The sequence below is a fragment of the Lygodium microphyllum genome, chromosome 20 (genome assembly GCF_053477565.2).
Source record: "Lygodium microphyllum isolate KBCC chromosome 20, Lygodium_microphyllum_v1.1.10, whole genome shotgun sequence".
NCBI classification, from domain to species: Eukaryota; Viridiplantae; Streptophyta; class Polypodiopsida; order Schizaeales; family Lygodiaceae; genus Lygodium; species Lygodium microphyllum.
In genome coordinates, this window is record NC_141154.1 from 126,815,219 (window position 1) to 126,887,307 (window position 72,089).

Genomic DNA, 72,089 nt, shown 5'->3' on the forward strand with positions numbered 1-72,089 from the left:
AATGATTTGCTAATCACAAGTGATGATGACTTAGGGATACAACATGTTATGCAGATGCTGAAATCTAAATTTGATATAAAAGACTTAGGTGAACTGAAGTATTTCTTGGGTATTGAGGTGATCAAGTCTGAAAATGGTTTATGACTAATGTAGAAACACTATGCTATGTAAATGCTAAAGAAATATGGCATAGCTAAAATGTAAACCACTGGATACACCTCTTGATCAGAATGTCAAGTTGGACATTAGCATTGGAGGTGAAATTGATGATGTGACTATGTACATGCAGATGGTTGGAAGTTTGATCTACTTGACCATCACCATGCCTAACTTGAGTTATGTTGTTGGGCTCATAAGTCAATTCATGTAGAAGCCCAGAGAGCCACACTTGGATGATGTTATGCAGATTATGAGATATGTAAAGTTCATTGTAGATTATGGCCATTTTATGTGAAAGCTAAGTCATTGACACTAATTGGATACATGGATGCAGATTGGGAAGGATGCTCATATGATCGTAGATCTACAAGTGGTTATGCCTTTGGATTTGGAAGTGGAATGATCAGCTGGAGTAGCAAGAAGCAAACTATAGTTGCATTGTCTAGCACTGAGGTAGAGTATAGGGGTGCTACATTGGCAGCATGTGAGATTGCATGGCTGCTCAAGCTTATGGCTGATTTGGACATACAGATGGATCGTGTAGTGACTTTGAATCTCAGTACTGTGCTACTCGCAAAAAATCTAGTTTATCATGCCAGGACTAAACACATTGAGGTACACTACCATTTTATCAGAGAGATGGTTCTTGCAGAGAAAGTAGATCTTATGCATGTGAAGACTAATGAACATGTTGCAGATATCTTTACCAAGTCTTTGGGTAAAGATAAGTTCAATTGATTCTGACAGCTACTTGGTGTATAGGTTTTATCTTGAGCTTCAAGCTCTTCTGTGTGATCATCTGTTTCCATCAACAAATGTGGGACATTAAATAAGTTGGTGACTTTAGGCTATGTGTGAATGGTCTGTTGACCATAGAGTGTTGTATTTACTTTAGATATATGTGATATGGAATAATGAAGAAAAATATATGAGAGCATACAGCTCCTCTTTGTTATCTCCAACCCTTCTCTATGTCTCTCTCTTAACAAGAGGATTATGTTTACTAATCAGATAAGGTACTGGATCCTAGATGTGATGATGAGAATCAAAAGTGATTTTGACTAAGAAAGCCCCTTGTTTTCAATTTAAAAATGAAAAATAGGAGTATTATAAGGGTTTATATCCTTTATATCTAGGTGGCATAACACAAGTGACTCATACCTTAGTGATAGGGCCTTGGGACTATTATTGAGGTGCCAAGGTTCAAGTCCCCATGCCTTCAAATGCCAACATATCAATGATAGCATGGATTGCACATCATTATCAATCATAACAACTTGGATTTTTGCAATAGAGATGCATTGATGATTTGGAAATATCATTTTCATTCGAGCGTAAATTTCAAATTTGAAAATTGAGATTCTCTCTTTCCACGTGCCTTTAAAATATTCAAATTGTAATATCCTTTTTTAACCAAACCACTATACTTTTTGGCAAAACTAGAAAAGGTGAGCCAAAGTGTTGAGATATCAAGCTCTACCTTAGCTAGCATCCAATATGCACCTTGGTGATGTGTCAATATATTATTTTGTGATATATTGGCCGGTGATCAATATGAGAATACACAAGCAATTCTATAGCTAGACTATATTACCATGTAGTCCATTCTTAATTATGGCATATTTATTGAGCCACCTCTTCTGTACCTTAGTGGGTTCACACTTAGTGACCACATGTACATACATTGTGGTATGTTCTTATTAGTCTTTTTGTCATGTTATAGACTTAGTTCATTTGTGGAAAATAAGAAGAAAGAAGAAGAAGAAGATTTCAGCCCTATCTCTATATGTTCTTAAGTCTCCATTACTTTTGTATGTATGTTCTTGGGTTCTTCAACTCTCTTTCCTCTTGTTTGTTTTTATGGTATCAACGTCGTCCCATAACTACACAAAGCTCGATTTAAGGCTGAGTTAAAGGTGTTGGAGCATGAAAGTAAGCAAGCAAGTGATGGATAAGAAGCTCTTCTATCTTGCTCAATTTGCCTTGAGTTATAGCCACAACATGCTCTTGAGGCTAGAAGGGCTACTATCTCCTATTGTAGTGAAACTTAGTGAGCAAGAAAAGTAGTGTATGTATTAAAGATACACTCTTTAGGGATTTCTTGTTGCTATGATTTTTTGTATTTGAGGTTATTTTATGAATCCATTCTAGGCTTGCAAGTGGTCGTGACATCAATTTTTGGGTATACTATAATTTTGGTTGTATCGGCTATTTACATGTACACAAGTTATAGATCTCAAATTTGTAAGGTTTCAAGTATTTTTTGGGTTGCAAACATAGAAGGCATCCACATACATATTACAGATTACAGTTATTGTTGCATAATTAGTGATAAATGCTACATGTTTAGTTGTGCTGCATCTAGTAATGGTTTACTTGTAAATTGCAGTTTTTTGCAAGTTGTTTGTTTTTTCAAAATGTCTAACAACTTTAATCAAATTGTAAATGAGAAGATTGATGAGAAAAATTATATTGCATGAAAATTTGGGATGATAATTTCTTGAAGAGCGTATTTGGAATTATATTGAAGAAAACATGGCAGTAGCACTTGAAGTTCTTATGCGAAATGCTACTATAGAACATGTAAAGACTAATGAAGATTGAGAGCAAACACAGAGTAAAGTCATGTTTTGCTTGTCTATTAGTGTAACATATAGCATAATGGACTATTTGCAGGAATCTAATAACCCCACTATTGCATGAAAGAATTTGGCAAGGTTGTTTGAAGTAAACACAAAGGCTAGAAAGGTATAGCTCAAGTCAGAGATGAAGCACGTGAAAAGAGGAAACTTGTCCATTAATGATTATGCCTTGAAGATCAAGATTATTGTGGAAGCTCTTGGATCTATTAATGTGATAGTTGATGATGATGATGGTATGCATGCATGCTTAGTTAGATGAATACAAGAGCTTTAGGTCGTCTATAAATATGATGAAAGATATCCCTTATTTTGTAGACTTAATTTCTATGTTAATACTTGAGGAGAAGAATCTTGGGTTGGATTCATCTTCTTCTCAAAGCAAGAAGTCAGAACATGTCTTTTATCCTACTAGCAGGGATAGAGCTTGTGATAGAGGCCAAGATGGTGGGCGTGGTCAAAGTTATGATGCACAACAAAATAGGGGAGGATACTCCCGATGAAGAGGGGGGATCAAAGTGGTAGCAAGGAGTGATAGCGAGGGTACTAGTATTGTGTTCAAAAATGCTAAATTTCTAAAAACTTTTTCAAAAAGAGGACTGGAATTAGAAATAAAAAAAAGAAACAAGATAATTATATATCTACTAGCAGAAATAATGATGACAAAAGTAAATAGTTATTCATTATGCAATTCTCTATAAATACTATGATTGCTAATGGTTCATCAAAGAATGATGTATGGTATGTAGACTTAGGTACCTCTAACCATATGACCTCTCATAAAGAGCAGTTTAGAGAGATGCACAGTCCAGAGTCTCTAGGCAATGTGGAGATAGGGGATGATACAAGTCACCCCATTATTCATGTTGGAAATATTCCTTTGAGTATGCAGGATGGTAAAACTAAGTACTTGATTGATGTGTTGTAGATACCAAATATTACAAAATACTTGGTTTCTATAGATTATATTGTAGAACAAGGATTGTATGTTTGATTTACATCAAATGGTTGTTATGAAAAAGATGTAAAAAATGTTGAGATGGCAAGCTCAACACGTGTGGATATTGATAATGGACCGCCTGGCTAGATGGGTCTGCACATCTACACTTAGCACGTTGGTGGTCGTTATGATACTCACATGGCCACTAACTTATCACTTATTATATTTAGTTTGTTACACCTACCTACAACTAGCAAAGACATAGCACCAGTCAATTAGTGTAGTCAATTATGCACTGTTTAACTTTGTAGGCCACTTTCCTTTATGTTGTATCTTATCTATACTTTGTGTACATTGTATAGTGTGCGGAGGAAGAAGAAGAAACCAGAAAGAAAATGTTTCGGCCTACATCTCTCTTCTTGTGTTCTTGAGTGAGCTTCCTCTTGTATATATAGTGTGTGTTTGGTGCAACAGCTCAAGCAAATCCCCCCACCACACGATTCTTGACATGGTATCAGAGCTGCGCCATTGAGAGACGTTGATTTTGAAGGATCAAGTGAAGGAGAAGAAGCTAGGTTCGAGCAAGTAAGTAACGGGTAAGAAGCTCTCCATTCTTCCTCTCTCTCTCTTGGATAATGCCTGTGGAGGCACCGGAAGCAGGGTCGAGCAAAAATATCAGATTGCTCAGAGATTTGGTGTGCGAGCAGATCACTATACATTCTACATATATGTCCTTTACATCTTATCTGCAATTATTTTGGGCATCTGAGGCCGTTTCAGGCCCCGTTTTAGAGCCGCAAGGTTGCGGACAGCAGTTTCAGGGTACATTGTGATTTCGGCTGTATTGACCGAAAGTGGGTACGCAGGTTACAGATTGTGAATCTGTAATTTTTGAGGTGTTTGCAGGAAGAAAACATAAGGTTTATCTGCAAACAGGTTGCAGATTACATGTACTATTGAGCAATCAGTGAAAAAGGTTGCTCAGTGTATTGATGTGCATGTGTTGTGAAAGATTGCAGAAGACTAGCTTGTTGTGTTATATCCTTGTTTGTGATAATGGCAAACAAGAGTGGAAATCCCATTATTGAGAAGCTCGACAAAAACAACTACCTTTCATGGAAGTTCCGTGTGACAAACTTCATCATTGGAAAGGGCCTTTATGAATTTGTTTCAGGTGAAGAAAAGGAGCCAGAGCTGGGTATCCCTCCGACTGCAGATGAGTTAAAAGCATGGAAAGAGTGGAATGCAAAAGACAAAAAGGTGATGTACTATCTATCTACAGTCATTGATAATACTATGCTGGGACATATCAGGAATGCAGAAACTTCACATGCAGCTTGGACAATTTTTGAGAGCATGTTTTCAGTAAATAGAAAGGCATAAAAGATTCAACTCAAGCAAGATTTGAATGCCTTGAAGAAAGGGAAAATGTCTGTCAATGAGTATGTGTTGAAGGTGAGGAATATTCCAGATGCTTTAGTAGTGATTGATGCAATGCCGGATGATGATGATTTGGTTTCATCCACTCTGAGTGGCCTTAACAATGAGAAGGCATGGAAATCATTTGCTACTTCAGTATATGTATGGAAGCCATTTCCAGAGTTTGATGAACTGTGCTCTCTCATGAGTACTGAAGAGATCAATATGCAAGGTGATTCGACTGAAAAAAATTGTGAATAGGTCCAAGCATTTTACTCGAGTTTAGAAAGGGGACGTGGTAGATCCTCTTCAAGAGGCCGTGGTATGGGACGTGCTGGCAATAACTAGCAAAACAGGTTCAATCAACAATTTGGTGAAATGTAAGTTTCTGGAGGCAGAGGAAACTTTAGAGGTAGGGGGAGCTCTAGAGGAAGAGGTGGATGGCAGAATAGAGGTTGTGAAAATTCTACTATTGTTTGCCATTATTGTGGCAAAACACACCATATTGCAGCCCATTGCTATGCAAAGAAGTATGATATTCGCAGTGGTAAATTGCAGCAATGAAACTATGCATCATCTTCACGATAAAATGAAGACAAAAATGAGTATTTGCTTGTTATGCAGCATATGATCAATGCGGTTACAAAAAGGGGGACACATGATGATGTATGGTATGTCGATTTAGGTACATCTAATCATATGACTAGTCATGTTGAATGGTTTGGAGAGATGCAGGACTTACAAAACCCAAGTTATGTGCAGACAGGTGATGATTCATGCCACCCAATTTCACACATTGGAAAGGTTCCCTTGTCCTTGTATGATGGCTAGACAAAGAGTCTAACAGATGTATCACATGTGCCATCAATTACAAAGAATCTAGTATCTGTTGGCCAAATGATAGAGCAGGGGTTGCAGGTCCGATTCAATGCAAAAGGTTGTTTTGTAGAAGACTTTAATGATAAGTGCAGGTTGGTTGCAAAAGGAAGTAGAGTTGGCCGAATGTTCACTTTAGATGTTGGAATTCCTACAATGGATGTTGTTATGTATGCTAAAGGAAAAGGAGTAGTTGCAGATATTGAAATATGGCATAAATGTATTGGACATGCAAATGTGCAAAGGCTGAAATTAATGCGGTCCAAAGGATTGGTTACAGGGCTGCCTTCTTTTAGAGTTGCAGAATTGCATAAAGTCTACGAAGCATGTCAGTTTGGTAAGCAGGCGAGACAACCCTTCTCGCATGATAGAGAAGTGAGCATAAATATACTTGATGTGGTACATATAGATGTTTAGGGGCCTACATAGAATGTATCTCTTGGTGGTAGCAAATACTTTGCCACATTTATGGATGAATGTTCAAGGAAGCTATGGGTATACTTCATGAAGGAAAAAAGTGATGTGTTTGAGCACTTCAAATCTTTTAAGGCAGCTGTTGAAATAGAAACAGGCTTAAAAGTAAAGTGCTTGAGATCAAGTGGAGGGGGAGAGTACCTCTCTAATGAGTTCAATGGCTTCTTGAGGACTCATGGGATAAAGAGGCAATTTACGTGCAGGTATACCCCACAACAAAATGGTGTTGTAGAAAGAAAAAACATGCATATTGCAGAAGTTGCATGGGCATTAATGGCTGAAAAGAATATGCCCAAACATTTTTGGTCTGAGGCTATCCATACTATTGTTTACATTATGAACAGAACTCCCACAGCTGCAGTTCATGGGATGACTCCTGAAGAATGCTTTACTGGCAAGAAGCCTGATGTATCGCACTTTAAGGTATTTGGCTGTGTTGCATACGTTCATGTGCCAGATGAGCTATGGAAGAAGCTTGATCCAAAGGCTAAAAAATGTATTTTTATTGGGTACTCTTTAGAGCAGAAAGGGTATCACTGTTATAACCCTGTCTCAGAGGTGAGTTCAGAGTGAGCAGGGATGTTATCTTTGATGAGATGGGCAGCTGGTATGCACCTACTGGTGATGTATTAGATGATGATAATGATCAAGACAACTATGTGCAAAAAGAAAAACAAGAATCACAGAGTCTTAGTGGACCAAAAACATCATCTGGTACTATACCGATAGTGAGCCCTTGGTCTGCGAGACTAAGGAGTAGTCCCACATCTTCAGGTGGATCTATAAGTGTACAGGGAAGGACAAAGGAAAGAAGAAAGTGCTGGATGGTAATGATGCATCTACTAGTCATTTGGGATTTGATGGAGATTCTAGTGGTTCGGAGAGTTTGGATGATGAGCTTGGCATTCCTTTAGTCAGGACACCAGGTGTACAAAGAGCTCATAGTAATGTAAAGGCTCCATTGAGTGATCTGGTGGTATGCAGATCTAGCAATGTCAGATACCTTGTTAAAAGATTTGATTTTGAAGGTTATGCAGCTCACTATTATGCTTATATAGTGAAACTAGTTGAGGATGTTGAGCCCACTTATTTTGAGGATGTTGTTAGTCATGCTCATTGGGATACAACAATTTAAGAGGAGATGGCTACATTAGAAGCCAATAGGACTTGGGATTTGGTACCCTTATGGTACGCAGATCGGTTGCTATATGCTCACGTAGTAAATCCCGGAAGGTCCCCAAGAACAATGAACTCTACTTTTTGCACAAGTTACAAGGTAAAAATCATGAACGACAAGAGCAAGAGACCAATTGGGTGCAATCTCCTCCCATGCCTTGTGTGAGCGCTTCACAAAGCATGTATTTTATGTATATTCCATCTTCATGCTCAATAATAGCCCAATTTACAAAAATATATCAAGCTTTTAGCTTTTGAGTTTGCTTTTACAAAAATAGGAATAAAGCTAATGGACGGTGCCCAAAGAGTCTGGCACGCCCAATACAATGTCCAAATAGAAATAACATATCCGTGCGCATAGGCGCATACAAAATAATAATAAATAATCGATGCCTCAATAGACATGAAAAAATATAGGTGTGGCGCCTTAACATATCCGTGCGCATAGGTGCATACAAAATAATAATAAATAATCGATGCCTCAATAGATATGAAAAAATATAGGCGTGGTGCCTATCAAAATGTTGAAAGGTGAGAAGGATCAAAGCTTGCACGCGAGCTATGGCAGGAGAGCAAGAGCAAGAAAAGAGAGAGACAAGAAATGGGAACTCCAACAGTCACAATGTGTGACCGGGCCTTCCTTTATTCAAACTCTCACTAAAAGAATAAAGAATAAAGTGATGTGACGGGCGCCCGCCACCTGCAGTGTGCAGTGGCGGGTACTGTCAGTGTAGTAATACACGGGGCGGCACGGCAGAGGCGCCTTTACCCCCAACAACCTCCCACTTAAAGGCGAATCTGCCCTAGTGAGAGAGAAAAGAAAAAAAGAAAAGACAGTACAAATGTACATAGGTACAAGGGATGAGGAAAGGCGACGTCTCATCCAACGCCCATCAGCCTCCTAAGGAAGGCAAAGCGCTCAGTAGTGAGGCTCTTCGTGAGTAGATCTGTAGGATTCTCGTCAGTGGAGATCTTGACAAGGTCAACAAACTTGTCCTCCACGACACCACGTATGAAGTGATACCTCACCTCAATGTGTTTCGTCTTCGCATGGAAGACCGAATTCTTAGCCAACTGAATGGCACTCATAGAATCCGAATGCAGTGTAGGTGTAGCATCAATCCCAAGGTCAACAACTAGACGGCCTAACCATATGGCCTCCTTGCAAGCCTCAGTGGCTGCAACATACTCGGCCTCAGTGGTAGACAAAGCCGTACACTTCTAAACCTTGGACATCCAAGAGACAGCCCCTCCAGCATAGGTGAATACATAGCCAGAAGTGGACTTCCTACTATCTGCATGTCCTGCATAATCGGAGTCAGTGTACCCCACGACCCCTGTATCCTGGCTGCCATAGCAAATACACATATCTGTTGTGCCCTTCAGGTACCTCATGATACCCTTCACGGCATCCCAATGTCTGCTACCAGGTGTAGCCATATAGCATGCCACAACACCAACTGCATGCGCAATATCTGGACGAGTGGCTATCATGGCATACATCAAACTGCCCACGGCTGAAGCATAAGGGATCTTGGCCATCTCGGCCCTCTGCTCATCTGTCTGTGGACAATCGGCCTGTGATACCTTCACATAAGAAGGTAATGGACAGCCAATAGGCTTTATGTCCTGCATGCGGAAGCGCTCAAGGACTTTATGAATGTACTCCCGCTGTGAGAGATACAAAAGCCCCTGATGCCTATCGTGCTTAATGTGCATCCCAAGTATATGTGAGGCCTGTCCCAAATCCTTCATCTCAAAGCTCTTCTTCAGTTGAGATTTAAGAGCATCTAGCTCATCATGAGCTTTCCCTGCTATCAGCATATCATCAACATAGAGTACCAAGATAAGCAAACTGCCATCACGGGCTTTCTTCGTGTAAAGACACGGATCCATAGCACTCCTGCTGTAGCCCTGTGACTGTATAAAGGCATCAAACTTATGATACCATTCCCTAGGTGCCTGCTTCAAGCCATACAAGCTCTTCTTCAACTTGCACACTAGGTGCTCCCTACCAGGTTCTGCAAAGCCCTTAGGCTGATCCATATAGATCTCATCATGCAAGTCCCCATGTAGAAAAGCCGTCTTGACATCCATCTGATATAGATCTAAGTCAAGCTGTGCAGCCAAAGCCAAGACTAAGCGCAGGGTGGTCATCTTAACCACAGGAGAGAAGACCTCATCAAAATCCACACCATGTTCCTGCTTAAAACCCTTTGCTACCAATCTAGCCTTGTATGCCGGCTTGGGGTATCCAGGGGTACTTTTCAGCTTGTACACCCACTTGCATGGCAAAGCCTTCTTGCCCTTAGGCAAAGCAACCAAATCCCAAGTCTCATTCTTATACAGGGAGTCTATCTCAGACTGCATAGCCCTCTCCCAGGAGTGACTGTCACCCCTGCGCATAGCCTCATCATAAGTGAAAGGCTCTCCTACATCTGTAACCAAAACATAATGCATAGAGGGCTGAAATCTGTCAGGTGGGCGTCTGTCTCTAGCAGACCGTCTCACCGCACGCTCTACTGCCTGTCTAACTGCCTGTCCAACACCCTGGCCCTGTGGAGGAACTGCTGCAGGCTGTACTACTGGCTGTGCTGGAGCTCTATGCTCCTCCTGAAAGATCACTCTGTGGATCTCAACCACCTTCTCAGGCTGCCTGTGCATCTTGTCTTCATGGAAGACGACAACATGGCTACGTACTATTTTCCGCGCCTGCGGATCCCATAGGCGATAGCCCATCTCTCCTGACTCACCATAGCCAAGGAATATGCATTTAATGCTCTTTGGATCCAATTTGCTCCTCTTGTCCTTGGGCACATGGCAGAATGCCTCACATCCAAAGACACGGAGATGCGCATAAGAGGGTGGCTTACCAGCCCAAACTTCCTCTGCAACCTGGAAATCCAATCCACTGGAAGGTGATCGGTTTATGACATGCACTGCCGTACTAACTGCCTCAGCCCAAAAACTCTGGGGTAGGCCTGCATGGCTAAGCATAGAGCGCACACGCTCCTAAATAGTCCTGTTCATGCGCTCAGCCAAACCATTCTGGGGTGGGGTGTAAGGGGCGGTCAACTGACGCTTAATACCCCTGTCATCACAAAACTGCTCAAAAGCACGTGAGACATATTCTCCCCCATTGTCAGTCCTAAGGCATTTCAGCCTATACCCAGTCTGGTTCTCAACAAGAGCAAGCCATCTCTGAAAAACTGCCAAGACATCGGACTTCTGCTTTATGGGATAAGCCCACACTTTCCTAGAAAAATCATCAATGAAGGTAACGAAGTACTTCGCGCCACCCATAGACATGCAAGGCATAGGCCCACAAACATCGGAATGCACCAATGCCAACGGCTCACTCATGCGTGGCCTACCCGATTTCTTATGCGTAGACCTATTCTGCTTACCATAAAGACAATGATCACACGAGTCAAAACATGCATAATCCAAAGGCGGAAGATACTGCAAACCAGATAACATTTTCATTCCCTTTAAAGACATATGCCCCAAACGGGCATGCCAAAGTGATACATGTGGGATAGAGCCCACTGCCAAAACATGGTCTACAGAAGACCCAGATACAACAAGAGCATAGAGGCTGCCAGCCTTGGCGCCTCTAGCAAGCACAAGTCTGCCTTTGGTGATCTTCCAGGCAGAATCCCCAAAACAGACATGAAACCTTGCATCATCCAACTGTCCTGCAGACATAAGACTGCGCGTAAGCGCAGGTACATGACGTATATCCCTTAGCAAAAAGGAACTGCCAGTGGAAAACTACAACTGAATATCTCCACAGCCCACAATATCAAGAGACCTGTCATCTCCAAGTCTGACTGATCCAGATACAGTACGGTAAGAGTGAAACCACTCACGGTAAGGCGTCACATGGAAGGACTCACCTGAATCCAATAATCAGCACTGTGCATACATACTAGGTGTCTCAGTCAAGTGTGAAGCATCAGAAGAACTAGCTGCAAGTATAAACTCATCACCACCATCGGACGCCTCAGTCTGCGTGACATTAATTTCCTCAATCTTGACGCTGGACTTCGTAGGTACTATGCTGCGATCAGAGGACTTCTCCTGCACTTTATCTTTCCCCTTATCCTTGCACTTCTCATTGCGCAACTCATGACACTATGGTCTAATATGGCCCTTTTTCCCACAATGATGACAAGTGACATTTGCATTGCGCCCACGCGACTTACTACGCGACTTGCCACCACGAGATTTAGACCGACCCTTCTGCGAGTCACGGCCTCGGCCATTACCACGGTCATACCTCTCATTCCTGCCTCTAACTGTCAAAGCATGACTACCACGAGAGGCATCCAAGTTTTTGTGATTCACCTCTTCCTGAAGAAGAGCACTCTCAACATCTGCCAATTTTAGAGTCGCACTAGAGGCATAAAGAGCAGTGCGGAATACATCCCATGACTCATTCAGAGTCCCAAGCAAGAAAAGAGGAGTTACTTCCTCTCCAAAGGTGATATCTTGCGAAGTCAGGTTCTTCAGTATAGCATGGAACTGGCTCAAGTGAGCAGACATAGTCGCATTATCCTTCATGTGCAGATCCATAAGCTGCTTCAACCAGTACATCTGACTCGCCGGACTTTTCTTATCATAAAGATTCTTGATCTTATTCCATAGATCCCATGCACTCTGTGCTTCCTCAAATACATTATAATGTACCTGTTCAGTGAGAGACAATACAATCGTGGACTTGCATAGCTCATCAAGTTCAAGCTAGTCGTCATTGTCCATAGTTTCAGGCTGCTCCCCACTCAACCGAAGTGGCTTAATCTGAGATTTCTGCACCAAGACCTGCCAAATTTGACTCTTCCAATAAGAGTAGTTGGTACCATCCAACTTTGTAATGTTAAAGATGGCACTATCATGCGAAGATGACGCCATTATGCAAGCTGGAAATGCCCAAACAGTCCAAAACTGCTTGTTGTTTTACTGCAGAAACTGCCCAAAAATGACCAAAACGGGGTCCAAAGGGCGAGCAAAGTGTGCCAAAAGTTGCTGCCCACTTAGTACTAGGTGCGGTACACCAAATCAAGATATTTCAGCATGAAAAGTACACCTCAGTCCACCAATAACTACTTGCTGTAATAAATTGCAGGTATGTAGTCTAGAGAGCAAACTGTCCCAAAATAGGATTCAATGTCAAGCAAACAATGCTAGGTCCAAAGTCGGCATGAAACGGACATAAGCAAGGCCAATGACAGTGAAAAGAACATGAGCTCAACACCGAAGCATGTCAAAATAACATCTGCCAGTGAAAGGCACACCCCCAAACACTCTAGGCAAAGTGTTCCTGTAACTGCCAAAACCTGACACAAATAGATGTCTGCTCAAAGAGAAAGATCCAAATATGAGACTCAGCTCATAAGCATCCTCTGAACCAAGAGTACATCAATGCATATCCATAAAGATCGGAGTATGATCCCAAAGTCTCAATGCGTATGTAGCTGCTCAAGACATAAACTGCTCCAAATACATGTAAGTGCTCCAATAGCATGCAACTGTCAAAGGTCAAGCAAGCATGTAAAATGCTCCCACTGGCACAAAAGGCGTACAAAGCGAGCTCAGAAGCTCAAATAACCCAAGAGAAAGCACCAGTGATAAGTGACCCTGTCAATGCATCAAGCGCATCCAAGAGAGCATGACATACATGAAGCACCGATCGTATTAACCATGAAGTAATACATAAGCCCAAATAAGCTCTCAGTCAACTCAATGACATCCAAATAGCAACCAAGATCAGTGATCAAGTAAGCCGGGAATGCTCAAATACATCCAAATCCAAGCTCCAAATGTCGGTATGGCATACACGAACCAAATAGCATATGTCACGAACCAAAGCATGTAATGCAAAAGCCTAACTGTCAAGCAGAGACATGAGGCATAGGCGGTCCACGAGCATGCCAAGTCGGTCCAAATGCCAATGAAGACGGAGCTAATACGAAGCTCAAAAGCATCCCATAATCTCATACATATGCTCCAAGCCGTCCCCAAATGTCAGAGACATCATGCCAAAGCTCAAAGCATACATCCGGTATCGGTAGGTAAGTGCCAAAGCCTGTAAAGTACCTTCAGCCCACTGTTATTCCAGCATGTATTTACTGTTCTAAACAGTAGATTTCAGCCCCAAATTCAAGCCAAAATCATGGTCAAACCAAATGCATACATCCCCAATACATCCGGGTAGAAAGTAGACCGCATACGGGCATCAAATAGGGTAACCAGAGTAGAGTATAAGCATCAAATGCCAATGCCAAGTGTGGCTGCCATGTTTCCAGCACTGTATAACAGTAAATAACAGTTCCAAATCAGCCAATATTTCAAGCCAAAATCATGGCATAATCATGTGTATACATTCCCAAGGCACTAGGCATCATGTAGACCGCATATGGGCATCAAATAGCACAACCGGAATGGAGTATAAGCAACAAATGCTAATGCCAATGGTGCTACCCTGTTTTCAGCCTGTTATGACAATTTATGACAGTCCCAAATCTGAAGAAATCAGCCCCGAATGATCAAGACCAATGCCCAAAGCTTGAATGACATCAAACATGAAGTCTGTAGCCCTCTTGATCAAGGTAGAGAGCACGAAGCAATGGCCAAGTGTGGAGCTGAAGTAGATGAGTGCTCACAGCCTGGAAAAAAATGATGCAATCTGCCCTGTTGGTGTTGAACTTGCTGCTGCTCCACATGGGCTGAAAAGGGGGTAATGGGGGGCTCAAGAAGGGCCTATCAAAGGCCTATGACAAGCCTCTTTGAGCCTTGATAGGTGTAAGGCACAATATGAGGGGAATAAGCTTCAAGGGTTTGAAGCCATGGCTGCCCTTGCTGTTTGCAACTTGTAGACTGAAATAAAACCCTGAAAGAATGATCAAATACCTCAGTATCAATGCCTTGAAGGTGCCTCAATAGGCTGGGAGGTGCTCGGGAAGCCGGGGAGTGACAGGAGCTCGGGGAGATCGGATATGGCTGTCGGGATGGAGATCCAATGCGTGAAGCGAGTCGATGCGAAGGTCGGGAAGCACCGAGTCGAGCTCGAGCAAGAGAATGCCAAGCTCTGATACGAGTTGAAAGGTGAGAAGGATCGAAGCTTGCACGCAAGCTATGGCGGGAGAGCAAGAGCAAGAAAAGAGAGAGACAAGAAATGGGAACTCCAACAGTCACAATGTGTGACCGGGCCTTCCTTTATTCAAACTGTCACTAAAAGAATAAAGAATAAAGTGACATGACGGGCGCCCGCCACCTGCAGTGTGCAGTGGCGGGTACTGTCAGTGTAGTAATACACGGGGCGGCACGGCGGAGGCGCCTTTACCCCCAACAAATATAATCCATAGATCGAATACTCGCTAGACTCCAATGCTTTCCTCCGCCACTGCTGCTATCTCTACACATCAACTGAAGCATTCATAATCGTTAGTAAAATAATACAATTAAACCGAAAAAAGTGAATACCTAGCAGTCTTCAGCTACATAAATAAATCAACTGGTTAGAAATAAATCCTAACCTTAATTTATTACGAGTGCACACTCTAAACTCATAAACGTTTATTAATTTAATATGCATTTTGCGGAATCACCCGCTATGGAATTACCCATGTACACACCAAATTAATGAAACGCCCAAAAAGGACAGGCGTCCCCATCAACTTCTCGCACAAAGAATCCACTTTGTGTATGAGCCCCAGTCATCAAAGTTTACGGAATCCACCGTAAAACCTCATGGAATCCACCGTGGCACGGAATCCACTGTGAAATATGCCTCCTGGCATCATACCCCCGGGGTGGGATAGCAATTGACCTCAATTGCTATTAGCTCAATGTGGAGCTAACAGAGTGGGGAAAGCATTTAAGTCTCTAGCGTGCATCCATTGTGCTTCCTCTATAGGATGGTTCTTAAATTTAACTAGATATCTAGAATACCTTCGGCCAGTTCTAGTGGTCATAAAGTCAATGTCTATGATAGCTTCTGGTTCAAGTATTTCAGTCTCTTCCTCTAATAAAGGTGGGTTTTCATAAACAGGGTGTACAGGTAATTGGCCTCTAAATGGTCTCAATAAACTAATGTGAAATGTATTGTGAATTTTCCAATGAGATGGTAATTCTAACTTGAATGCATTATCATTAATTTTATGAATGATCCTAAATGGTCCATAGAATCTGGGGGCTAATTTGACAACTAGATGTCTATCTACACTTTGTAGTCTACGTTTTTCTATTCTTAGCCAAACATAATCATCAACTTTGAAATTCATTACTTGTCTTTTCTTGTTGGCTTGTTTGGTATATGATTGCTGGGCTTTAGCAATCATATCTTTAACCTCATCAAAAATACTGTTATGCATACTAGCAATATCATCAGCACTCTGAATTCTATTAGACAAAGATGCAACAGGTTGACTTCAAACGGTGCTTTCTTTGTAGATGTGTGTGGTGTATTGTTATATGCAAACTGTAATAAATGCAAATGAGTGTCCCATGTCTGAGGTTTAGAGATAGTACATGCACGGAAAAGATCTAGAATGGTGCTGTTTGTGGCTTCTGTTTGTCCATTAGTTTCTGGATGAAATTCAGATGAGAAATCAATCTTTGTGCCTAGGTTAGCAAATAGAGTAATCCAAAAGTTGTTACAAAATCTAGAATCACGATCTGAAATAATAAATTTTGGCAATCCATGGTTAGTAAAAACAGTTTTCAAAAATAATTGTGCTGCTTGTGATGCTGTTAAAGTTTTCTTACATGGAATGAAATATGCTTGTTTACTAAATCTATCTACAACTGTCCAAATCATATCATGGTTAGATTTAGTATTTGGTAAACCAGTAATGAAATCCATAGAAATTTGTTCCCAAGGTTTAGATGGAATAGACAAAGGCATAAGTAATCCATACTGTTTACCATGATGTCTCTTAACTCTTTGACAAATCAAACATTCAGAAACAAAGTTAGATACATCAGCATCCATATGCGGCCAATAAAAATCTTCAGTTAATATACGTAAGGTAGATATGATACCTCTATGACCTTGGTATGGGGGACAATGAATTTCATTCAAAACAAAAGATCGGAATGGAATTGTAATACACAATCTCTTTTTATAAAACATAAATCCATCATTATATGACAATGAATCAATAGGAATAAAATTATTTTGAACTAATTTATTCCAATCAGAATGAAAAGTAATATCTTGATGATATGTATCTTTCATAACAATCAAAGAATCAAAAGATATGACATAAATATTATGAATGGTAGGTCTTCTACTCAATGCATCAGCCACTACATTTTCTTTTCCAAGTTGGTATTGAATGATAGGATGAAAACTTTGAATAAAGGAAGCCCATTTGATATGACAGTCAGAGATTTGAGGTTGGCTAAGTAAATGCCTAATACTTTGCTGATCGGTCTTTATCATAAATTCTGAACCCATTAAGTAGTGTTTCCACTGTCTTAATGCTTGTACAACTGCTAATAATTATTTGTCATATGTGGAATATTTCAGCTCAGAGAGTTTCAGCTTACAACTAGAATATGCTATAGGATGATTGTCTTGCATAAGTACGGCTCCTATTCTTGATCCACTAGCATCGGTCACTACTAGAAAGAATGGTCTATTAAAGTCAGGCAATTGTAGAACAGGGGCATGGGTTAATGCATGTTTCAATAAGTCAAAGGATTTCTGTTGATTTTCGGACCAATGATAGACAATACCTTTCTTCAGAAGTTTGGTTAATGGTAAAGCAAGTAATGAAAAATTACGTACAAACTTCCTATAGAAACTAGCAAGACCAAGGAATGAGCGTAACTCATGCATATTTTTAGGTACATGCCAATTCAATATTGCATCAATTTTCTTAGGATCAACTTTAATTCCATCAGATGATACAATATGACCTAAATACTCAATTTTTGTTTTAAAGAATTCACTCTTTTCAGGATTTGCATACAGTTGATTTTCTTTCAATAACTGAAAAACCAATGACAAATGCTCATAATGTTCTTTCTCATTTTGACTAAACACCAAAATATCATCAAAGAAAACAATTACACAATACTGATATTTCAAAAAGATACGGTTCATCATTCTACTAAAGGTAGCAGGTGCATTAGTCAATCCAAATGGCATGACTAAAAATTTGTAATGACCAAACTGTGTTCTAAATGCAGTCTTGAATATGTTAGACTTATCTAGTCTCACCTGATGATAACCACACTTAAGATCAATTTTACTAAATATAGCAGATCCTTGCAGTTTATCCATAAGGTCATCAACTCTAGGAATAGGGTACCTATTCTTTACAGTGATCTTATTTAAAGCTCGATAGTCAATGCATATACGATAGGTATTATTCTTTTTCTTGACTAACAATACAGGTGCACCGAATGAAGAACTGCTAGGTCTAATCAATCCTCTATTTAGTAATTCCTCAACTTGACTCTGGATTTCTTTTTGCTCTATCTGGTTGTGCCTATATGGTGCTTTGCAAGGTGGTTGTGTGCCAGGGATCAAATCTATCTTATGGTCTTCTAGACGTGAAGGAGGTAAACCAGGTGGTAGGTCTTCTGCAAAATAGTCCTTAAAATATGCAAGAAATTCTTTATGCCTAGGGTGCATATGACTTTCTTTTACTTGCAGTTCATTCACCCAAATGAGATAGGATTTACTACTCTTGCGTAATGCACGTTTAGCTTGAGTATGCGAAAGCAGTGGAAAAACATTAGATGCATGCATACCATATAATGTAATAGATTTTCCTTGAAAATTAATATTCATTGTGTGTGTGGAATAGTCTATATCTGGGTTATGTTGGTGACGCCAAGGCATACCTAAAATAATGTCACTCGACTGTAATGGAACAACTAGAAAATTTCTTCTTTTAGTGTATTGACCAATTTGAATCTCTAAGTCTTGCACTTCCTGTATACCATTATGCCTAGTGCCTAAAAATGCAGCTTTGATGCGATAATGCATAGGTACAGTCTGTAATTTCAATTCTTTTACCAATTTTGCTGAAATAAAGTCATGAGTACTACCGTCATCATGCAAAATAGTCTTTTCCTTTCCATGCACCAAACATTTCATAGTCAATAATAAATGTGGAGTAGGCATACCTGGTAAAGTATCGGAAGTAGTAGTAGTGTCGTCCTCATCTTCAGTGAAATCAGGCATATCTTCATGTTCGTCTTCATCCATTGCTCCAAGGTAGTTGATATGAGCTGGTGGCTTCTTTGAATGACAATTTGCTGCTAAATGTCCAGGCTGGTGGCATTTATAGCATACTATTGGCTTGGCTTTGGTTACATTGTTTGCAATGGCGCGAAGTCTAGGTACATTTGGATTTGGTTGTGGAATAAGCTTAGGATTTTGATTGACATTGGATGGTAATGCAGGTGGTTTTGCTTAATTCTTGCGGAAAGATGATGAAGAGAAACGACCTGGATTAAATCTTCTAAAATTGGAATTGAATTGTTTAGATCCATAATTACCATTGGCTTGGAATTGCTGTGGTTGTCTGTCTCTACCTCGTAGCTATCTTCAGTGTCATGAGCTAGTGAAATGGCGTCTTTAAAAGTAGCAAGCTTGAACATGTTAACTTCAGCGTAGTAATGCCCAAGGAGTCCAGACATATACTTGCGCTTATGTGTCGCCTCTGGTACGTCTTCAAGCAAGCGTAGCTGGAGTAGTACATTCCAAAAACGCTCTGTATACTGAGGAATAGGCTCACGATCTCGTTGCTGGAGAAGATCCCATTGCTTGATAGCTTTCTCATGAAATTGTGGTGGAAGGAAATTCTGCATGAACTTCTTCTTGAAATCTTCCCAAGTAGCAGGACATTCTATGCTCTTGCGTACTACAATCCACCAAAGTGATGCTCTGTCTACCAAATGATTAGTAACACACTTGATTTTATCTTTTTCTTCATAGGTTTCCTCATGGAAATAGTCATCAAACTGACTAATGAATGCTAGAACAGTCTTTCCTTCTCGTATGCCATTGAAAGTACGGAATTTGAAACTTCATTTACTTATCTTTGATTCCTTGCGAATGGTTTGAGCTTCAAGAGTGGCGTCGATGGTACATCGAATCAGATCTTCAGCTTGAGGTTCTTCTTTGTCGGTAGATGCTCTTTGTAATTTTTCCAGTTGCGCTTGCAATGCTTGCCTAGCCCTTCGTTCTTCTTCCAATTGCATTATGATTAAGTCCAGCTTTTGCTCCATCGTAGGTTCAGGTAGGTCGCCTTCAGCCATAAGATCATCCATATGTGGTTCCGTCATCCTGTAAAACTCAAAAGACCTTTCTCACTCAAAATCAGGTTAGCGGGATGAGCGTAGCTCAAATTCGGGGTTACAAGGCTTATGTGTTTTTGGGTATATCTTTCTCAATCTTCAGAAATTCTGCGATTTTTTCTTCTTCGTATGCTGAAAATGCTTCAGCAAACCTGTGTATGGGTAGAGTACCTTCCAATGAACAACTTTGCAGTTCGGAGTTTCTGCACAGGAACAGTCCTTCTAGGAGTTTTGAGCACAAATCAATTCTGACTCCAGTTGACTAGTCTGACTTGCAGAGTTGCAGACTTATGTGACTTGCAGAGTTGCAGACTTGCAGAACTTAGTCGACTTAATGAACTTGCAAAACTTGATCAGAATTTACTTGCAGAACTTGACCTTTGTGGTGTGTGGCCTGAAGTTTAATGATTTGCAGGGTTTGAGACTTGCTTAGAAGACTAAGCTTAATTGTTTAAGCTTAGAGGGGGGGGCTTATAGAAAAAATGGCACAGATTCAAGGGGGGGGGGGGGGGGCATTTTTTCCCGTCGCGAGATTTTCGGGCATCCTCTCATAGCTCGATGACGAATTTTGAAGCTTTTTTTAAGCTTCCTAAAGCTTTTAAGCTTCAACACTAAGCTTTTGAAAAGAATTAGATATGGAGGTTATGAGCTTAACTCTGGTTGTCCACGACTTGTTGAAGGAGATGTAGGAGTGGTCCTCCGCCTGGATAGCCCGGTCCTTCGCGATCTAATGACAGAAACAGGGGTTCTTGATCGCCAGAAGTCTGCCTGTATCGACGGTTCGCGACGAGATTAACCGTAGAGCCCGATCGTTCCAAGAGCTCCACCTTCGCACGAGATTGATAGCCATTGGAAGCTCTTGATCTCAGCTCCGCTCTGATACCACTGGTGCGCAGATCGGTCACTGTATGCTCACGTAGTGAATCCCGGAAAGTCCCCAAGAACAATGAACTCTACTTTTTGACAGCGCGTCGGCTAGGTGAGAGATAGCCATTAGAGCTCACTTGGAATGCTTGAAGTAATAAGTGGTCCGTGGGTCTTGGTTGTTGAGCAAAAGATCCCACAATGCTTTAGTTGCTTTAATAATTGACATTATGGGTTTGAAGACTTACTTGAGTTTCATGCTTTCAAATGTATCTTGGATTCTAGATGGTCATGCACTTGATGTCTTGAGCTTATACTGCTTATTTTGCATTTAGATTTGCTTCAATGGGAGATAATTACTATTGGCATTAGAGCTTTGGATTCTTTATGTAGTTGAGCTTGGTTGGAACTTTTGGTGCTCTCTTGTATGCTATTGGACATAGTTACCTTCTCTTGTGGACTAATTTGATTCTATATGAGTGGCATTTTGCACAACCATGAAACCTCAATCAATGCCTTTTGACAATTCATATCCCTATTTTGTTTTGCCTTGGGACCATTTTTCAACCCCCACAAAATTGGCATAGAGCTCCATCAATGACCTCCTTCCCTCGGCACACCCTAGCATGCCCTTTTTGGCTATTGTAACAAGGATGCATAGAAGAGGCAAATGTTTTTAGACTCTAAGGAGAAGGTTGAAAGACAAGAAGGGATTCCAAAGTTGCATAAAGAAGTAGGTGACTTTAGTATGGCCTTACTTAAAAAGTGAAAAAACCTCTCAATAAGCAATGTTGCTCTACATATAGGACCTAATTTGTCCATAGCAAAAGCTCCTCTTTGATCAAAAACCTTTAGAAGGCCTAGAAAATTTACAAAGAGAATATCTAGCTTTCCGAAAATGGAAACTTCAATCTATCTTGAGGTTGGTAGGACGTTTGTTGGTTTAGTTTCCACATCCACCTTTGGACCTTTCCATACTCGTAAACTAGGTGCTCCGTGCCTAGACTCGCCCTAGCGCCTTCGCACCGGGGCGGGCGCGATTTTTGCGAGGGGGGGTGCTGGACGCGTGGCACCCGCCCCCGCATTCTCCTTTTTTTTGTGGGGGAGGTGGGGGGCTGCCATGTGGCACCCGCCCCCCACCTCTCCTTAACTAATAGTATAGATGCTCACAAAAAGAATTAAGAAAGACATTAGGGTGTGTGAATATCTTTGGGGACTTTTGGGAAAGGGGATGTCTTTCCCAATTAAAATTAAAAACAATTTTTTACTAAAAGATGCCGAGATCAAATTAGTTATGGATAGAATCAAACTCTAGAATGGTTCCAAGTGGAAACTAACCTAGCTTAGGGGCCTTTTCAACCAAATGGCTTTTGGCTAGGAGAAAAACAAAAGCCCCTTCTCTCCTTACGTAACCCTCCCTTCATTGTGAATCTTCCCAAAAACCTAAATAAAAGGTGGCACATGAATTGGAATCAAACCCAATGGCATTTTAGATTTTACTCAGTCTAAGCTCCAACTATTCAAGCTAAACACTCGACATTCCTATGCTTAATACTATATAAAATAGTCGAGACTAGGGAGAGGGTTGCTAAACTAAGACTTGCAAAATAAATTGAAACATTACCTCATCTTTTTTTGAATTGTAGAGATAATGCAAAAGTTTTATCTTTGCTACACAATATCATCCAATATTTCCTCCCTTCAAAGTTAGTTGGAAGGAATCTATTTTGGGTGAAGTTATTGGCCTATCAACAACTCTCTAGAACTAGTTGAGAGCCAAGTCTCTCTTATATGTTTGTTCCAAGAGAATGCAACTACAGTTAACAAAAATAAGGCATCCAAACTTCATGATCTCACTATCTCTTTGCCCATGTGTAGTAGGGACCTCTCATTAAAGATTGCTTTCAAATAAGGAGACCAAAGCTCTCTAGGGGGTGGAAGAAGTATCAAAAGCCTCCCCACCCAATAGACCTCAAATGAAGGTACTACAGTTGACAAACATCAGACCTCACTTGTTTTAGCCTAAAATGTCCAGGCCTACCACTCTTCCACGATCAAAAACTGATGTGCAATTCTATTTAGTTTCTTCTTTAACATATTATTACCTATTCCTTAGGAAAAACGGTTGTCAATGGGGTCATAGCTCAATGCTTTGAGTGCGGGTTGAGTTCATCGGGTGCATGAGTTCAAGCCCTGCTCTATGTTTCTCTTCATAAACCTTGCACAAGATGTATTGTGTCAAAAAGTTTGATGTATTATGTCAAAAAGTTTGAAAGTATAATCACAATTAGCAATCTAGACGCGCATGAAGCTCGTAGTTTTTGCCTAAAAACAAATTACCTACTTAGAAAAGATAGATGAGGTTAGGCCATGTCTCGAGTCTTACAATGGTAAGACCCTTTAACAAACATTGGAGCTAGCTACTCTTGGGCTTAGCATGCTGACATGGCAAGGGACCAAAATATAAACTAAAAGTTCGGGAAGGAAATACAAAATTGTGCGTGCCCAAAGGAAGAAGGAACTTGGAAGATCAAGAGGACAAGGGAAGATGGAAGCTTGAGAGAGAGAGAGAGAGAGCATCGTGATGGAGAAGCATTCATTCCTTTCCTTCGAGTACATACCTGACACACAATCATTTGATGATCATGCAAACAACACCATAGCTGCTATCACAGTATCGCTCAGTACCCCATGCAGAGCCTTGTTTTTCTATTTGTCCTGTTCTTCAGCTCATTCCCCCCTATCATGTCACTTGTGTCTACTCAGCAGCCTGCCATGGATTCCCTCTCTGTTGCTCCCCCTCTTGCTTTCAATAGCTCCCCTGTTCCCCATTCCCATCCTCCTCCTCCCCCCCCTCCCCCTCCGCCTCCTCCCCCCCCTCCCTTTGCATTCGCATCTGATTCCTGCCCCAATGGCGTCGCCATCATCTACAGCCTGCAGTCCCTCACTCGATCCTTCCCTGTCGTCGAGAACCCGTCCGACCAGCCCTATGCCTTCACTGCAAACCTCCAGATATTCAATGCAGGGGAGCAGGACCTCAAAGGCTGGCAGGTCTTCATTGGCTATGTCAACAGAGAGATCCTGGTTCATGCGGGGGGCTCTTTTGTTGCTGACAGGTTGGAGCTGCCCGCAAATGCGAGCTGCGGCATCACTCTGACCAGCCCGTCTGCAGTCTTGAAAACAGGCATTGGTACTGCAATGGATTACCCACAGATGGGAGTCAGCCTCACATTGAAAGGCACTGAGTTTGGAGTGGATGGGATATCCATGCCTGCAAGCATCAGACTCTCTAATCCTGGATACAATTGCAGCATGCCAAAGATAACTGGTGTGTGATGATGGCATATCAATCACTTCTTTCAGCTCTCTATCAGCGCTTTTATCTCAACAATGCATTGAATTTGAACCAAAAATTACAAGTTAACCTGCTAGCTTTTGGTCATGAGAGTACTTAAGACTACTGACAGGCCTTCTTCAAACTTCAAGCCAAACCACTGGCAAAATGTGACACTCTGGGCTTTACTATTTCCAAATACCACTCATCAGACTTGCTTAATAACCTTCAAACTTTAAACCTTGGTCTGTCAAACAACTAGCCACAGTTGGGGAGTCGAGTCACCTGCCTACTTCTTTTAATGGTATTGGTTGTTGTGAGAAGGATATACTGAGCAAAGAGTCACTATAGGCAAGAGAAAAAGAAACAGCCACCTTGTGGCATCATATGATCCTCAACTCTGTCTATTTCTGAAAACTTTGCAAACCAATAGTTCCAACTTATGGGAAGGAAAAACCACAAATGCTGTCTAAAACTGTCAGCAACTCAATGACATTCTCTGATCTAAACCCTTTCAGTTTCTCACATACCTTTCCAAACCAACACCTTTGCAACATTGGCATTAAAATTTTCACAATATAAGTGTATCTGGAGTACGGTAGGACAGGTTCGGTCCCTGTAACTGGTCGTGTTAAATCTGCTGTGTGTGTTGCTATTTTGTCTTGTCCAAAATCATGGCCTAATTGTTTAGCTCACTAAGTTACCCACCTGTTGGCAGTGAATACTATGGAAACCTGCTGCACTGCAAAACATTCCGGTCTCAAATTGGGTAGCAAAACCTTCTTGCCACACTACAAAGGAGACATTACTGTTTCATATGATGTCCTTCAGAGCTATCCTGAAAAGTACATAGCACAAGTCACAATATCCAATGATAGTCCTTCATCAAGGCTGGACTTTTGGAACCTGCAATGGACATGGCAAAGTGGGGAGTTCATCTATTCAATGCGGGGTGCTGAGACCACAGAACAAGATCAGAGTGATTGTATAACTGGGCCAGCAGGAGCTTATTATAAAGGCACTGATTTTTCTCAGGTCATGAATTGCCAAGCCACACCAACGATCATTGATCACGATGGGTACAAGGCTAATGACACCCACATTGGCAGGATTGAGCACTGCTGCCGCAATGGGACGCTACTTCCTGCGATTCAAGATCCAAGCCAATCGAAATCGGTATTCCGTCTGCAAGTGTTCAAAATCCCCCCTCAAACTCTCAACAGGGGACTCATCCATCCTCCTATTAACTGGAAGATCAGTGGATCCTTCAATTCAGAGTATGCCTGTGACGAGCCCCGGATGGTGGAACCAACAGAGTTTGCAGATCCTGTGAGTGCCCAAAGGACCGAAGCTGCTATCATGACCTGGCAAGTGACATGCAACATCACTGCAAGGGCAGAGACCAAGCCCAAGTGCTGTGTCTCCTTCTCTGCATTTGACAGTGACTCAGTTGTGCCATGTAAGACATGTGCATGCGGTTGCCCTCTAACATCATCATGGCGATGCAACAGTACGGCAAGGGCGATGCCGATCCCGTTCGAGCTTGCGACGGTGCCTGCAGCCGATCGGGCAAACCAGACACTAGCATGGGCCAGGCTCAAGCACTGGCCTGTCGCATCGGTGCTTCCGTGCCCAGACAACTGTGGTGTAAGCGTCAATTGGCATCTCCTATCAGATTACGCCCACGGCTGGACCGCCCGCGTGACGCTGTTCAACTGGCAAGGGCTGCAGTTTGCAGACTGGTCGGCTGCTGCCCAGCTTGGACCGGCAGCCTTTGCTGGCTTTGAGAAGGCATACAGCTTCATGTACTCCCCTTCACTCAACAGTACCATCTTCATGCATGGCCTGGAAGGACTGAATCACCTGAACGGGATGCATGCCAACAATTATCCTGGCATTCAGCAGTCTGTGTTGTCCTTCACCAAGCATGCTGTTGAGGGCAGTCTTACCACAAGTGATTATTACCCCACCAAGATTTTCTTTGATGGTATGGAGTGTGCCCTCCCTGATACATACCCCTCTTGCAGTGCACACCTGGTTCCCCCATTAATCCTGCTTGTTTTCTCAGTGATCTTACACATATTAAGGCCATCATCATGGGTTTTATAACAGGTTCTAGAAAACAGACTCTGGCAGCATATTTTTCCCCCCCTTTTAAATGAAATGAAAGAGGGGGAATTGTGTTAAAATAGAAATAAAAGAAAAAGGTGATCACATACTAAGCTGAGGTCTGAGAATCTATCAGACTAATGAGGATTGTAAGCCTGTAAGTTTAGGCTTATTTCCAAAGAAGTTTTGGCCTTGCAAATGAGTTCTTATTGGGATATCTAATCCTCTCACCTAAACTCACAAAAGAGTCTTTATTGGGATATCTAATCCCCTATCTAAGTTGGGATGCTTAGGGGAGCATCAAGCTTTATATCATTTCGTCACGAGGATAGTTTCATTGTTGCTATACCTTTGCCCTTCCATTAGCATAATATATGATGCCATAATGTAAGAAGTTGGGAATAGTTAGAATGTTGATAATATGCCATGTCACACTTTCTTCCTGCAGTCTTTCTCTCTCCTCCGCAGTCTTTCTCTCTCTTCTTTCTCACTCCCTGGTTCTCTCTCTGACAAGTGGTATCAGAGCCTTGGTTCTTGGTCCTAGTTAGTCCCTCATTTTTACCTAGTTACAACTTTCTAGTTACATGGAATTTTGAGTCACAGGTACACAAGTACGGGAGCAGTAGGGGAGTTTCCAAAGTATCTCTGGACCACAAGGACTGCATGCAGAAGCATTAATGGCAGCTTTCTTGGGAGTTTACACCTCCAGACCACAAGGACTACATGCAGGAGCATTAATGGCAGTTTTTTTTGGGATTTTACACAACTATGGCTGGAGGTATTTTGGTGAAGAGAGAGCAAAATCGTTGTCCTGTCTCATCTTCCTCCATTTCTTCACTGACTCAAAGTTCTGCTTCTTCTGCTGTGCCAAATGTGCCTAGCCAAACTATTGATCCTTTCTATGGATCTCAAAGCATTCCGTACTCCTCCTCCTCCTTCCTTCGCTTGGGGAAAGGGTTCGTCGGCGAGCATTTCAGCAATGTCCACAGCCCCGTCGTCCTCCACTTCACAAATTTGAGGTCGGAATGTTGTTTGCTGTTATGCTCATCTGCAGCAAATTTGGCGAGCTCTTCCAACTCCATGTCGTTCTGAAGCTCGACTGGCTCTTTCGCTCCTGCAACGTGTGCCATGGCTGCTAGTTGTGGGATCAGAAGAACGAGGGCGAGGGTATATGATAACGAGGAAGTCGCCGACATTGCGAATGTCTGAAAGTGTCACTAAATCAGCCGTTTAAGGCTCACCACCTGACAGAACTCCATGCGGTCGTTGCGCACAGAGAAGGATTGTTGTTCCTGGCAAGCCAGATGAAAAACTCGAACAGGATGGCATCACAGTTCAAGCAAATCGGATGATGCCGCCTGTCTGCCAAGCGAAGAGCCACATCCTTCATTTGCAATCTAGCAACCTTACGCAAGTGTGAGGGGGTCAAAGGCTCGAAAACCATAATCTCGTCCAATCTGTTCAACAACTCTGGACGGAAATGTCTTCGCACCTCAGACAACCTTTTCCTTTGCATCTTCAGCTTCAGCTTTAATCTGCTACAACAGTTCTATTGATATCTTTTTGTCCCATGCTTTCCCTCCAACCAATGTCACCATAGCTTAGGGCAACATTGTCTTCAGCATACTTTCCTAGCTGAGAATCACTCGTACCAAGCCTGCCAGACTCTTGATACCTGCTTTCTCCATACTGTTCTCTCCTGTCCTGAAACATCTCTTGTTCAGCATCAAAGCTTCTCAAAGGTTCAGAGTAACCAGCTCTACCATATTCATTATAACCACTTCTTGTGCCATCACCATACACTGCAGGACTTAATTCTGCTGAATATCTAACATGAGCAGTGTCACTAGTTAAATCTCCCCCTACATTTCCCCCTCGTCCTCCATAAGAATGTCCTTGAAGTTGGGAATACTTACTCATCTGTTCCTGTGGCTGGTCAATCGGAGAATATGGAACGCAAGAGTTCCATCTTCCTGATGAGACTTTTTCCAATGCACTTGCTTGTGCAATCCTTGAGGCCACAGTCGAAACTCGTCCACTCCCCATTGCATCATTACCACCGAAGTCTAAAGAAACTATTATGTTCAAATCCCCATCTCTGCGAGCTGTCCATACATTCTGTACACCTGATCCTGAGCCAACCACTGATCTTGTGCCACCTGCAAAGTTTGTAATAGGATTCCAAGCAGCGAGAGGCAATGGTCAGAGTAGGAGCCATGTATCTGTTCTTCCTGACGAGCCCATGCTCTTGTTGAACATGAAGTATGGGCCATCCTCTGCTGTTCTTCATCATGAAACCGAACAGAACCACACAGCTGCAACCCTGAAATTGCCAAGGTGCTTGAAAATGCACTCGAGCTGAAAGCTGCAAGGAGAAAGCTCACGGAGATTCTTGGGCAAGAACCATCTGATGAACTTTGGGCTATGAGTGTGAAGCTCCCTCTCAGGAAAATTCAGGATAAAATACGTGAGGCAGATAGAGGTTTTAGCAATATTTGCTTGCTTCTGCAAGTCTGTGACCTCTGACTTAGCTTGCTGAAGATTGGCAAATGCTTCAGAGAGAATGCTGCGCCATTTGAGGCTCATCCATGGAGACAACCTTGGCAACTGTTTCTATTTCTGAACCAGAAGGCAAATCTCTGTCAGGAAACTCAGCATGCATTTGTACTCCATTTGAGGCTCATCCATGGAGACAACCTTGGCAACTGTTTCTATTTCTGAACCAAAAGGCAAATCTCTGTCAGGAAACTCAGCATGCATTTGTTTGTTGATGTGTTCATCACCTGCAAATCTATTCTGTAGGGATCCCTTGTAGAGCTATGTGGGAATTCTGTAACAGCCCTACGACTGCTTCCAAGATATGATCCTACAGCATTCAATCTTGTTTCAGATTCAGCAAAGCAGTGGAGACAAAGGATGATGTAGAATTCTCCCAACAATCCAGCCAAGCCATGATGAGTATTTCTCATCATTAGGAGAGCAAACTGCTTTTGCTTCATGATAGATTTAGCAAAGCTTTGCAGCATCTCACTGAAGCAGCAAAGAAGGCCAAAGTGGAACTGTCCACTCTGACACAGACTACTATAAGTTTGCCATTCATTACTGCCACAGCCTATTTGGTATCGGCAGTTCACTAGCAGTTTACTGTGTATAGTTCTGGAAATTCTTAAACAGAGAGGGGTATTGCTACTCCTAAATTCAAACCAAGATTTCTAATTGATACTAGACATCCTAACCTTCGAGCCAAGCTATCATACACCTTATTTGGACTTATATTTTTCAAGGAACAACATATCTCTTCAACTTGACTGCAATGGCAGTTGAGAACAATAGCTCCAGCTCTAGTGAACAAGGTTGGCTTCAAACACAAGCTAATATTGACAAACTTGTAGTTTCTACTGAATAGTGTATTGCTCTTATAAAGGCATATATGGAAAAAATAGCAAGACCTGAATCAAATGCTTATGCTCATGGCCAGCATCAATATGCTGATGGTACACTTGAATCAAATGCTTATGCTTATGGACAACATGTATATGCTGATGGTACACACTATGATCTACATGCATCTTATGAATATGAACAGCAACAACATGCAAATGAATATGAGCAGTATGCAAGTACAACTGGACAACATGTTAATGCTTATAAATATGATGTACCATATCATAATGCAGAGTATCATTCCATTGAACCTTGGCAGTAGAATGGTTATTATGGTCAATATGCTTATGCTTATGAGCATCCATCTCTTCAGCAAAATAGTCATGATTATACTTGTGAAGCTCTCTTGGTTGACCAGCCCAGTTCTTATGGATGTGACAGAAATGGTTATGCTTATTAGTACACTTCTAGCTTTGATCAACAGCAAGCAAGTGATTATGACCAATACAGTGGGATTAATGATCAAAGGCAACATGCTTATGTATGTGAGCAGCAAACATCAGTGGAAGCAAATGCATATGCTCAACCAAACTGTCCCTCTGATGTGCAGCAGGGCTATTATCACCATATGCAGTATGGACAGCATTAGCAATATGGTTATGAGTATGGACAGCCATCTGTTGTACATGATGAGCATGGACAGCTATCTGTTATGCATGAGCAGCAAGATGACTATGAGCAACATGTCAAAACTATCATAGAGCTGACCAATGGTGATGAACAGGTGTGTAAATTGCTATCTAAAGCTAAACGTGTTAGACACCTTACTAGTGATACAATACGGGAACTGCATGCTGCGGGTTTATGCTATCGTTGTGCTAAGTCACTATCTTGTAATCACCAAGCCACATGTAGGGCAAAGTCTGCCAAAATAATCTTGCTATTTGAATATTATGATGTAAATGATGGAGAACATCTTGTTGAAGACCATTTTGGTATGAGTCCACAACAAGAAGTTCAACAACAAGAAGTTCAGTTCAAGAAGGCAGATTATGGACAGCATGTGGATTTGGAGGACCATCATGCAATGGAGACTTCGTTAGTGAGTACCATCATGATGATCGTGCTTCCAGCAGTATTTGATTTTGATCTTATGAAAGTTGATCCAATGCATGGCAAAGATACAACTTTTCCTTTTGATCCGAGAGGCTACAGGTTGATTTTGACCTCTTGTATAGATTAGTACTACTATTGAGTATTAGGTAATCTTTTCCTTTACCCCTTGTAATGCTGTACAGAGTAGTACTCTGTTCTATCCATCTCCTCTTTAGCTTGTTTCTAGGTTTGTTTTTGAGGACAAAAACTTTTGGGAAGGGATGGATTGTAAGAAGTTGGGAATAGTTAGAATGTTGATAATATGCCATGTCACACAAACACTGGTATATAAGGAGAGAAGTTGTAAATTTTCACATCTTTTTGACATATCAATACAATTACAATCTTTCTCTCCCTTCCTGTTCACAGCTTCTATGGCTTCTTCATCTTTCCTGTCTTTCTCTCTCTAAATCTAGTCTTTCTCTCTCCTCATCACTCTTATTCTTTCTCTTCCTGCAGCCTTTCTCTCTCCTCTGCAGTCTTTCTCTCTCTTCTTTCTCACTCCCTGGTTCTCTCTCTGACACATAATTTGAGGGGTTGTATTCAAGTAGTTTCAAGATGCATATCCAAACTTCCACTATCAAAATAGATCAATTTTTTGTTTTATTTTTAATTTAACAAACCCTTCAAACTTTAGAGATTAGGATTTGAGACCTTGAATTGTTTTTGTTTTATCTTTTTTCTTGTTTTTTCGTTTCCTTCCTTATTTGAAATCTTTTTTTCTTAGAAAATTTTATTTTCTTTTTTATCGAAAAGCAAACGATGCCTACACTTCCAAATTCAAAAAGAAAAGCAAGTGCACAAAGGTGAAAATAAATGGCATCCGATTGATTGAGAGAGAGAGAGAGAGAGAGAGAGAGAGAGAGAGAGAGAGAGAGAGAGAGAGAGAGAGAGAGAGAGAGAGAGAGAATGGGAGGGCAAAGACGCTTAGAGAACTTAGAGTGTTGATTAGCTTCAAGGCATAGTGATTATCAAATTGTAGTATTATGGTTTGCATTGTACTTATTTGTGTGTTGTCAGTAATGATATGATGTGTTGTCGATTAGTATGTCCTCAACATAGATTATTACTATTTAGTCTCATAGTTTTCTAACCAATTAATGTCATTGAAGTGGTTCGTTAATCATTTAGTCTCCTAGTCATCTCATCAATTAATTAGTTGGTTGTTGATAGTAATTAATTCATCATGTGTTGATTAATCTATTGTGTGTCGTGTGTTGTTGATATAGTGTCATCAATTTTCATTGATTAATTATTAGTTACTTAGGTGTCGATAACTGGTCATGTGTTATCAATATGTTTGTCTCGTGTGTCAAAATAAGTTGTCGATAGTTAGTCATGTGTTGTGTGTCATTGATATGTCTATGTCATGTGTCATCAATTATCATTAATTAATTAATTAATCACTTAGTAATTATAGTCTCAATCGATAAATTTAGTAATGATACTATCATCAATTAATTAATTAGAAATTATATAGTGTTGTTGATTAATTTACTAATTACATATATAGCTTAAGTTTGTTTTTCCTTTATTTTTTTGTCCTTTATTTGAAATTTCTTTTTGTCTTTACTTTTTTTGTATTGTCCTTCATTTCAAAATTAAAAGAAAAGGAAAAGTGGCACGTAACATAAGGGTTAAAGAAAAGCAAGCACATTACATGTGCATGTAATGATATTTTGTTTGATATTTTTCTCATCTTTTTCCTTTTCTTTTTTATCAAAGTCTTTCTTTTCTTCTGAAATATTTATTTTCTTTTAAAATATCAAAAAGTAAAGGGTACCTATGCTTCTGAATTTGAAAAGAAAAGCAAACATGCAAATATGAAAAAAGAAATGGCATCCAATATATATATATATATGTGTGTGTGTGTGTGTGTGTAGAGAGAGAGAGAGAGAGAGAGAGAGAGAGAGAGAGAGAGAGAGAGAGAGAGAGAGAGAGAGAGAGAGAGAACCAAGAAGCTTTGAGGTAATGGGAGGACGAAGATGCTTCGAGAGCTTAGAGTGTCAATTAGCCTCGAGGTATGCTGATTATCGATGCTATTGTATTATGATCTTTGTTATTGATTATGATTTGTATGTCATCGAAAATGATTTGATGTGTCAATTAGCCTCGAGGTATGCTGATTATCGATGCTATTGTATTATGATGTTGAGTGTTGAAATGACTTGTTTTTTGGCTGATTTTTGTTGTTTTTGAGAGCTGAATGGTTGATTTTATGGGATGATTGATTGATTTGGAAGTGGTTTGAGAGTGTTTTAGATGATAATGATTGTGTTTTGGAAGTTCATGATGTTTGTTGATGGTTCTGTGATGTTCTAATAGGTTCTGAATGGTTCTGTATACCTTCTGTTTTGTTCTGTTTTGGTCTGTTTTGTTCTGATTGTCTTCTGTAAGGAGGGATGAAGTATTCATTGATGAAGATTGAGATCTTGTGAAAGTTTATTGAATGGTTTGTGAGAGTTTGGAATGATTTGAGAGTGAGTTATGAAGTTTTGATAACCTTCTGTAACCTTCTGTAGGTCTTCTGTAGAGCTTCTGCTTCTGTTCTGTCTCTGTTCTGTTCTGTACTGTAGCTGTTCTGGTAGTGTTCTGTAGACTGTTCTGTATGCTTCTGTATGTGTTCTGTGGAATGTATGTGTGACTTTGGAAAAGTTTTCTAGCCTTGGAAAGAGGTGAATACAAGTGCAAAAGAGCTGAAGGAAGTGAAAGAAGTAGTTGCTGAAGACTCAAGAGAAGACTAGAGTGAAGTGACAGTAGTGAGCTATGAAAGGACACTGTAGTGGCTCTGGTGACTCTTCATATCAGACATACCTCTTGGGAGGGGTATCCACGACCTAAGAGTGATTATTGAGAGTGATTTTGAGAGATTGTAGTGAGGATATGATGTATTATTGATGGAGTGTGAGAGAGAGAGTCAGAGATAGCCAATTCTACTGAAACAGAGTGATTGTATATGAGAGATTGAGAGAGAAGACTATGAAGATATTGAAGATGAATACTATGTGATGTTTTTCCATTCAAAGATGGTGTATTTCTTTGCTTTCTTTGTTCTATTGATGGATTTTGTGAAGATGTTGAAGAATATGGTTGATTCTATTAAAAACCGTGGGAGATCTACATGATGCTGCATGAAGATTTGTTGTGCCTGGTGTTCTTTTCTTCATTGTGATCATATGAAACATGGTAAACAAGCTTGTTGATGTTACAATATAGATTTTCTTGCAAGAGAATTCCCTTTTCCTTGGTGTTCCTCTTGGGGCTCCATGTTTTTGGTGCGCAGCCGGGGAAGCTTGCCATCAACAAGCACCAAAAGAGGCTGAAAATGAAGGAAATGGCATTGCCAAGAAGAGAAGAATTCAATGGATGTTTGTAAAGTTCCTTATTTCACTGAAGAGTTGGAATTTCTCATAATCAAAGCCACTTTCCACAAGAAGTTCATCCCACAATGGCGGAAACACATCACCATCATGATGCGTGCTCTATGTGGTGGACAGTTTCCTCTTCCTGTTGAAGCAGCAGAAACTTGCATCTTAGTGGCAAACTGTTTGGGAACAAACTGAAGAACAGAAACAGAGAGAATGACCATCCATGGAAGATTTGGCATTCATTGAAAAGTTTCCAGACAACATCAAGTGGGAGATTGTGAAGAAGCTTCAGGAGTCTTGGTCTGTAGAGGTTCACAAAGACAAGAAGGAAAAGAGTTGGAATTTGTTCGTGGACGCTCAACAGCAAGATACATGGGATGCTTGGTGTACTGATAATCTTCTGTTTGTTCAATTAGCAACCCACTGGAAGTTGGTAGACAGAGTGTTTTTCACAACATACACTATTGAAACCATCAGAAGCTGGCATTACTATGATGATGGTACCACCACAATGCTCAGACGTATGCATTTTGACACCTTCAGAACCGAATACCTTCCTCTGTGTAGTGGCATGAAAGCAGAATTCAGGGACGTTGAAAAGAAAGAAGTAGAAGAAATGTTGGCAAGAGAGTCCTACAGAGACTGAGGCCTTCTGTTAACCCTCTGTGGAGCACTAACAACATAGTGGAGCCAACCCCCTGATGAATGACGCAATAAAAAGGCAAGCGTTAGAACGAGTCCAGAGGTACGTGAGAAGAGAGAAAGCAAAAATCAGAGCCGAGAGCGAGCTCGCAGCAGAAGCCGCCTTTGACGCCCTTGCGGAACTCCTTACAAAAGTCCCAATGGCACATCAAGCCCTTCCTCCTCCTGCTGGAGGTCCACTTCCAAGCCAGATCCGTCCTGGAAATATTGATGACAGGCCAACGAATGTAGTCCCATTGCCAGTTTTTAAGGGAGAGTACAATGAAGACCCCAATCTTCATGTAGCAGAGTTTATGGTAGTGTGTGTGGCTAACAATGCCAGAACCCCTGAGCATTGGTTGGCAATATTCCCCGCCACTTTCAAGGGCGCGGCGTTTCAGTGGTATGAGAGACAAGCAGCAGGAAATTTTGGCACATGGGACGACCTGAAGTTGGCCTTCCTCACTAAATTCAGGCGTGAAGGTTTTGAAGAGCGGATGCGAGAGGAATTTATGAACCTAAGTCAATCCTCTGGAGAAAGAGTAGAAGCTTATGTCTCAAGAATGGAATCCATCCTGAAGAGATGGACTAACCATAATCTAGATGATAGCATTCAGAAGGGAGTGTTTCTCAGAGGATTACAACCAGAAGTCCGTAAGTTTGTGGAGCTACAAAGACCAGCCACACTGCAAACTGCAACAGAAGGTGTAAGACTGTACGATGAAGTGGAAGCTAGACTAGCAATGAATACAGAAAGAGGAGTCCTACCCCCTCTGATGCCAGGAATGATGTACCCACCAAATGCAGTTCCAGGGACTGTTCCCTATCCCTACCAACAGATGTCCCCGGTATCACAGTACAGTGCACCAAATCCACAGTGGCCACAATCCATGCCTCAAATGATGGCTCAACCACAACAACAATGGTCCCAACCAATTTCCTCAATGACAAATCAGCAGCAACAGTGGAATCCTACCAATTGGAGCCAACAGCCAACAGTTCAAACAGGAGCACTGAATCAGAACCAGAACAGAGACCCCTCTGTACCAGCCCAACCCGTTTATGCAGTGATTACAGAGACTCCTCAAAACCCTCCTGCCAGTACGTCCGGAGGAGAAAGCTTGAAGGATTACTTATCCAACTCAGTTGCCAACATCAAAAAGGAGTTGATGGATGTGATTACAGAACAACTACAGACGTTGAAAGTGAATACCGCTAGCATATCCAACGTTGCAGGAGCAGGAAGAGATGTGATGCGGTCAAATACTTGGTGTGGTAAGTGTCATCAAGCAGGCAATTTAGCCACTGAATGTACACGAAAACCAACCATCCCTGGAGCCTTCTGTTCCCACTGTTTGCGGAAGAACCATACAGAGGACATTTGCTCTCTGAAGGAGATGCATGATAGGAGAAGAAAGGAAGAAGATGCAAGATTTAACTTGCTGGAATCCTAAATGACAACACAAGATATTGGACCCAAGCCTAGAGAGTTTGGTCCTAATTTCGGACCCAGAAGATTTCCCTCTCAAAGTTACAGAGGAAGACAGTCTGGCGGTGGTCAGAGATCAGAAGTGGAGTGTTACAGATGCGGAGAAAAGGGACACATCTCACCAAATTGTCCAAATCCTCGAAGGTCAGTGAATTACAAGCCCTTATGCAGTCGATGCAAAGGAGAAGGCCACACTGCAAAAGACTGTCCAAGCCTAGCCCCAGTGAAAAACAGTGCTACTGATAGTCCGTCCAAGGCCCAAGAGCCTACCTCCAATTTAGTGGATTTGGAAGTTGCTGCCATCACGCGTGCAAAGCAGAAGGAACCACCTATCCAGAAAGAAAATAACCCTCATGCCAGAACAGTGAAGTTCAATCTTCCATCAGAAGAACAGAACAGAACAGAGCCTAACAGTGCCGTATAGAGCCCTACAGTGCCACAGAAAGTTACAGAGACAGTTACAGAGACAAGACCAGAGGTCCAGGATACAGAAGAGGAGGAAGTGCCACAAGTGGCAGAAGAAGCTCATGTAATTCCTCTGTTGGAAGAAAGAGGGAAAATGAAAATGGGTGTTGCCCCATTCCCTAATCGGTTAGAGAAGCCAGTGGATCCTATTAAGGAATACGATCTGGTCAGAGATCTAGATACCTTTAAACCAAACCTCACATTCCGACAATTATTGATGTTGTCCCCCAGTTGTCGGAAAAGGTTCAAAAGTATACTGACAAAAAGACGTGGTTTAAGGATTGCTCCTTCAACAGTGACAAAGTCCAATAAGGCTCCAGAGCCTGTAAAAGAAGTGGATGTTGCTAATGCTTTTCTAGATCCGGGTACTCCAGAGACTGGCGTGTGGATAGAAGGCTGCTTCATTGCAAATGCACTGATTGATGGAGGTTCATCAGTAAACATTATGACGGATGTGACGATGAAGGATCTAGGCTTACAAGGTGTGCAACCAACCCAATGGCTCATCAGACTGGCGGATCAGAGTAGAATCAAGCCTTTGGGCATTCTTCCATATGTGAAGACTACAGTGGCTGGAAAAGATTATTGGCTGACCTATTTGGTGGTGAAGCCAAACTCTTATGGTACATCATATCCTCTGTTACTGGGTAGACCATGGCTTTTTGAAGCCAGAGCAAGGACGGATTGGTTTAAAGGAACTTTGACCTTGGGTAGAGGACCCAATAAAGTGGTGCTGAAACTGTATGGTTCTCAAAAAGGACATGGATCCACCTCCTTGGAATTATCTTCTGATTCCCCTAACGAGGCTACAGATGGAACATCAGCAGACGAAGATGCTGTCAAACAGATCCTTCCCAAGAAAATAATGGCACATTCCTTAACAGTTGATACTGTAAGCCGACTTCCAAAAGATGCAAAGCCATTATCAATGGGTGAATATTTCCTGCCTGAATCAGGAATGCCTTCTGAAATCACTTCTGACAGTGAGATAGAAGCATGGATGTACTGCTCTCCCTGTTACATGGCCACAGCAGAAGCAGAAGCAGAAGCAGAGACAGAGGCAGGACAGGAACCAGAGAATCTATTCTTCTGTTACAGAGCTCCTACAGAAACAGAAGCAGAAGCAGAAGCAGATGCAGAGACAGAGATAGAGACAGAAGAGGATGGATATGATATGGACGAAGAAGATTATGAAAGTGAAATGGAAGAGTCTATCCCACCTAAAGAGGATACATTTGAAGAAGAAGTTCCAGAAGCTTCAGAAACAGACGAGCTCATGCTATGGGACAGAATGGCGATGGTACCATTTGGTCTGGTAAATGGATCTTCTCATATGCAAAACCTTTATAAGACGTGGATTAAGAAGAGCAAGCCGTCTTTTAAGTGTGGCTCCTGCCGTCCTAACCCATCCTTGCCAAAGAAAGATGATGATGATGCACCGTGCCAACAAGCACCAGTCCCACCAACCCAACAGGCATCAAAGGGTCCCTGTTATGTGACGTTCTTGGATGTGTCATCTTCAGAAGATGAGTCCTCAAGCCAAGAGGTAATTAATTTTGACACCAAACCCGAAACAGCTCTTATCCCATTTCAACATCTTAAGGAGCAACCTAAGTTTCCACCAAAAGAAGAAATTGGTTCTAATGGGACATCAGAAGAGGACACCACTCCCTTGAAGGAGTCGGATCTCTACCCAGAAGCAGTCTGCGGGACCTTCATCCGTGAAGTAGAAGGTGAAAGGCAGTTAACCTTTGTGGATGCTGAAGGCACTGAATGCCACTTGAAGGTGGGTAGCAGTCTCCCAGAAGAGGAGTTGTCAACCTTATACAACTTGTTGAAAGAAAATTTGGACGTGTTTGCATGGTCTTACAAAGACCTAAAGGGGATTGATCCCACAATATGTCAACATCATATTGACTTGGAGCCTGATGCCAAGCCAGTACGGCAACGACAGAGGCGAATGAACCCGAATTATTCCACATTGGTGAAAGCGGAGCTGCTGAAGCTTCTGGAAGCCGAGTTCATCTATCCGGTGGCAAATAGTGAATGGGTTTCACCCATCGTGGTTGTACCCAAGAAGAATGGCAAATTGCGAATATGTGTGGATTTCCGGAAGCTTAATTCCAAGACAAAGAAGGATCACTTTCCTATCCCTTTCACAGACCAACTGTTGGACACAGTGGCAGGACATGAACTTTATTCTCTTCTGGATGGATTCAGTGGATACAACCAAGTCCAAATCGCAGAAGAAGACCAATCCAAAACAACCTTCACCACAGAATGGGGGACCTACGCTTATCGAGTGATGCCATTTGGGCTCTGCAATGCCCCTGCTACTTTCCAACGAGTCATGATGGCTGCATTTCAAAATCATCTGCACGACTTTATTGAGGTATATTTGGATGACTTTTGTGTCTATAGTTTGATTCGTGAACATTGGGAACACCTGGAACAATGCTTTGACCGATGCCGGGAGTATGGGATTTCCCTCAACCCCGAAAAATGCATCTTTGGGGTTTCTTCTGGAGTTCTGTTGGGCCACATTGTCTCTGCACAAGGGATATCAACAGACCCTGCAAAGATTGAAAAGATTGCAGCTCTGGCAGCACCCACCAACCTCAAACAGTTGAGGGGATTCCTAGGCCATGTGGGTTACTACAGAAGGTTCATAGCCCATAGGGAATAGAACTACACAGTGATAGAGCTTGAGTGCTTGGCAATGGTGTTTGCACTAGAGAAGTTTAGACACTATCTACTATCAACGCATTTCAAGTTCTACGTGGATCATGAAGCCCTACCCTTCCTGATGAACAAAGAAGATGTCAAAGGACGACTGATGAGATGGTTGCTCCTATTCCAAGAGTTCGACTTTGAAGTGGTTACTAAGCTTGGCCATTCCCATATCCTAGCTGATCATCTATCACGGATCCCTCAAACTACAGAAGAGGAACAGGATGATCCAGACCTTCCTGATGCTTCTTTGTTTCTAGTTGAAACAGTTACTCCCTGGTATGTAGACATAGCCAACCTCCTAGCAACTCAACAGTATCCTCCTGGCATCTCAAGCCATGAGAAGAAGAAGCTTCTGTTAGAATCAGCCCCCTACACCTTGCTAGGCTGTGCACTGTACAACAAAGATGAAGTGCTGCGAAGATGTGTTGCAAGGGATGAAATCGGCATAGTATTGAAAGCATGCCATGACGAACCATGTGGTGGATACTTCACAGGAGAAAGCAATAGCTAGGAAGGCTTTGCTAGCAGGATACTGGTGGCCGACCCTCCACAAGGATGTATATGACTAATGCAAGAGATGTGATGCTTGTCAACAAATGGAAAAACCCACCAAAATAAGTGCCATGCCACTGCAACCCATTCTTCCCCTAAAGCCATTCGAGAAGTGGGGGATTGATTTTGTGGGTCCCATTGATCCACCCACCAGACGGAAGTAGAACAGATACATCTTAGTATGTATGGATTATGTCACAAAGTGGTGTAAAGCTAAAGCTCTGAAGCGGGACGATGGTAACAACGTAGCCCTGTTCATGTACGAAAATATTATCACCCATTTTGACAGTCCCCTCGAACTGATAAGTGACAGAGGTACTCATTTCCTTAACAAAATCATGGAGGAGCTGACAGAGTTGTATAAGATCCGCCATCGCAAGTCCACTCCCTATTACCCCAGAGCCAATGGCCAAGTTGAACTCACCAATCGTATCCTTTGCTCGATCCTAATAAGAACGATTGTCATACATCGTCGCGACTAGGACGATCGACTTACAGAGGCCCTCTGGGCATACCGAACCTCCCATAAGGTAGCTACAGAACAGACCCCTTTCCAGTTAGTGTATGGTATAGAAGTCGTCTTCCCTGTTGAACTGAAATTGTTCTCTTTGCAAGTGACAGTTAAAGAATGCTTGGGAGATGATGAGTCACTGCAACATCACCTCCTGTACTTGGAATGCTTGGATGAGATACGGCGGATGGCCCTACAGTGTATGGAGACCACTCAAGCGCGACGCAAGGCCTGTCATGAATGTTTTGTCAAGCACACGGAGTTCAAAGAAGGTGATCTTGTCTTAGCCTATGATTCGAGATTTGGCAAGTTTCCTTGCAAGCTTCAACAACGCTGAATGGGCCCATACAAGGTACTTGCTGTCAATCCTAATGGCTCTGTTCAAGTGCAAGCTGTCGACGCTTTTGAGGACCCCTTTTTTATCAATGGCTATCGTTTGAAGAAGTACTTTCCTCCCTGGGGATCTGGACAATCATAGTTGATCTACCCTCTCCTTTTGGGGCATCGCACTGTCATTCTCTTCATGCTTCTGATAGCCCTTATGATTCTCCTCATGAGGCGGTCTCATTCTACTAGCCCTTATAGATACATCTCAACCCTACCTTGGTCTCTTCTCGTCTAATCCAACCATGGTGGTGAGGTTGGTCCTGACACATGGTATTTCTACCATTCTCTTTCTTAACGAAAAAAAACAAAACAAAAAAAAAAATTTGTTATGGGAGAAAAGGAAGAAATTCCCTGTCATAATAGGCATCATTCCTAGAAAAGGTGGCAATACCCTTGGGCGTGGGAAGCTGACTATGGAAAAGGTAGTAACACCCCGCAGTTCAGGATAGTTGATTCATCAGCAGCGCACCATTTCAGCAAGTAATTTGAAGCCACCTCCCTTGGCACGCTATCTCTGCAATATCAGTCTGTTTGCCCTTCTTAACAGACGACCTTTCTTACAAATCTTTGAAGTACGAGACTTGTTGGCTACCTCCCTGGGTACGTCTTGTCTTCAAGATCCTGATGACAACAACTGCCGACATGATCTTCATCACTAACCCCTTGAGTGATGTGAGCTTTCATCCTAACAGGATAGGGACGCGAGTATGGGCTGCCCTCTGTATCTATCAGCGAGTGAGATAGAGGGTGGGGTGAGTGACCAGTCTTTCCCTTCAATTGAGAGGCAAGATGTGTGAACAGAGTGTTGCATGCACGTGATGGGCCTCTCAATGCACAACGCACGATATGTTCTTGTGCACTGCACCATAAGGCTCCCTAGCCTTCCTTCTTGCACTATATGCTAGCAAAAGGCGGGATGCACTGTTGCACCATCAAAAGCACACAAGGCATACAAGCTCTGCACAAGTAACAGTGAGGATGACATCAATGGGTTTGAGGAATGGGCTACCCTCTGTATCTTTCAACAGAGCATGAGACATAGGGTGGGATGAGTGTGACGGATGGTTCTTCAATCAATTATTAAGAGGTGAGGATTGAGGGACGTTACGACCATTAGAGTCAGGTACATTTTTGTTTCCCTTTGCACCCACAGGATGGGTCTCTGCCATCAGTATATGACACGTCACTCTATTCTATACACTGCACTGCAAGTCTCCCTAGCCTTCCTGCTTGCACCTATGCCAGACGAGTTGGACGCACTAATGCACCATCAATTGTGCATCTTGGCATACTCCTGCACCACCCTCTTTTCGATTCCCACACTAGGTGTGAGATCTAGGTTTCTATCAATATTAGCTCGAGTGATGTAAGTTATGGGGCGAGTGACTGTTCTCTCATCCCATCTGAGTGCTAGTGAGCTAAGCAACTATCCTTCGTCAACAACACCTCCCCCGATGGGCTTCATAAAACAGCTACCTCCCTGGGTGCTGGCACATGGTCCCTGCCATGCTAGAGCGAGCCGTGGTACCTCTCCTGCAGCCGACTCTAGCCCTTCTATAGCCGTGACAGTTCCTTCAACCATACGCGAAACGGGCCAAGTGTTCCTAACCCTAATTTTATGTTTGCAAGTGTATGTGATGTCTTAAGTGTGGGGACGCCAGCGTCCAGTCGGTTGACAAGTCTGTGGCCGTGCCAATTAATCTACTCTATCTATTAAGGTCTTAAGTGTGGGGACATGTCCCTACGCGTCTGATGTGCATACCCCCTGCATATGCCTCAAGTTGATCATGCATGTATGCTATGACCTCTTTTTGTCCTCATGGGGTCCCTTTCCCACCCCCCATCTAACTTTACCCCACCCTTTTGGCCATTCCTTCCCTACTTCCCTTTATTCTTTCTTTTGACATTTTGCATGTGAACGCATCCTATGTTCACCGGAATCGAAATCATCCAACCTTATAGCCCTGTTTGTCCCTTCAAACTAGCTGTTTTTCCTTTTTACCAACCCTGTTCCGACCGATGGTTCTTGAGTTATTAATTTTTGACGCATTTCCCGTACATTGGACGGTTTTCCATGTGAACACGCCCTACATTCATTGCGATTCACATCCAACCTTATAGCCATGTTCGTCCCTTCAAACTGGTTGTTTTTCCTTTTTATACACCCTTGTTTTGACTTACGATTCATCCGCTATCCCATTTTGACCAATTTTATGTTTTTCCATGTGCACGCATTCTACGTTCACTGGACCTGATATCTAATGTCATAACCTAGTTCGTACCTTTGACTGCCACACTTTTCCTTTTTAATCCCCTTGTTCCAGCTTACCATTTTTGAGCTGTTAATTTTTGAAGCCATTCGTGCTCATTGGATATATTTCCATGTAAACGCGTACTTTTTGCTTCAAAACAATAATCTAACGTACCAGCCCTATCCTACGCCTTCACGTGGACACATTTCCTTTTTACATCTTATCCTTTCACTGTACGGGTTGTCCGTTATTAATTTTTGCGAGTTTTTGTGTCTTTTTCGTGTGTTGTTTTGCCCTTTTTTCCATGTGAACGCGTCCTATTAATTTCCAAATCCCTTTTCGAGTACGATTTTTAGGTTTTTTCCATGTTAACGCGTCCTCTCTCGGTCGAAACCATGTGTTGACGTGATAAGTTTATTGAGCACATCATTTGGCCCATTTTGCCTTCTTTTCACCTTGTATTTCGGCGAGCGGATTTTTTCATATTAATCCTAGAATGTATTTTTGGAGCCATTTTTCGTGTTTTTTCCATGTAAACACCCTGATTTTGCCTCGGAACCCATGTCACATTTTTCAATCATATTTCTCTCGTCTCCGACAGATTTTTTCTTTTTACGATCTTTTGATCTGGTGTATGGTTTGGGTTTTATTAAATTTTCTTCCTCTTGATGTGTGGCCGCCTCTCTTGTGTTGCGAGTGAACGCGCGTGTTTTTGGTTTTAAGCGTCTCGGGACGCCCCCGTGGCCTCTGTGTCTCGCGTGTCGCCGTCCCCGCCCCATCTGATCCCACCAATGCAAATTTTTTTACTCCTGCCCCGCTCATGCGTGTAGGACGGGGGTGAGCTCACTTTTTAATGGATTTCACAAAAAAAAGAGGACAAAAACGGAAAAAAAACACATATACAAAACACAACAAAAAAAAAACAAAAACACCAAAAAAAAACAACCAACACACACCAAACAAACAATATTTACATAACAATTATAAAAAACAAAAAAAAAAACAGAACAAAAAAAAACAAAAAAAAAACCAAATAAAAAAAACAACAACCCAACTTACCTGTTTGGCCGCATCTCCCTTCATCGTCCCCTGCTTCCTCCCTCCAACCTCCTCTCCCTTCCTCTTCCCTCTTCATCATCATCACCCTTTCCCTTCACCATCGCCTTCTTCCCTCTTCACCCTCGCCCTCTCCCTCCCATCGTTCCTTCTCCTCGCCATTGCCTCCCCTCCCTTCTCCTCGCCATCGCCTCCTTCTTCTTCTTTTGCATCGACTCCCCTCCCTTCTCCTCCATTGCTTCCCTCCCTTCTTCTTCATCGACCTCCTCCCCTCCCTTTTACCCTCGCCTCCCCTCCCACCATCGCCTTCTCATCGCCCTTCCTCCTTTGGCTGCCCCCCTCTGTCGCGCCGCCTCTTCCCTCGCCCTTCCTCCTCTCGCTGCCTCCCTTTTGCCTTCCGCCTCCCTCCCTCCTCGTCGCCATCTCCTCGCCCTCCTCCCCTCGCTGCCTCCCTTCCGCCTTCCACCTCCCTCCTTCTCCTCCTTTTGCGGCCCCTCCTTCCTTTTCCCACCCCTTCCTTTAACTAACTTAATTAACTTAGCCAACTAACCTAATTAACTTAGTTAACTCCCCTAACTAGTTACCTCATTAACTTAGTTAACTCCTCTAACTAGTCACCTCATTAACTTAGTTAACTCCCCTAACTAGTTACCTCATTCACTTAGTTGACTCCCCTAACTAGTCACCTAACTGACTTAGCTAGCCTCACTAACCTAGTTGACTATCCTCCCCCTCAGTCACCTAACCTACCCTGGTCACCCTAACTTAACCCCTTTAACCTAACCCTAGTTTCCCCCCCTCCTAGCCCCCTTTCCTACCCCTACCCCACTCTACCTCCACCCTCCACACGCAGCGCGGGTGTCCAGGTGCGCCTGCGCGTCTGGGAGCTGCCCGCAAGTGTTCACGTGCGACGACGCACGTTTGGTTTTCTCCGTGCGGTGGTGCGTGTCGTCCCCAAGCACACACAACTGTTCACACGTAGCCTGAGTATCTCTTTTGATTTTTCACAAACCCGAGAAAAATACCTAAAAACACTTAAAAACATTAAAAATTCATGTAAAAATAATAAAAAACAAAAAAAAAATACTGAAAAATTCATTACTAAATTGGGTAATTTTTTGGTTAATCTTTTATATTATAATATAAAGAATTAATTGTAAAGAATAATAATATTTAAAATCCTTTTAAATTTCACTAAAATTTGAGAAAAACTCATTAAAAATCTCTAAAAATCAAAATTAAATTCAAAAAATTCACAAAAAATTTCATCAATGCATTTGACTATTTTTGGAATATTTTTTAAGCTGAAAACACCTTGGCACATGATCATTCTATTATTTTTGGACCCAAATGATAAAATTTTAATCTAAATTCATAAAAAATTTATTTTAAGTTTTAAAATAAGCTACAAAATTACAAAATAATTAAAAAATTTACAAATCCATTATTGAAGCCTGATGGTTTCATTTCCAATTAGGTTTGATTGATACTCTAATAAATCAAATAATTTTAAAATAAAAAATATACCCAAAAAAGACAAAATACAAAATCAAAACACGCCTAAATTATAATTTAAAAAATCAAATAAAAAATAAAATAATCCCAAATACTAATCAACATTGCATATACCAAATGTGATCCCACTAACATTGCCTTGATATTTATTTTGTTTTTGTTATTTTTTACAAATACTAAGGTGTTTTATTTTTTCCAGTCAATGGTTTTTGATTTTTTGTTGGATTCCTTGCATTTGGGACTATTTAGTGCGCCCCCAGTCTCTTGCATACACACCCCTACCAAGTATCTATTTTTTGTGCTTTATGTATCTTGGTCATCCCTTAACCACAGTTAATTATTAAAATGAACTTTATTCACCCACTTTTCCACGCGTGCTCACGCTAAACACACATTTTTCTAATAATTTAAAAATCAACCCACCATTCACTTTGCATGCACTATGTGCGTTTCAGAGGCACTTTAATTTTTATATAAAAATGAACCAGCCGTCACACAAAAATGCACACGCTGAAAAAGAAGAGTGCTTCAGACACATTAATTTTTTAATCAATGAATATGCATTTAGAGACCTGATTATGGGGATCACAATCTGGGTTTCGTTAAAAGCACCGTTTCATATTAATAAATTGTAACTAACAATTTAAAAATGAACCGTCGCTTTTTTATTAAGGTTTACAACCTAATAAAATTTCAACCATTGTTAATAATTTCTTAAAATGAACCCTTCACTAAAATCATTCCCCTCACTGCACTTTTTTCCCTTTTTAATAAATACGCATCGTGGGATGGATACGTATAGTCCTTTAAGCTGATATTGTTTATCCAAGTTCTGGTTATGTCTTGATTAGGTTTTTGAAGTATTATGGTTTGATTGTGTGATACAATTACGGGTGTAGTCTGTAGTTTTCTCTTTTTTGCCTAATACGGGGTCTTGGGTGCCTGCTTGTTGCATAACATGAAGCTTTCGGTTGCATATGTGTAGGGGTCATGCCAAATTTTTTCTAGGATGTGGGTTGTTTGTGGGTTGTTTGGGGTGGTCAGTTAGTTAGTTACGCCTATGTGTGCTTATTTTGATCGATTTCTTTTTTATAGCTATTTTGTTATTTTACAAGCATTCTTTGATTGTCTATGTTTGTGGTGTGCGTATATTCCATCTGAATGGCACCTTAAGCTCCTCCTGCTATTTAGTATGTCCCATTGATTAGTAGGGATTATTCTTCCCTACTGACTTTTGAGCCTATTGCGAAAGCAAGCCTTGCAACTTTTGTGACTGCTTCATTTCCTTTGATTCTAGACGATCCATCCCTATGTGATGAGTTTCTTGCATCATACAATAAGAAATCGGGCTTGGTTCGTGGTACTTCCATGGTCCTGACACCTAGAGGGTTAGGGAAAGCTTTGTCTCTTCCCTACAAAGAAGAACCCTTTGTTACAGCTAGATAGTTATTCTCAAATGACGAGATTCTCAAGCTATTATAGAAGCAGACCAAAGAGGTCCTTGATGTCAAGAAGGTGATTAACACTTCAGGAGTGTCTTTCTCAATGATTACTAATCCTCTTTGGAAGCTAGTCTGCTAATTTCTCCAAGACAGGTTTATGCCTGCAAAAACACCATCTCACTATTTGTCTGAGAAGCTCTTCACAACTTCCAGGATGGTGTTAAAAGGGGTTTCCATTGATTAGAGTACTTACCTTCTTACGAAGATGGACTAGCATTTTGTCAAGGTTACTAGAGGGAATGTTACCAATGTAACTTATGATTCATATTTATCTGCTTTCTTGACATATTCAGGCCTTAAGAAGGGTGTGCTACCCCCTCCATCTGATTAAGTCCCTCCCCCTCCACCTTCAAGAGATTCAGAACCCATTGACATAGAGGATCTTGATTCCCCTCCTCCATTGGTCATTCAGTGGAAGCGCTTGAGGCGTGCAACAAAGAAAGTTCCACCATTCATTCCTTCAGTAACAGTTCCTGCTACCTCTAGAAGTGACCTCCCTGCCTACCTCACATGCAATAACTTATTCAAGGCACATCGAGAGGGTTCTTTGAAAATATCAATTCCTTCGCTGAATAGTTTAGTGTCAGGGGATGCCATTCCTTTCCTTTGTAACGACATCTTGAGTTCTATTGAACTCTCAGTGATAGCTTGTGTTCAATAGTTATATGCTTCTTTCTATGAAGAATTGATGCAATCCAAAGACCAGATGCATAAGGCAACCACAGAGTTAGCCTCTGCTAAAGACACTCTTGCCGATCTGTTTAAGCAGATGGAGCAGCAGACACAAATGATTGAGACCCAGAGAGAAGAAATATCTTCTTTGAAAATTCAATTAACAGAGGCTCAGTCAGAGGTCACTAGAGTTTCAAAAGAGAAAGAGAAAATGTCTAAAGAAGCTCAAGAGTTTAAGACTCTTTTAGATACAAAACTATCAGCTTTGCAAACTGCTCACAATACATTGGAATCCCAAGCTTCCCAGATTAAGCAGTTGCAGGACCAACTGGCGCAGTCATGGTCCATTCCTCCAAGTCCCAGTGTTCTTATGATTCCTTCTATATCTCAGCAGGACTTGGTAGTTCTCTAGAGACATGCCACATTATGCCCGTTGTTTCAAGATAAAGTGGAAAGATTGCAGTCCAGGATGGATTTATTATGGTCTACATTTGAGCACTTTCAGGAGTATGTTCCTCCCAACCATTCCTTTTTTGTCCACTATCAATTGCAGAAGTTAGCCTTCTATATTAAGCTCTCAACGATGGATCTCCCTCTTCTAGAGAATGGTTGGAGTGGGGCTTGGTCTTCTGATTTGTTGACAGAAGTTGTCCATATGGTCTTTGAAAATTCAGTGACAACGGATACCATGTTGCTGTCTTATATGTATCTACAAGGTGATCTGTTAATTTCAGATGATGTAGATCTGGCTTGGTATGTGGAAAATGTGGTCTTACAAGCTGCCTTATATGTCAATCATTTGGAGTTAAGGATAGATGACATGTTCCAGTGCTATTCTTCTAAAGTGGCTACTTGCCCTAACACTTTATGGCATTCAATGATTGATTCTATAGCCCTGAACCAACGCCATAATACAGCTTCTACTTATGTGTAGAGCACTAACCAATTGAGGGTGGATCTCCTAGCTTATCTTTCCAAGAACCATCCATTTGATTCATCCTTCTTTGATGCCTACTATCAATGATCTGTTTTAGGTCCCTCTGTTCCTAGCTTATTGTACTATCAACAAATGGCCCATCACTATGATACTTATTTTTCCCTTTATCAATCCAACTTAGAAGCTATCTTACCTCTCCTTTTCCAACCTCAGGGTTTTCCTCAAATTCCAATCTTTACCTATTGTTCTTTCATTGAAGATCGAGTCTTTTCCCCTTCTCCGCCATGTCCTTCTCCATCTATCCATATACCTTCTACTTTTCTTGCTTATCAATTGACACATTTCTTAACTGATTCGCTTAAATTTTCAGCCACTCCTTCTTTAGCTTATTCCTCATTTTATAATTTTGTCTACCCATCTCTTCATCCTCTTTTACTTATTCCACTTTCATCTCCTACCACTTCTATTTCTCAACCCCCTCAGTTGGTTAGTGGGTACAAAGGATTTGATCAGTAGACTCCGAGAAGAAGAGAATGGAGCTCAACTGATTCTCTCACGGGACCACAGATTAATTGGCCATTAATTCCAGGGGATTGGACAACTGCTAGTCAAGCATACCAAAATTACCTCCATTTTTCTCAACAATATTCACAATCTCTAGATCCTTCAATGAGATTGACAGCCCATTTTGCTTGGTACTTAGGATATATGCATAGGCATTCCCATAACAATCAAAAGGCCATTCCAAAGCTTTGTATGAATGTCAATGTGAACATTGATTCCCAACAGTTGGATGTCCTATATTTTCATGCTCTTTGTCTACCTAGCAGATACCTTGTTTTGCTAGAAAGGATGTGCTGCTTTCAATTCTGTCCATACGTATTTCATCTTTTACTCATTTTTCCATTCGTAAAGCTGAAAACAGAGTACTCTATTCTATCCATCCTTTTCCAGTCTTTGTAAGTTTGTTTTTTAGGGAAAAAACCTTTGGGACAGGATGGATTGTAAGAAGTTGGGAAGAATAAGGATTTAGTGTGTAAATAGTATTGATGCCATGTCACACTAACATTGGTATAAAAGGAGGGGACATGTAATTTTTCTCATCTTTTAACACATTAACATATTATTGTCCTTCTCCTCTTCACCTTGCTCTCAGCTTCAATGGCTTCTTTCTCTTTCATGTCTTTCTCTCACCTATTCTAACCTTTCTCTCTCCTCGTCACTCTCTTTCTCTCTCTTTTGCACTTCTTCTCTCTCTTCTGCAATCTTCTCTCTCCTCTTTCTCTCTCTCCATTTCATGTCTTGACAATATTAACTGGGCTTCCTTTATCCAGAACTTCACACCTAAGATTCAATATCAACATGGGCTTGTAGTTGGTGCCCTTAGCTACCATCCTTATGATCATGTTTCTTCCCATAATCTCCTTGGTTTTGATAAAATGAAAATTGTTTATTTAGATCATGTCTCTTCTCAATCTTTTGATTCCATAGAAACTATCTATGCTTCTTATTCTCATTTTTGTGATATATGGCATCATGTGCATGATCTAACATTATTTTTTCCAACAATTATAATTTTATCAATGTATTTTTATATATCCACAAGAAGTTGTATGTATATGCACCATATAGAGTCATGGCTATGCACGAAATGCATACACCATGCTATATGGTTCATAGAGATATTCAATCTACTTTAGATTGAATATCTCTATATGGATCATAGAGATATTCAATCTACTTTAGTTGCTTCCAATGAATATTTTTATGGGCTTAATTTAAAACATGATATAACCCAATTTTGTGTCTAAATGTCTTATTTGTCAAAGGGCCAAATGATAACATGGCAAAATATTTGGTCTACTTGTGCATTTATCTATCCCTACTAGTCCATGGAAATATATCTCCATGGATTTTGTCACTAGTCTATCCACTACATTAGTCCATAATGATATGATTTGGACCATTGTTGATAGTTTTAGCAAACAATCCTATTTTATCCCATGTAAAATGACTTTAACTACTCCCCAAGCTGCCAATCTCTTTATCGATACTATCTTCCCTCACCATGATTTTTCCCAAATTCTTCTCTTTGACTAAGATCATCACTTCTATAATCACTTTTGGGTTGTCTTATTTAAGAACTTGGGTGCTACAATGGATTTTACATCTACTTCTCATCCTGAAAGCAATGGTTAGCAAACTGAGGCTACTAATAGCACTATCTTAAGTCTTATTCAATCTTATATTATCAATAAACTTAATAATTGGGACTAACATTTTTCCCATTTTGCAATTCTCTTACAATAATACACCACACTTTGCTACTAGTAGCAAAGCACCATTTGAGATTGTACATGACAAGAAATTTCCTACCCCCATGACCACTATCACTTTTGATATTCCTGCTATTGATGCTTTGGCATCAAACCATAGGAAAATTTTAGAGGATGTGATTAAGCACATTATAACAATATTAATTCTGTTATTCTATATAAGCTAATATTAAAGTAGAGCTATTGAATATATTGAAAATGATTTGATATGGCTATGTATAGAAAAGTATTGAGATTAAAATCTATCAATAGGCATCCAAAGATCAAATTGGCTCTTTGTTATTACAGCCCATTTTGTATTGTGCACAAGTTTAATGACAATGCTTTCTGATTGGGTCTACCACCACATTGGCAAATCCATAACTCTTTTCATAGTAGTTTATGAAAACCCTTTAAATGTACACCTCATGTAACTCCTGTTGTTGAGGATCCCCCTTTGTTAGATTGTCAGAGAGAGAACTAGGGGAAGAGAAAGAGGAGAGAGAAAGACTGCAGAGGAGAGAGAAATACTGCAGGAAGAGAGAGAATAAGAGTGTCGAGGAGAGAGAAAGACTAGATTTGGAGAGAGAAAGACATGAAAGATGAAGAAGCCATAGAAGCTGTGAGCAAGAAGGGAGAGAAAGATTGTAATTGTATTGATATGTCATAAGATGTGAAAATTTACAACTTCTCTCCTTATATACCAATGTTTGTGTGACATGGCATATTATCAACATTCTAATGATTCCCAACTTCTTACAATCCATCCCTTCCCAAAAGTTTTTGTCCTCAAAAACAAACCTAAAAAGAGCAAAAGAAGAGATGGATAGAACAGAGTACTACTCTGTTTTACAGCTTTATAAATGGGAAATGAATGAAGAATGACCATTACAAGGGCTGAATTTGAAGAACGGAAAGAGGACCCAACTATATACATGACTTGAAGTACTTCAAAAGCAAATGGAGCCATAGAGTCTTCAACAAATAGTTCCAGTAGAAAGTAGACAGCTTGTTGAATAAACAGTCCCTGCTAGACCAAATCTGCCATAACTTTTGATAGAAGTGTCCAAATAAGATGTACCACATATCAAAATGAAGCTCTTGAAGAGTACTGTAAGCCCATGTAGATAGCTTAATTCTGAAAATGAGGTATGATAAAAACTGTTCTAAAACAGCGTGCTGTCCTGAACCAGTTTGCATCAATACTAGCTCCATAAGCAATAGGCTTCAGCCACCAATGTATCCCTCAAGTATGGATACTCACCCAATATTGAATCAGGTCTCCAAGAAGCCTCTTCAAAGGGTAAACCTCTCCATTTAATCAAATATTCCACAATAGAACGTGATCGAAGCTTCTTTTCGCGCTGACCTATAAGAGCCTCTGGGATATACTGAACAAGACCATCTTCATCAATAGGTGGCAGCTCATCAACTATATCCACTGGATCACCAGAATAGGGCTTGAGCTGACTAACATGGAAGATGTTATGAATCTTTGTAGAAGAGGGAAGCTCTAGTCTGTATGCTAAATCTCCAATCCACTTAAGGATCCTGTAAGGGCCATAAAATCTGTGGGCAAGCTTATTACTGGATCCATCTTTCGATGTAGAGTACTTGGATTTGGACACCTTCAACAAAACCAGCTCTCCTTCTTGAAACTGTAAAGGCCTCCTCTTCTCATCAGCATACATCTTCATCTGATCTTGAGCCTTCCTTAGATTCACCTTGCATTGCTGAAGAAGGGTCTGCATTCTTCCCAACTCTTCCTTCCCATGAGGGTTGATCTTTTCATTAAAGATGACTGTGGGTAAGGGCACCTTGTAACCATACAAAGCCTCAAAGGGTGAAACTCCTATACTCGCATGAGTGGAATTGTTATAAGCAAACTCAGCTAGGTGTAACCAAGAATCCCATGAGGTTTGGACATCATAGCAAAAATGGCGAAGATAAGTCTCCAACCATTTATTAACTCTCTCTGTCTGTCCATCAGTTTGGGGATGATAAGCCGTAGATGGAGCCAACTTAGTACCCATAGATGTAAATACCGCTTGCCAAAAGTTACTCATAAACTTTGAGTCCCTATCATGGAAAATCACCTGCGGTAATCCATGTAATCTGAAAATATGCTCCATAAACTGATTGGCCACTTGAGAAGCAATAAACTGAATTTTTGTTGGGATAAAATGAGCTGCTTTGGTGAGTCTGTCAACCACCACCTAAATACTATTCCATCCCTTCTTGGTAGTAGGTAAGCCAGTGATAAAGTCCATAGTAATATGAGTCCATTTACCCGTAGGAATAGGCAATGGCTGCAACAAACCTCCTGGCTTATGGGTGCTATCCTTATTTTGCTGACAAGGCATACACTTCATAACGAAGTCCTTGACATCTTTCCACAGTCCTTTCCAATAAAAGCTCTTGCTGATCCTGTCATAAGTCTTGAAAACTCCCAAATGTCCAGCTAAAGGCGAAGAATGTAACTCCTCCATAATTTTCCGCTTGAAAGAAGAAGTAGAGGGAATAACAATCTTGCCCTTCCACCAAATAAGACCATTTTTAAGCTAGTAATGCGAGTTTTCTTCCATAAGACCTTGCTATAATTTCTGAAAGATTTGGCTGAATTCCTCATCTAAGAGATAGGCCTCTTGTAGTTCTTCAATCCAATCACTATGTAGTTTCGTCATGCTGACACTTTGCAGGCCCACATACGAGAAAGAGAATCAGCCACTATGTTATCTTTACCCCTTGTATGAGTGATGTCAAAGTCATAATTTTGTAATGTTGCTACCCATCGTCGTTGCTTTGGAGTGAGATTTGACTGAGTAAGGAAATACTTGAGTACCCGATGATCACTATGTACTCTGAATCGGCTGCCATATAAGTAATGGTGCCATTTCTTGATTGCATGCACGATAGCCAACATTTCCTGGTCATAAACATTCATGGCCATCTCCTTATTTGTAAGCTTACGGGTTTCAAATGCAATTACTCCATGCTCCTAAAGCAAAACAGCCCCAATGCCACGGCCACTAGCATCACACTGTATAGTAAACTCTTTGGAGAAATCCGGGCATACAAGGATAGGAGCAGAAGTAAGTAATTCCTTTAACTAGTTGAAGCTGCTATCTGCAAGAGCATCCCAAAAGAAAGCCTCTTTCTTCAACCTGTCAGTCAAAGGAGCTGCAATTGCCGCATAATGCTTTATAAATCGGCGATAGAATGAGGATAGACCAAGAAATCCTCTAAGAGAGGTAGTAGTAGTAGGCGTTGGCCAATCTCTTATGCATTGCACCTTCTTGGGGTCAGCCTGTATTCTTTTTTCACTGACTATATGTCCCAAGTATTCCACTTCAGTCTGCATAAAAGAATACTTCTTCTCCTTAGCAAAAAGCCTATGATGTCTCAACACATCAAAAACCTTCCTCATATGTGACAAATGATCCTATAAAGTCTTGCTATAGATCAAAATGTCGTCAAAGAACACCAAGACAAACTGAAAGAGGAAAGGTTGCAAAATCTTATTCATCAGGCTTTGAAAGGTAGTTGGAGCGTTTGTAAGCCCAAATGGCATCACCAAGAAATGGTAGAGCCCACGATCAGTCCTAAAAGCAGTCTTGACTTCATCACCCTCTCTCATGCGAATCTGATGATACCCTGATCTTAAATCAATCTTCGTGAAGAATCAAGCACCCTTAAGCTCATCAAGCAAATCATCAATCCTGGGTATAGGATACCTGTTCTTCACTGTTATCTTATTGAGATCCCTGTAGTCAATGCACATTCTGAAAGATCCATCTTTCTTTTTGACTAACAGGACTGGGGATGCATAAGGTGAAGAATTTGGTTCAATGAATCCCATTTCAAGAAGCTCTTTGATTTGCTTGGCTACTTCCTCTCGTTCACATTTTGATAGTCTGTAAGGTGGCTTATTGATTGTCTTTGAGTTGGGTTCCAAATCAATGGGGTGATCCACCGCTCTCTTAGGAGGCAATGAAGTAGGTACTTCAAATAAATCTCGATACTCCTCAAGAAGAGCTGTCAAGGCTGGATGGTTTGCTGAATTATTGGGCTGATCCTGTGTTTCTTTGTTCAAATGCAAAACAAATATCTGTGAGCGCTTCTTGTACTCTTTCTTGAGTTGTTGAATGGTGATAAGCTGAAAATCAGATCTACTAGGGATTCCCTGTAAATGGATGAGCTGTCCATTGGAGAAAAACTCCATATATAACTGTGAGAAATCCATAGTAATCCTGCCTAAAGTTATCAACCAATCACAACCAAGTACAATATCTATGGACCCCATTTCCAAAGTGATCAGGTTTACTTTGACTTCAAAATTTTCAGCCATCTGCAAAGAAACCTGTGGGCAAATCTGTGTGTTGATTTCCTCTTCACCATTAGCCACTTGTACTCTAATGGGCTGCTCTAAGTCGGTGGGAACACAATTCAACTTGTACATAATGGATTTCTTGACAAAACTGTGAGTACTACCACTATCTATCAAGATGAACACTGGCTTTCTACATATGCTTCCCTTCATACGAAGTGTATTAGGGCTCTTAGATCCTGTCCAAGCATCCATAGAGATAGAACAATTAGTGGCAGCAGGCAACTCATTACAAAATCCACCAGGATCAAATGGAACATCTCCTCCTGGATCAAAAGGAAAAGAGTCAGATGGATCATAAAAGTACTCATGTCCACCATCATCCTCGAAATCTTCATTTTCAGCATTGATTGTCGCTGTATTAGCTTCATCTATGTCATTTTCAAAGTCCTCAAGAACTAGCATACTCTGAAACTTTGGCTTGGCATTTTTATATACACACTTTGAAGCATGGTCAGGAGTATACTTTTCTCCACACTTGAAGCATAAGCCTTTGTCCTTTCTTTCCTTGTAAAGATCCATGGGAATATTTTTGGAATTTGTATTGGCTGAAGTGGACTTAGGCTTATTATCACCCTACTTAAATTCAACCTTTGGACTGTTTGTTGTCCTGAAATTGCTTTGAAGCCTAGAAGCATTAAATGGAGGATAAGTTGGTACTCATAAGCTCCCACTAGGCATATGATTGCTGCCATAAATGTTACCAACTTGCCCTTGCTTTAAAACAGTCCTTGGCTGTCCATAACTTGGCTGAAATGAAGACTCTTTCCTATACTTTCTTCCATAGCGCTTTGCAAGCTCAATAGCCTTGAAAAGTGAAGTAGGATTTTGCGCCATAACATCAACTGACAAGGATGGTTCTAAACCATACATAAACTTGTGTAACTTGGCCTCATCACTGATGCTTTCCACATACATGGTCAAGTTGAGGAATTGGTTAGTATATTCTCTTACACTTAGGCCCCTTTGTTCCAAACCATACCATCTTCGTGCTAGCTTCTCTTTTTCAAGAGGCGAAACAAAGACTTCAGCCATAAGTGCCTTGAAAGCTTCCCAATTCTCAATAAGTACATTCTCTTTCTTGAAATACCTCCACCAAGTGTGGGCAAATCCTTCTAAGTGCAAGGAAGCAAAGTGTATCTTCATATCATCAGTTTTAGGGAATATGTCAAAGTAGGACTCCATCTTAGAGGTCCATTCCTCTAATTCTGATGGTGAAGATGACTGGCCATTGAATTTGGATAAAACAATTTTATCCTTGAATTCTCTATCATGAAAGGGTTGCTGTCCCAAAACTGGCTGATCAGGATTTCCAAGTACAGAACCTCCAAATTGAGACTGAAATCTTCCAACAGGTGGCTGAGAATTACCATGTAATCTTCCTGTTGGTAAAGCACCCCTAGAATTCTGAGTATGTAGTCCAAAAGCTTGAGTATTGGCTCCATTCAAACTGCCCAAATAGTCATCATGCCTTTGTGAAGCTTCTCCTACTTCATACTGACTATTTGGAATGCCTCTTCTTCCAATGATTCCATCTCCATGACCATTTTGGTTGGATGGCTGAAGTGGGACTAAAGGGTCATTGTTTGAACAAGCCTTCTCATTAACTTCTTTTGATGCCACTTGCAATTGTATGAGTTTAGAGATTTGTGCCATGAGTAGGTCGTTGGATATTACCAACTTTTCAATAGAAGCCTTGGTCTGATCAGTAGATTGAACCATATGATCCATTCTTGACAGGATGGCCTCATGTCGCTCTCTATGTCTTAGTTCATGGGCACACAAAGTATTAGTGAGTATACTGATTTCTCCTTGTTGTTGAAGCTCTTTAGGGTTCTCTTGAAGTGTGCTTTCCATCATGGAATCCCTAATTTGCTGTGCATAATCCTCCTGGACCTTATTTTTGCCTTTATGTCCTGCCATACTAGTGCAGTCCTGCAGTACCCCCTGTCAGTAAAACGGCTATAACTTTGGCTAGAAAACTCCGATTTCAGATTTTTTTTGTGCGAATCGAAGCTAACAATGCCCTCTTCGAGATGAGCTATACCACGCTATAACAGGTTTAGGACAGAAAATTCTGTAGCTGAATTTCAGAGTCTGAACTGTCCAGTCCTGCACCCTGTTTAGACCTGTAAGTGCCCTGTTTTGACCCTATAATGCAAGAGAGTAACCTCAAATGGCTACCAAACCCTGCAAAGGGTATATAGGACCTGTGGGTACCCTATAGTACCTGCACCTGTGCTTCAGTAATGAAGGGTGTACCTGTATCCACCTGTAAATACCCTGTAAGTGACCTGTAAATTCCCTGTTTTACCCTGTTTTAGTCCTGTAGGTACTTGAGTCGTTGGAAAGTTTTCAATCTTCAATCCTCCACTCGTTGTACCTGTGTGAGGGATAAAACGGCATGACAGGCTCCCTATACGGGCTCCGAATCACCGGGAGATGGGCAAAGTTCCCCCCGGGTCGGTTGGTTGCACCCCTTCGGGATCTTCGATAGTGAGGAAGGGTCACCTCTCTTTTGTCCCACTATCTCCCCCAGCATCCACCTTTTTCCTCAGTGGGAATATCAACATGGTAGAGGCTAGTGTGCTCAGCAATCAGCATGATATGCAATTCAAAAATATCCATTCAGCCTTTCATGAGATGCAATTGATTGAGATAAGAAAACTTAAGATGGGAGAAGGGTTTTCCCTATGCAATTCAGTGACTCACTGATTGCTAGTACTTACCCTTTTACAATATTCCAATTTAGGCAAAAAAGAATCAACCAATCAATTGGATTAGAGTAAACAAAGGCACCAATCAATGTATTCAATCAATAAGATTCAAGTGTTATGCTAAAATCTCAAATTGAGGCCTTTAATTCACTAATTGAAGCTAATATGCATTAGGCAAGCATTGCATTCATGAATAGATGGATTCAAGCAAAAGTTGGCTGAGAATTTGATGAAAATGTTCAATTCTTTAATCTCTCAGTCAAATGGCTTAAGCTCAGCAATTGGTTTAATGAGAGAGATTAAAAATTGAAAAGAAATACCTTGACATGGCTGAGAATGACTTGTCAAATGCTTGATAGGGCTCCCAGTTGTCCAATGTTAGCAAAGTAATCCATAAGGCTTGCTTATCTGATGGTTGAGACCAATCTTGAAGCTTCAAATGCTTGAAATTGAAGCATTAAACCCGTTTCCCCCAAATTTTTGCTCCATAGAAGCTCTTGATCCTCAATCTTTAGCCATCCCGTGCTTAATCATTGCAATTTGTTGAAGAATCCTTGCTGAAATGATTCCACGGGCCAAAAGGATGAAGAATCTTCAAGAAATTGTCAAGAAATGGAAGCTTGGGCTGAAGCTTTCATGGCTGCCCATGGACTGTTCACCTAGGGTTTAAGAGGAGCTTAGGAATCTTTAAATGTGGTTGAGAATCTCAATAGAGCTGAAGATTTATGCTTGGAATGGATTAAGAAGAGTGCCAGGGCTGAGAGGAGGCAAGCTGAAGCAGGGCTGGGCTGGAATCAGCCCGAAAATTGCGCTGCAATTTTCGGGGCTGTTTTTTGCCTGAATGCTGGCCCAATCTTGTGCTCAACCTGAAGCTCCTGATGAGTAGGATCTATTCCAGGTGGTTTTTGGTCATGAAGATCAGAGATGAAAGAGATATGAACAGATCTTGGTGCTGAACTTCCATGGAACCTGCAGGAATTTCCAGGAAAGGGGAAAGAGAAACCCCTCTTTTCAAAGTAACCACAGTTTGTTCCCAAACTAAGCCCGGTTAACCATCCTTTACCCTAGTTACCTTCAATTTTGCATAAAATTTGGTGACATCCAGCCATTTAAGCCTTTACCCGCCATATCTGACCTTGGATATCTCCAGATGTAGTCACTTGCTAACTGTAGTTGTTCTGCAGCACTCCACTAGTCACTGTCTTGTACCATTTTTGTCTGAATTTGGTTTTGAAATAGGAAAATAAGACTGAAATTGGGAGAAAATAATGGATCAAAGACTGAAGCTCTGATACCACTTGTCAGAGAGAGAACTAGGGGAAGAGAAAGAGGAGAGAGAAAGACTACAGAGGAGAGAGAAAGACTGCAGGAAGAGAGAGAATAAGAGTGACGAGGAGAGAGAAAGACTAGACTTGGAGAGAGAAAGATAGGAAAGATGAAGAAGCCATAGAAGTTGTGAGCAAGAAGGGAGAGAAAGATTGTAATTGTATTGATATGTCATAAGATGTGAAAAATTACAACTTCTCTCCTTATATACCAATGTCTATGTGACATGGCATATTATCAACATTCTAACTATTCCCAACTTCTTACATAGATGATGACACTAAGATTCTACTTCATGAAAAGATAATAGATCATGATTTGACCATCATCCAAACTGGTAATTAGTACCATAGATATTTAGTCAAATATAGAAACCATTCTGTTAGAGAATCCCAATGGATTCAAAAATCTTCTTGATCTCCAACATATGGTTCCCTCATTGCTACTTACTAGACACATTCACATTAAAAGTTCGAAGTGACATGTGAAAATCCATGGCTACCTCATTTTCTTTTAGGAGGGCATGTACCGATTTGGCACATTGAGGAAATACATATATATTTTTATTTTATTCATTGATTGAGGTATAGATTCGCTGCATTCAGGCAGCACTTGGTCGCCCTTGTGACTATTTGTAAATTATTTTGATCAATTAAGGACAATTGCTTGTTTACCCCTTGACAATGTTATGGAAATTACAAGAAATTAAAGGAAAATAAGATGCTTTATTTTATTATTTATTTTTAGAATTTCAATATTTTTTTAAGTACCACATGATTGTAATTTGCTGTGCTTATGGCTATGTATGACACTAGTTGCTCATGCTTTTGTAGTTAAATGGTAGGGACTAATGTGATTTGTGTTGATATCGTAAATTATTAGGAGAATATATTATTTTTCAAGAGCGCTTTGATTTGTAAAAGATATTTAAGTATTGGGCACTAGAGTAGCATAGAATTATTATATTTTGGATCAACACTTTGTACCATGATGGTTGTGCACACACAAGTGCTAGCGGAATATTTGAAGGCTAAATTATAAAAGCATGGAAATCTTCTTTTATTATTTTTTTGACATATATTTTTGAATAGATTAGAATTACCATGTTTAGATATTGCACATAGGAAAGCTAGCTTACTTTTGAGAAAAGAATTGGGAAAGATGAATTGTGCAAGAAAGAGAAATGCACGGGCCTATTTTGCGATGCCTCTTGTATTCTTGAGCCCCTATGCATGGTGCGAAGATTAAACCCAATTTCCTTCAATCTTGATTTAGGCTATGGTGAATCTATGCAACAAAAACATTTTCTCCAAAGATGAAGAAAAAGAAAATAGAAAATTTGGAGAGTACCCTAACCTGAAATAATAGTTGGAAATTGTAGAAAAGATTAGAAGTTGGGTGAAAGAAGCACAAGCACATCTCCAAGATGCAAAATTGATAGTAAAAATGAATTGCATGACCTCTCAAGTGTGAGCTTGCCTTCATCCCCTGTATACATTGAATTTGAGGGGAATCAAATATCCAAAGAATTTGACCAAGAGCTAAGTGACAATGTGGCTAGGGCTTTGACAAAGTGAGATAAAGCATTAGAAGAGGTAACCAAGAAGGGCAGATGTGAGTCTATTCTTACAAGACTAACCTCTGTACTTTTCTCCCTAACACTTGGATAATTTTTACTAAAATAGAGCCTCATACTTTGGGAAGCAAAAGGAACATATATAAGGACCAACGCAACTAGAAATAGGGAATCATGCAAAGACACAATACTAAAGTACATATATTGAAAACCTCATGTCAAAAACACTACAAGTCAATGCCTTGTAAGAAGGAACATAAGTGCATTCAATTCTCCCAGTCATAGCATTATGCGGCACAATCAAAAAGGGAATTGTTGACATTGGGGTAGGAGTTAGTATCCTTAGCTCCATAAAGATTTGTAGGCTTGGGGCAGCCCGCCCATAGAAACATCTTGCTTTTCTAGTTTTAGATGTTTAATAATCACAAGAGAGATGCACGAAGAAAAGGTATGCTAGATAGACTATTTCTATTTTTCATATGCATGTGTTTCATAAGCTTCTCAATCAAAGTTTGGAACCATATTTAACTATCCCATCATTGGCCAATTTAACTCATTTTGTCAAATTAGAACCAAATAATAAAATCTTGGTGGTTCCATAGTGATCCCACCCTTGCTAAGCTAGAGTATGTTAAAACTCTCTTAGCATGACATGGAAACCATGCTTCAATTGGGGCTTCTCTCCCTTGCAATAGTGGAATGAAACATTTAATAGAACCCAAGGTTTACTAAGAAGTGTAAAGGAGAGGGCCATGAAAATAAAAAATGAAAGAAGAGTAATCAAATATGCCCAATGCAATCCATTGGAACAAGTTATTAATGCAAGAAGCTTAGAAGCCTAATCAACACTCCTCCTAGCTATGCTAGTATTGAAAATGAAGAGGCAATTGAAGCCCAGTAGTTTAGACTATAAATTAAACAATGGTGGGATGATAAGATAGATAAACCCACCAAGGTCGCAAGGACACATTCAATCTTGTTAAAAAGAAGAAGGGATAGAGATATGCTCTCCCTATTGATAAGAGAAAATGGCACTAGGATTTAAAATCTAGAACAAAATTTTATGCGAAAATCTTTGATTCCTCAAGAATTTCCCCCCACTTCATAGTAAGGAAAAGCAAAAGCTAGATATTGGGTTACTAGATGTATAAGAGCAATGGTCCCTTCTGCCATTATTGCAATCTTAGACCAAGATCTACCTTTTCTAACAAATACCTAAGAAATTAGAGACTGATCACCTATCTCTCCTCAATTTACAAGTTCATCTGGCTAGGAGAATTATAGACTTCCTTGATCAAAAGGAGAAAAAAGGGCCTATAAAGTGAAGATATGTCTAAATTCCATCATTGCATTTGGGAAGGTGTCAAGCATGTTGATTATATTAAGTAGGTTTTTGTTATTTCAAGATAGCTTTTGACAAAACCTTTGTTAGGATTGAATGGGATTCTATCTTCCAACCTCTAGTTCAGATGGGGTTGGGTGGAGGCTCGTTAAGTTTCCAAGGATACCTTTTAGCAATGCCCTTTTAAGTGTTAAAGATGGAAATAGACTACAAAAGAGATAGAAGAGGGCAAGGTTTTCATACTCTTGAGTATTCCAATGGGATTGTTGTCACCCAAAAGCAAATATGATAGTGGATAATGGGCAAGATAAATAAGAACATGAACTACTAGATGGGGTTCCAAAGCAACATAGTTGGAAGAGCTATGGTCCTAATGTACATTGGCATACCTAAGATGACCTACTACCTCTCCTATAGGAGACCTTATAAGGAAGGGCGCAAAGAGATAGAATCCCTTTGTAGGGACATTTTTTGGGGAGGTGATGAGACCAAGATCAAAATTCCAAAAGTGGCCTTACCAAAAGCCAAAGAAGGTTTGGGACTACCTGATTTGCAGAACTTAGCATATAAACTAGTCAAAGAGTGCATTAGTAGGAGTATCCTCCTACCAAATGAGGATTGAGATATCCTCTTGCATAAAGCTAGCCTCCATTAAAAAGTGGACAAACCTCTCAATAACTACTACTGCTTTGCATAGGGCTACATTTTTTCATGGTAGAAGCTCTTATTTAGCAAAAAACCTTTGGAAGGCCTAGGAAAAATACAAATATTATACCTAGTTATCATAAAATGGAAACTTCACACTACCTTTGCAAGACTCTTGTTGGTTTAGTTTTCAAATCCCCCTTTTGGATCCACCCTCCCATATTCATAAGTGCTCACAAAACATTTAGGAGAGGAATGGCTTTCCCAAATTCAAATATAAAACAAATATGGACTAAAAGATGCTACAAATTGGTTATGGATAGAAGTGGATAGATACCTAACTCAAGGGCCCTTTCAACTAGTGGGCTTCTAGCTAGGGGAAAGACAAAGGCCCCTTTTCCCCTTATTTGACCCTCCCTTTACTATAAATCTTCCAAGAAACCTAAATGAAAGGTGGCATATAAACTTGAATGAAGCCCAATGAATTTGATATTTCACTCAATTGGGGCTCCAACTATTCAAGATAAATAATATACCCTCCTATGGTTAATATTGCATAAGCTATCTAGACTAGGGAAAGGGCTACTAAACTAGGACTCAATTTAAATGATTATGTGCCAGATGCCAAAAATAAATTAAAAGATCTCGCCTTTGTTTGAATCGTAGAGATAATGCAAAAGTTCTCACTATTACACAATATCATTAAGTATTCCACCCCTCCAATGTTAATTGTAAGGAATCTCTTCTAGGTGAAGCTAGTGGTCTATCAATAGTCCTCTACAATTAGTTGAGAGCTAGCTTCCTCCAGTATGCTTGTTCTAGGAGAATGAAATTACACTTAGTAACAACAATATATTCAAATTTCATGGTCAAGCTTTCTCTTTTTGGTCGTAGGCCTATCTACATTGGGAAGCTCTCATCAAAGGTTGCATTTGAAACAACCTACGAATTTGCAATGACACATTTCATACCTTCAACACGTAAAAAGCATAAACGACAAGAGCAAGAGACCAATTAGGTGCAATCTCCCCCCATGCCTTGTGTGAGCGCTTCACAAAGCATGTATTTTATGTATATTCCATCTTCATGCTCAATAATAGCCCAATTTACAAAAATATATCAAGCTTTTAGCTTTTGAGTTTGCTTTTACAAAAATAGGAATAAAGCTAATGGACTATGCCCAAAGAGTTTCGCACGCCCAATACAATATCCAAATAGAAATAACATATCCGTGCGCATAGGCGCATACAAAATAATAATAAATAATCGATGCCTCAATAGACATGACAAAATATAGGCGTGGCGCCTATCAAAATATAATCCATAGATCGAATACTCGCTAGACTCCAATGCTTTCCTCCGCCACTGTTGCTATCTCTACACATCAACTGAAGCATTCACAATCGTTAATAAAATAATACAATTAAACCGACAAAAGTGAATACCTAGCAGTCTTCAGCTACATAAATAAATCAACTGGTTAGAAATAAATCCTAACCTTAATTTATTACGAGTGCGCACTCTAAACTCATAAACATTTATTAATTTAATATGCATTTTGCGGAATTGCCCGCTATGGAATCACCCATGTACACACTAAATTAATGAAACGCCCAAAAAGGACATGCGTCCCCATCAACTTCTCGCACAAAGAATCCACTTTGTGTATGAGCCCCGGTCATCAAAGTTTACAGAATCCACCGTAAAACCTCACGAAATCCACCGTGGCACGGAATCCACCGTGAAATATGCCTCCTGGCATCACCTTACCCAAGGGTAAGAAAGTTATTGGCTATAAGTGGGTTTACAAAGTCAAGCATAATGCAGATGGTTCAGTTAGCAGGTATAAGGCTAGGCTGGTTGCAAAAGGCTATGCTCAAACATATGGCTTAGATTATGAAGAGACATTCAGTCCAGTTGCTAGGATGGCAATTGTTAGGTGTGTGATTGCCTTGGCAGCAGGCCAAAGGTTGGATTTTGTAGAAAATGGATATTAAGAATGACTTCTTGCATGATGAATTGCAAGAATAAGTGTATATGGAGCAGCCAGCAGGTTATGAGGAGTTAGAGCATCCCACATATATGTGCAGGTTAAAGAAGGCGCTCTATGGGCTAAAGTAAGCACCTAGAGCATGGTCTGACAAGATTGGAGAGTATCTTTTCAATATTGGATTTTGTATTTCTGACATGCTGATCACTCACTTTATGTGAGAAAGGGAGATGCAGGTTTAGTCATCATAGTCATCTATGTGTTGATTATTACAGGTGACAGTGACAATGGGATTGCTGAAGTTAAGGACTTCTTGAAGAAGAAGTTTGAGATGAAAGATTTGGGTGAACTGAGATACTTTCTTGGTATTGAGGTGATAAGATGTGATGATGGTATATGGCTATCCCAAAGGCAGTATGGCTTGGATATGTTATCCAAGTATGGTATGATAGCATGTAAGCCTCTTTCAGTACCATTGGAACAAAATGTGGAGTTGAGTGCTGATGTTGGGGATGAGATAAAAGACTCTACTATGTTCAGGAGGGTAGTAGGGAGTTTGATTTACATGACTATCACAAGGTCAGACTTGAGCTATATTGTTGGCCTTGTCAATTAGTCTATGCAGATGCCTAGAAAGCCTCATTTGGATGCAGTTAGACGTATATTGAGGTATGTGAAGTCCACTTTACATTATGGAATTTTTTATGAGGCAGGTAAGGACGTACAGGTCTTTGGATACATAGATGTAGATTGGGCTGGTAGCATGTCAGACGGAAGATCTACAAGTGGATTCATGTTTTCCCTTCGTAGTGCAACAATTACATGGAGTAGCAAAAAGCAACCTACAGTTGCTTTATCGAGTACTGAGACTGAATATAGAGGTACTGCTATGGCAGCATGTGAGGTGAGATGGCTGCAAAAGTTATTAGGTGATTTGGACATGCAGGGAGATGGTCCAGTTGTCATTCATTGTGACAACATGAGTAGCATATAGCTAGCTAGGAATACAATGTTCCATGCTAGGACAAAACACATTGAGGTACACTACCACTTTGTGAGAGAGAAGGTACTTGTAGGAGAGATTGACTTGGTATATGTTAGCACACAGGATCAGATAGCTGACATTTTCACAAAGGCATTGGGTGCAGATAAGCTTCGAAAGTTTCGAAGCTTACTTGGAGTTGCAGAGATAGAGTTGAGCTTGAGGGGGAGTGTTGAGATGGCAAGCTCAACATGTGCGAACATTGATGATGGACCGCTTGGCTAGATGGGTCCGCACGTCTACACTTAGCACGTTGGTGGTCATTATGATACTCACATGGCCACTGACTTATCACTTATTATATTTATTTTGTTACATCTACCTACAACTGGCAAAGACATAGCGCCAGTCAATTAAGCTTGTCCAGTTGGGCCCGGATTGCTTCCGGATCGATGAAGACATGAAGATTGTTGATTGTGAAGATGCTTAGACATTGAATGAGGGCTTACCCGCAGTCCCGCACCAAAATCGAGATCCCGAAACACGAAGCCTAAGCGGTAATTTATTTTTTATGAAGGAAAAATGAGTTTTTATACTATTTGATTGATGAAATATTGTTCCCATGGGCTAATTATGCATCATGATGATTTTTTCTATGAGTTTCAATAGTTTATAATCAAAAAATTAGAAAATCATAAGTGATATGGCTGAAATTTTGCTATCAAGGAACCTAAGGGCCATAGCCCACAATCAATCTTAATTTTTAGTCATTTATTATTGAAGAAAATAGAGGAAAAATACCAAAAAATGGTGAAATTGGGTTTTAAATGGGAGAAAATTAGGAAACGGTAAAAGGAAAATTCCAAAAAATTATATGTGTTTTTGTGCAGCACATAATGAAGGTAAAGCATGAGGTTGGCCTCGGTTTACCCTCGTTTCTATGTTTCTGTTCCTGTTTATCGCTCTCTTTGTAAGGAAATACACATAAAATGACATTTTCACCTATTAACGAATGCAAAACATTTAACGGTAGGGTGATAGGGGAGGTTGAGTGTCAAAATATAAACTAAAGTCTGATTTATGTGTTGCATCATGCCTATAGGATGTTGTTTTAAAATAAAGGGAAAGGCAGCATGAGCGTAAGGCTCGGTGTCTTTCCTCTTTGCACTACATAAACGCTAGCATGGAAATTATGAAAAGAATTGTTTTGCACAATGCACAATGCTGATTTTCTTATGTTTGTGCACTAAACCATTCACATTATGCACTATGCATAGTTCATGGTATCAACGAAAAAGCTCCTAGACTACATAGCAATTGTTTTCTTAGGAATTTGACCCACGATTGAGAGTGTAAGGTTATCCCTTGTCGTAGGATAGAGGGGCGGTTCCCTAAGGGACTGTTAAGTAAGGACGCATGGTATATCTCTTGGAAATACGAGAAATATAAAAGAGAGGAGTTTGTGTTCGTTTCTATTATATGTTGAGCAGCGCATCAAGGGGCTAATCCCTACAATGTAGGAGAGCTGCAGTGGGGCCGCGGTGTTTCTACCGAGAGGTTGCCTCCATGTATGTAATCCTGGCATTGCCAAAGTGTATGGGTTCTTCCTGTGTGGAGTTTATAAAAAGGAAAACTTCGGACTACAAAATGATGAAACTATAAACGCATAGATTAGGCTTTAGGGCAGTTTGTCCTTTAGAAGTAGATAGATGCTCCTGGTTTGTGAGGCCGTGAGGGTGTGTTTGTCTGTTATGAGCATGAGGTCCGGTTAGTACCATAGCTAGTGCCGGCCCATTTCAGGTCCCATCAGTGGTGTGTCTGTTGGGAGCTGCCAACAAGTGGTGGTTCCCAAATCTAGGGTTCTAGGGACCAAAAGAAAGTTGGTTTATGCCCTCTAAAAAGGACCGTCAAGCCAAAATACAAAAAGCAGAACGTGCTGAGAGGGCTAGATGGCGGTTGGAGATTATAGGTCCCCATTCTTCTCAAAGGAGTAGCCCGATACGCATAAGAGGTAGTGGTCTTAGTAACCCAACTGCTACACATAGTCCTTTAGGTGCTGGAGGAAGCATGAGTTCTTCCTCTCTTCCACCAAGTCAACCCACTTCAAGTGGGGGTGTGATTCCATTAGTTCAAACTCCTAATGTCAATCTGATTGTCGCCATGACACAACCCATTGCAATTCCTGCAGGGACGCCGTATTTGCCAGCTTTAGGAGTTCCTTTGCCCATTTTTAATGGATTAGCTGAAGAAGATGCAGAGTTTCACATTTGTGAATTCCAAAGACTAATGTTTAATTATCGCATCCAAGATGAGGGACATCTTATGATGTTCTTTAATATGATATTAAAAGCAAGGGCTGCAGTATGGTATCATAGCATAAAGACTGGAACCATCACTACAATTAACCAATTTTATGCAGCTTTCCGAGGAGAATATGCCCCTGAAAGAAGTGGCCAATACTGGTTGTGTATGTTGAATGTAACACGCCAAGACCCCCATGAGAATGTGAAAGCCTATGCCAAGAATCTTAAGGAAGTGTTTTGTAAGTTACAAACTTACATTCCTATTCCACCGACTACCCAATTGCAATACTTCTTGCATGGATTGGATTTCAATATTCAGGTACAATTGAGCAGTGTGGCTTTGGTTGATATAGACGCCGCCATTGCGCGGGCAGAAGGAGTAGAAGCACGATTACAAATGGCCTACTTCTCTCGAATAAATCTTAATGCGGGTTTAGTACCTGGAGGCAATTTACCATTGACGATTGGAAGTCAACGGATGCCTATGAATAACCCTAATTGGAGAGGAAGCATGGTTCTAAATGTACCTTTGCTACCAGCTCCTCCCAGTGTGACTATGCCTATGGCAAGTCAGTTGGCTCCACCAAATGTTGGAGGCCAAGTTTCAAATTCTAATGTTATTCCTGTCAGTCAACAACCAATGCCCAATCAAATTGTTAGGCCAATGGAACGAGGGATAGACAATCAAGGCTATGAGTTGAGTGCATCTAATGTCCTTGGGGAAGTTAAGGATATGATGAAGCATTACACCGACATGATTTCTGAAAAATATTGGCAAATAGCTGTTGACGTCAATTTCTTAAAGAAGCAACAGAATCTAATAGGGAGTTGACGCCCTGAAGAGGGTGGTCCCTCAAGATTCAGCTATAAGTGGTGTGGTGGACAATATTTCCCTAGAAACTATCCAAATGTTAAATGTGATATTTGTGGGAAGTCGGGTCACTTAGCTGCTACCTGTTGGAGTAAGATTAGTTCTCTCCAACAAGGGAGTAAACAGCCAGGTCCAGTTAAGCATAGAGCGCAAGGTAATAACCTGCAACAAAATAATGGACCAAGACAAATACTGCAAAGGGGAAAGACCACTATAGAAGAGTTGCCACAAGGCAATGGAGTCAGCCTTATCGAGGCTGTATGTGTCAATGATGCTGAAACCTCTAACCTACAAGCCATGACAAGAGGCCAAAAGGCTAAAGAGGTTGACAAAGATAATGCAAAACCGGTTGAGGGAAACCCTAAGCAAGGGTATAAGGGGACGCAAGTCCTAAATTCTGGCATGGAAGGTGGACCTTTAAGGCTTGTTGACAAAAAATTCGATCCCAAGAAGGATGAGGAAGTGCCAAGAAAGAAGGCAAGAGCTAAGAAAGAAGCACCAAAGCCGGTCCCAAGACCAAAAGAAAGGATGGTTTGGCAAGAAAAAAGAACTTTGGCTACCTATCATGATTTTGATTTAGCAAGTTCTCTTTGTGAAGTTAAACTAGATGTGAATCTCTTACATTTGATTAAATTATCTCCAGGAGTACGCAAGGAATTCAAGAAGATCATGCGTATTGGGTATATTGTAGAACCTTTGGGCATAGCACGAGTAGGGGAAGATTGGTTTGATCATGCTGAAAAGAATTGCCCTAGGGTTCCAATATGCGTAGATGGAATATTAGTAGAGCATGCTATCATAGACACTGGATCCTCCGTCAATATCATGAGTTCAGAGTTGATGGAGAGATTGGGTCTAGGCATCCAAAAAGATAGCTCCACCCTTCTTAGAATGGCTGATGATAGTCTAAGACAACTAGAAGGTTGCGTTATTAAAGTCCACATTACAGTTGCAAGTGTAGAATGCTTCTTGGACTTTAGGATAATACGATTTGCAGGACGCCCTAGCTATCGAGTCTTGCTAGGCAGTCCTTGGATCTTATAAACAGATTGTCAAGTCGATATACCCGCCGGTCAAGTGATTCTAGGCAGAGGTGCTAATCAAGTAATAGTCGATGCTTACCCTAAGTCTCCTCAGAGTGAGAGAGCTCCTTTATCCTCTATTGAATTAGAAACAATAGATGATCCATCTAGTAGTGAGACATCATCCAGTGATGAATCTAAAGAGGGGTCCACTACAGAGGATATTTATTAGATAACTCTAAATGAGCCGATAAAGCCTCAAGATAGGATAAGAGATGTGGATGTGATTGAGTTAGACCTTGGCATGCCGAATGATTCGCGGCCAATTAAATTAGGTACCATGCTCAATTCAGCAGAAAGGGAGGACTATGTGTCCTTGATCCAAGAATTCCGTGACATCTTTGCTTGGAGTTATGATGAGCTGAGAGGCATTCCTCCCAGCCTGGCTGTTCATACTATTCTTGTAAAAGAAGATAGTCGCCATGTGCGTCAGAAGGTAAGGCGTATGCCTTTTGAATTGAGGGATGGGCTGTTCGAGGAGTTACAAAAGTTATGGAAAGCTAGTTTAATCTTCCCTATACAGCACACGAAATGGTGTTCACCAGTTGTCATCAAGAAGAAGAAAAACAACCAGATCTGACTATGTGTATATTTTAGAGAGCTGAATAAGCAAACGGTTAAGGATTACTACCCGTTGCCGTTCATTGACCAGATTTTGGATCAATTAGCAGGTAGGGAAATATATTCGTTTATGGATTGCTTTGCGGGTTATAACTAGATGGAAATTGCAGAAGAGGACAAGTTGAAAACAACTTTTATTACTGTCTTTGGTACTTTTTCGTACCATGTGATGGCCTTTGGTTTGTGCAATGCACCTGGATCATGGCAACGAACAGCAGACAAGACCTTTGGTGGCATCTCCCCAGATGAGTTGAAAGTATTTATTGATGACCTGGGGGCAGCCACTGTAAGGAAAAGGATGTTAATCATTTTAAGAAAGTGCATTGAGCGCTGCAGACAATTTTGTATCGCTCTTAATCCACGAAAGTGTGTCTTTTGAGTGCCTTATGGGCTATTGCTAGGCCATGTGGTCAATTTAGTAGGAATAGCAACTGACCATGAAAAGATCAAGGTTATAGTTTCTATGAGTCCACCACACACTCCGAAAGAGGTTCATAGCTTTCTGTCATCGATAGGGTACTATCTGAGGTTTACAAATGCCTTAGCAAAAAGGACGTTGCCACTAACGAACTTATTATCATTTAGCTGTCTGTTTGTATGGAGCGATGCTTGTAAGGTAGCTTTCGAGGATGTGAAATAGGAGCTAGTAAAAGCACCCATTTTAAAAGCACCTAAAAGAGGTGAGGTATTTTACATATTTTCAACAGCCACTATGCATAGTATCTATTTAGCCCAAATCTGGGAGGAAAAGTGGTATCATCCGATAGCTTTTGCTAGTCGAAAATTGGGCATTTCAGAAATTAACTACACCTACATGGAGAAATTTTCCTTGCGATGGTTTTTGGGACTAAAAAATTTAGGCACTATATCCTCTATGAGAAGGTAGTGTTCTATACGAAGGCGGAAGGGCTTAGATTGCTTATGAACAAGTTGCAACCGCCTGATCGTCTGGCAAAGTGGTT

At 40.9% G+C, this 72,089-nt stretch overlaps 1 pseudogene; it reads left to right on the forward strand.

Annotated features, from left to right (window-relative positions):
- Positions 1-23,559: 23,559 nt before the first annotated feature.
- LOC148019364 (COBRA-like protein 8 pseudogene) lies at positions 23,560-26,328 on the forward strand (annotated as a pseudogene).
- Positions 26,329-72,089: the final 45,761 nt, after the last annotated feature.